The sequence below is a fragment of the Diceros bicornis genome, chromosome 8, assembly GCF_020826845.1.
Source record: "Diceros bicornis minor isolate mBicDic1 chromosome 8, mDicBic1.mat.cur, whole genome shotgun sequence".
Taxonomy (NCBI): domain Eukaryota; kingdom Metazoa; phylum Chordata; class Mammalia; order Perissodactyla; family Rhinocerotidae; genus Diceros; species Diceros bicornis.
Window position 1 is genome coordinate 82,089,339 of NC_080747.1, and position 72,089 is coordinate 82,161,427.

The window sequence follows — 72,089 nt, forward strand, 5'->3', positions numbered from 1 at the left end:
GAGCTAAGTTTTCCCTCCTCTCCCAAACTCCCAACCCCAATGAGGAAATGTTTATACTGGTTTGGTGAAAAGAAATGACTTGACAAGGAAGTCATGAAGTTGTAGATATGGATGAGTTCCTCTAAGAGGGTCCTATACATGCTCTCTAAGCGGAGGTGGCGAGATTTCCCAAACGCGTTTGTGTGTTTGAAAGTAGATGGGAACCATGCTTCAGCATTTCATGGGTAAAGGCATAGGATGGCACGAAGACCATGGGATAGAAAGTGGCCTACTGTGTCCTGAGAGAGGCTTCCACAGATTTAGGACCCCCCAGCATGTTGTGCAAGCAGCAAAATCATCATGTAAACCCTCATGCTCGAGTGGCATGAAAGATACAGAGAAATTTGTATATTATGAAGGTACCTTGAGGATGGGAACAAGGGGTAACTCAGTGACAACTTTCATGGACTGATGACAGAGATCAGGTGGGTTGATGGACGTATCAACAGTGTCATCAGTTAAACTCCATCATTTCTCTTTTTAAAGTCACGGAATGAATTATAGAACAACTGTTCTCTGAGAAGTTATTTCATTATAACTTTATTCAAGATACACATTTCATTTTGCACAATCTCACTGCATTCCCATTACCGATGCTCCTCTTTCCACTGCTCTGGAACAATCAGGGAGGTGAACCAGGAAAAGAAGGAAGTCCCTAAGGATGCCCCGGAACCTTTTATCTTCTGAGATCTCAGAACAGCAGAACACAGCGGATACTGAAACATAAAAGTGCAATAATAAAATGATTGAATTGCCTGAGAAACAGTGATTTCAGCAAAGCAATCATGCACCACATCATGAGAGACTGCATTGCTCACCTATCCCCATGCCCAACTCCACCTTCGCCTTAGTTCACCTGTGTTATGAGAGGTTTGGGGATTTGATTGGAGACGTAAAAGAAACTTTTCACTCCAAACAAATGGACTGAAGGTATATTTTATTATATAGAGGATAGTAAAGGCGATAGTCTGCAAACAGATCCGAACAGGTCAAATAATAAGAGGGAAAAAACATCTGTTCGACTGGAAAGGGAAAACAGCCACATCGGCTGAGATACCAGCAGATTTGAATAGGTCACATAATAAGAGGGAAAAACATCAGATCGATCGGAAAGGGAAACACCAGATCGATTGAAGGAAAATGACATAAATTAACCGGAAAGAGAAATATCAGGTTGACAGAAAAGAGAATATATTAGATCAATTATTTTACAATAAATTAATTACTCATAATATCTATGCCCCACTGTCGGGAGCGTCCTGTCAATCGACATGGCTGGGCAAGGATTATACATCCTGGGCAAAGCGTCCCTTTTACAGGTGGAACTCTCACCAGGTCTCAGACTCTAGCAGTTTTTTATAGTATCAATAATTTTTAGAGTAAGCAGTTACAGAGCTTTTTTTAGAGTAAGCATCTAGTGTTTCCATGTATAAATGGTTATCAGTGGCGTACGTGTACTGAGCTCCCCCCCCAGCCCAGTAGTTGTGTACGTGCATTGTTTGCCTTGCTTATCGTCCCAGCCCAGCACAGATGGCCAGTCTGTCCCAGGCTGCGGTGCCCGAAAGGCCTTGAAATTTTTATATATTGTAACTATCTCCATGGGAGACAGGCCAGTTTTCAACACGCAGAAAGCAGCTTTTATATTTTTTTGTGTGTTGGTGGCTGTAGGTCAATGGAGCGGCCAAACAGGGCTGTACTCATGTCAAGATATTTTTGCCTGTGGCCGTCTCCATTAACCATAAGACATTATATGTACAGATACATATATTTACAGATACAGAATTTTGTATATAAGTATATAAGGCATATCCAAGAACCCAAAATCTAATGACTATAATAATTATAAAACTATCTTGTAATAAAGGACCCAAACCCCAAGGTAACCAATCAAATAATTCCTTAGAATATGAAATATTATTAACTTGATCTTGTAAATCATGGATAGTATCAAAGATAACATTAGTTTGATCTGATATATTGAAACAGTATATATCCGGTATTTTAGTACAAGGTGTTTGATGAAGAAGAAACAAATAGTCTAAAGCGGCTCATTGTATAAGAGTCTCTCTACGCAGTTCTTGTAATTTCTGAGATATAGCTAAGAAGGCTCTAACGGTATTATTCATTACATGTGCCAGCAAGCAGGAAAGGTGTTTAATCTGACGATGGTTGTCTATAATCAAGCCAGGATCAGGTAGTAGGAGGGCGGCAAGCGTTGCCACAGTAGAGACGGGAAGAAGGTTAACATGAGGGTCACAATCTGTAGCGAGAGCTCGTCTTACTCGGGAATTTTTGGTAGGGAAAGCAGCCATAAGAGGAACTATTGGGCCAATATCACATGTAACAGATGTGTGAGGTGGAATGTATGAGTATGTAGTATTATCACATAACCGGAAATACCCAACAGACAGTTGTGAGGAAGTAGCAATATTAACAGGGATAGTCTTCTTGTAATAGAATGGAATATATGTACAATCAATGTAATAATATGTGGTAGAAGTCACTCCTGATATAGGCATAGTTACTAAAGAGGAAGAAATAGTGACTTTAACATGTGACATATTAGATAAAGTAACACCTAGGCCTAATAAATTAGTTTGTAGAAGTCGGGAAGGATTATTACTGTTTTTAAGACAAAAAGTAGTTTTATTTAGAACTGTGTGAGCTGAATGTAACCACAGATTAGTGTTTTTAAGAGGAGTAGTGGCATTAGGAAGGATGATAACAAATCGAGTTTTTTTAAGAAATGGGGAATCCGGATTCCCCTTTTTTTATTTGATATAAGAATACCAGCCGCCATCATAGAGGGTAGCAGAAGGCAGGGTAATAGAGAAATTATAATTAGTTTTGTGTAATTGATCAGATATAGGCTTATACCGAGAAGTTGCTTGATGTTTTTCAGACCAAATTTTTTGCCCATTCATAGTCCAGGTTATAGGTCCCCCTGGTGTAGAGCAGTTGGTCCAGCAGTGTAGAGTCAAAGGTTGTCTTACGGAGATATTAGTTGGTGTGGAGGTCTGCAGCAGACATGGAAGTGTAGCATACCATAGCGAACACAGCAGGAATATCTATTCACGTAAAGAAACAGAATTTTTAGGAACATGATATAATTGTTTATTTTTTGGATATATAACTATGAGTGTTGTAGTGGGCCCTTGGGCCACTATTTCTGTGGTATGGGGAGCCGCATTGGGTGGGTGTGTCACCCACACTTTTGTTTCAGGTTTTCATCCATCTGTAGACCCAAATCCTTGTATTCCTCTTTTAGTTAATTTACTTGGAGGTTGTCCTTGTGACACATTTGGAGTCAGGAGGGGAAGCACCAATAATTGTCCTACTTGTTCCCCAGACTCTATAGTTAGTATTGTGTTATTACCATTATATAATATAAATTTTATTTTTTTTTTGTAATCTGGGTCAATGACTCCTCCTAGTACATTAATACCTTTTGTTGTTAGTCCAGAGCATCCTTTTAACAAACCAAAGATGTTTTTGGGCAATTGTACCCCTATCCCAGTAGGGACTATAGACTATTTCTTAGGGGGCAATTGAATAGAATAAACAGTAGATAAATCCAATCCAGCCGCTTCGGCCGTGGCACGAAAAGGCGGTTTAGCAGACTGCGTCAGGGGCCAATATATTAAGGTCATAAGCTCATGGGTGGCGGCTGCCACTTTTGTAATCTTTGTTGGTAATAATCTTGACAAAGGAGTCTCATCAGGGCCTAGTGGCCTGTCATTTAACATATTTAGAACAGTACTTAGACGGTTGTGCCACCCCTTTAATGAGCCATGACTGAGTTTCCTCAATTGTTGTTTAAGCAATCCATTTATTTGTTTTATGAGGCCTGCAGCTTGGGGGTAATAAGGTATATGATAAATCCGTTTTATATGATTTTTTTTTTGTATAAGTTTGAATCAACTCACCTGTAAAGTGGGAACCGTTGTCACTCTGAATCTGTCTTGGTGTTTTGAAATATAACTTAATTGTATCTAATAATTTTATGGCACTCTGTTGGGTGGCTACTTTAGTCAGCATAGCCAATAAATAACCAGAATATGTATCAACAGCAGTGGAGGTATAAGTATATTCGCAAGAATTTGGCAAGGGTCCAATAAAATCTATTTGTCAGGTATGGGCGGGAAATAATCCCTTTTGGATATGACCTTGGTAGGGGTGTGGAACTCCCTGTTTATTTAAATGTTGGCATAACTGACATTATTGTACTACAGTGGCAATATCATCATGGGTGACGAGGATTTCCCTTTGTTGTGTCCACCTGTATGAAGCTTGTTCTCCCAAGTGTCCACTCTTCTCGTGGACCCATCTTGTTAAACCTAGATTGTATGTTGCACGAATCTGTCTCAGCTGACCAGCATGAGAATTATGTTTTTGTTTTGTAGAAATTAAAGAATTGTGAGCATTAACATGAAATACAGTAACAATTGTGTTTTGACATCATAACCATATGTCTTTTCATAATTTTTTTTTCATATTTTTTTATTATTAATTTTTTAGTCATTTTTTTTATTGTGGCATTCACGTTGTCAGACCTTGTGTCACTGCCCATGAATCAGTATATATATGACATTGTTGCCCTTGTTCTTGTTGAAGTGCCTGATACACTGCATAAAGTTTAGTATATTCGCTACTCATATTATCTCCAGTGGTGACAATTGTTTGTTGTGTGGATGGGTTATAGGCAACTGTTTTTCATTTTCATGAGTCCGATATCATTTTGGCAGAACCATCTGTAAACCAAGTATGTTTTTGTTGTTTTTTATGTCAATTGATCATATGAGACACCCCATTTAACAGGAGATTTTGTTATACCAGTCTTAGGCGACATAGTCAGGTCACTGCTATATTGAGATACTTGTTTATATAATAGAGACAACCCCTTTGGGCCAGGTTTGGCCTGATCCTGAATATACCATTTTTATTTGATGATGTTAAATTTTTGTGTATGTCCAATTTTATGAGTAACAGGCGTGCTATGAATCCATTGTATAATGGGTATTTGGGGTTGCGTAATTACCTCATGTGCCAGGGTAAGACTTTTTGAGTCTGTTAGAGTCCAATAGTAGACTAACAACTGTTTTTTAAAAGGACTATATCTTTACTGGAACAAGGAAGTTTGTGACTCCAAAATCCCAGAGGATAATGTCGGGCACCTTGTTTTTGTCATAAACTCTAGCTGGCATACTGATCAATGACATCTATCTGTAATTCAATGGGTCCCGGTTTAATTGGCCATAGATCTAAAGTAGTCTGAATAACGTGCTTGGCTGCTTTAAAAGTTTTTTTTTTGTTTTATTTTCCATTCAAATTTATATATTTTTTTGGTAACTTTATATAAAGGTGTAAGGAGCCGACTTAAATGTGGAATATGTGCCCTCCAAAATCCAAATAATCCAACAAACTTTTGTGTTTTCTTTTTGTTACGAGGTGCTGCAAAATCCAATATCTTTTGTCTAGCTTTAGGTAAAATTTCTTGTTTTTTATTATTTTAAAGTATTTCCAAAAATTTAACATTTGAACTTGGGCCCTGAATTTTAGCTGGATTAGTTTTCCATCCATCCTCCTCAAGCGTGTCTATTACTTTTTTTAACTGTTGTTGTATCCTTTTTTTTTTCTTTTTTTTGGATCATAATATCATCTATATAATGTATTATTTGGACATCATCGGGAGCAGGTACCTTTGCCAAGTTTTCAGCAACCTGTCGATGGCAGATAGTGGGACTATGCACATATCCCTGAGGAAGTCTAGTAAAGGTATATTGTTATCCCAGCCACATGAAAGCAAACTGTTTTTGGACACTTTTAGGTATAGGTATAGTGAAAAAAGCATTAGCCAAGTCTATAACAGTATACCAAGTGTCTGGATAACATTGTACTTTTTCTATAAGAGTAATCAAATCAGGGACGGCAGCTTGAATAGCCGGAATCAATTTGTTTAGGTCTTTGTAATCTACAGTCATTCTCCATGTCCCATCACCTTTTTTAACAGGCCAGATAGGATTATTCCAGGCTGTAGTTACTCTGTGAAGGACTTTTACAACCCAATAATCTTCTACGGTCTCAGATATTTCTTGCTGTCCTCCAGGGATGCGATATTGTCTTTGACTGACCACTTGTGTGGCAGGTGGAATTTTTACTTCATGATGCAAACGTCCCACAATTACAGCATTAATATGAAAAGACAGTAAATTGGTATCGTCCATCAGCCAAATTTAACGTCAATCCTTTTAGAATATCAATCCCAATTATATATTCTGGTATGGGCACAATCATGACTAGAAATGTGTGCCGGGGTAGTTGCCCAATTTGGATAGAAAGATTAGTGGTGACTGCCTGGATTTCTTTTCCCCCCAATCCAGTTATCAGAATTGATGTACCTTGAAACTTAGTTGAATTCCCATAGATAAGGGTGGCCTCTGCCCCTGTATCTACAAGTGCCTGCACACTAGTGGTAGATCCATTTTTCCAAAATATTTTAATTGGTACATGTGGTCTAATATCTTTTCTTATAGTGGCACTAATTGATACAGAGGTTTGACCTTCCCTTCAATCACGTAAGTCAGCAAGAAGAGGATCCAAGGGAGGAGGCGGTGCACTAGGTACAGTAGGCACTAGGTTGGAAGCATTCTCTATATTGTCCCTTTTATTTATTTGTTTTACATTCAGCCCTTTTTCTTTATATAGTTTCCATAATTCTTTAGTGTCAACTCCATCAATCTGATCTTTGGGTACTCCTGCCTGGAGTAGAGCCAAAAACATATCACCTTGAGTAATTTTATCCTTTTTAGAGAATGTTTCTCTTTTTTCCCTTCCTGGAGAGTTTTCAGTTGTCTGCCAGTCTGCCAAGTCTGCCAGCTGCATAATCTTATCTGCAAGTGTTGATATAGGGTTTTCAGTTTCATTCATGAAAAGGGTTGTAATTATTTGTTTGTATGCCGGAGGTGCAGTTTTTATCAACTTGTTTCGCATCTGGACACTTAAAGTCATTTCATTTAAAGCTTCACCACACCCCAGAAACACAGCCCGTTTCATGGTTTCTTCTCTCATCTTTTGGACAGAATCTTTTAAAGTGTACCACGGTCTATTAGTGTCCGGCCACATATCATCCGTGGGGTATTTATCTTGAGCTCTTTTTACTGCAAGAGCCAATAAAGTTGTACCATCAGTGTCTTGTCCACGATCATTTGGGGGGTGAGCATTCATGCTCCAATCTCTGAAAGCTCCCCGTATTACTGGATCATTGGACAAAATTACAAATTTAAAAGCATCTCCTGCATCCAGATTAATTCCTATGGCGCCCATATCATATAGGCGAACAAGCCAGGTTATAATGGCTTCTCCAGGCTTTTGCATAGCCCGGGCTACGATATCAGAGATTTCTGGTTGGGTAATATCCTCAATCACATCCTTCCTTACAGGATGATCACCATCCATTTCCATCCACAGACGGCGAAGAGGACGTGCCTCTGTGCGTTTGGGCGGTTTTTTCTCTTCCTCATAATCAGTTTCTTCAGAATCATCATCCCAGATATCACCATCCCATGTGTCAGGGTCCAATTTAGGGCTGGCCGATGCTATGGCCATGTGAACTTTTCGTTTATTTACCTTTCCTTTCCTCTTTCTATATTTATATTTGGCCACTCTTACAGCAGCATTTTCTGCTATAGCTTGGTAGTTGTGAGCCTGATCTCCCAGTGTATGATATTGACACTGAATCATAGCCAGTCGAAACTGTAAATCTGAAACTTCTTTCTCCAAGAGTACCTTCTCTCTCTGTATCTTATCCCTATCTTCTATAGCCCGACGATAAGCAGTCAATAAACACCAACCTCGTCGTGTCAAAAAAGAAACATCATCTTTCTTTTTTCTTTCCATCGTCTGCAAAGCTTTGGTCACATCCAACGGTTCAAATCGTCACAGACGAACATCCCAAGATTCACATAACCCTGCCCTACAAGCCCACTCCCCAGCCAGAGTGCAAAAGGGAGGGTCCTCCCATCCTGGGATCTCCTCCACCTTGGCTTCAGTTTCCTTTCGTTTGAATTGGAAAGCCATCTCCTTAAGCGAATCCTGCTCACAGCGCCAATTATGTTATGAGAGGTTCGGGGATTCGACTGGAGACGTAAAAGAAACTTTCCACTCCAAACAAATGGACTGAAGGTATATTTTATTATATAGAGGATAGTAAAGGCGACAGTCTGCAAACAGATCCGAACAGGTCAAATAATAAGAGGGAAAAAACACCAGCTTGACTGGAAAGGGAAAACATCCACATCGGCTGAGATAGCAGCAGATTCTAATAGGTCATATAATAAGAGGGAAAAACATCAGATCGATCGGAAAGGGAAACACCAGATCGACTGAAGGGAAATGACACAAATCAACCGGAAAGAGAAACACCAGGTTGACCGAAAAGAGAACATGTCAGATCAATTACTTCACAATAAATCAGTTACTCATAACGTCCACACCCCACTGCTGGGACAGTCCTGTCAATCAACATGGCTGGGCAAGGATCACACGTCCCGGGCAAGGCGTCCCTTCCACAGGTGGAACTCTCACCAGGTCTCAGTCTCCAGCAGATTTTTATAGCATCAATAATTTCCAGAGTAAGCACTTACAGAGCTTTTTTCAGAGCAAGCATCTAGTGTTCCCATGCACAAATGGTTATCAGTGGCATACGTGCACTGAGCCCCACCCCCTGGCTATCGTCCCAGCCCAGTAGTTGTGTACGTGCATTGTTTACCTTGCTTATCGTCCCAGCCCAGCATAGATGGCCAGTCTGCCCCAGGCTGCGGCGCCCGACAGGCCTTGAAATTTTTACACATTGCAACTATCTCCATGGGAGAAGGGCCAGTTTCCACCATGCAGAAAGCAGCTTTTATATTTCTTTTTGTGCTGGTGGCTGTAGGTCAATGGAGTGGCCAAACATGGCTGTACTCATGTCAAGACAACCTGCATGAAATATCACCATCTTGATTGGTGACAGGAGGATCCAACATCAGCCGTGAAAGGAAGGCCCCAGCTTTGGGCACCGTTCCCTCTGGCTGCATGACCACAGAGACTTCCAAACCCTCCGCTGTAGCTTCTGATCAGCTTCCATCAGCCCCAGAGTGTAGCCCCATGTCTGATTAGGGAAGAAAAAATGGATTCCCTTGGTTCCTTTCCTTTTGCAATGTGTCTACTGCCTGCTAGGTCTCCTCTCCCCACCCTCCATAATCTGTTTCTAAGATTTCAGATGAGTTTTCTTGGCTCTTCATTCCTGATTTAAATGGGCTGATATGCAAGGTAAAAAGCAACAAGGTATAGCAGGGTAAAATGTAAAGACCTAGATTAAAAAATTTTTAAAAATCGCTAAGCAAGCAAAGGATGTAGGTAGAGTTGGAGGAGAGAATGTGGGAAGGAGATGTGCTTAGAATCAGAACGAGAAAATCAAAGCATTTATTTCAGGAGTAATTCCTCGTTTACTGCTTGTTGCTTGTTCTCCGCTGTGTCCAGCTCTTAGGACAGTCCTGGCAAATAGTGTGCCATCACTAAATACACGTCTAATGAATAAATGAACACATTGAGTGAACACTCCATCCTTGAAGGTGTGCTAGCTGAGGCAGACTGACCATCTGTCAGAAATGATGTAGAAAGAATCTGTGCCCTGCGTGGAGCCTAAACCTCCGCCTGTAAGATTCCTTGCAAGAATTTATGACTCCAGTAATGAATGTCAACTCATTTATTCTAGATCATTTCTCTAACCAGAAAAATAACGCAAAATTGACCAATGTGGGGTAGAGCAGTTCTTAGTGTTATACTGAATTCTTAAACAGTTCTGTGAAATAGGTTGATGTGGATAGTTCCCAAAGTGGGGCCTGCAGGTAAAATCTCTCCTTATCCTGGTGACAGTAGGAAATAAGGGGGAGTGTGTGAAAGATATCGAAGGTCCAAGTAGCCATCTCTTTCTCACAAAACCACTTGGAAATGTTTGACGAGTCATTTTCTCTGTGGGTTCGGGGTACAGGAGATCATGGAATAAAACACTCACGTCTTTCCAGTGTGGTACAACTCGAAAGCTTTGTGGGGTTGGTGAAAAGGCAGCTGATGGGTTACTAATGGATCTACATTAATTTTCTTTTGCAGGTAATCAGTCACTAGTTGCGGAATACAGCCTCTGGTTTTATAATCTGCAAGACAAAAAGGCTATTGTAATGAGATTTGAGAAATACCAAACCAAGGAAAAAAATCAAGTAAGTCATGGAGATGGGTAAAGTATTCCTCTGAAAATTTGCCATGGAACATGAGAGATAATTCATTTGTACATCAGAAGACATTGACTGCTATTGCTAAGCGTGGCTGCTACAGACAGTTCTGTTACCTAGAACTCCTTTGGAGAAAAATGGGGTCAACACTCACATGCTACTGAGTTGAAAAACGGCCCTTTTAAACTAGCAGTCCCCAACCCGCCTCCTGGGCTTCCCATTGCACAACCGTTTTCTGCTCTCTCTGTTCACACACATAAAGACGGCGTGAGAACTTACCATCAGAAGAGTGAGTGGAGATGGGAATGTTAATTTACTAGAGCTGTTGGTCAATATTTCTCAGAAATAAAGGCTTCTCTGGGAAGACAAAAACCAGTGCTAAAACACCAGGCTGGTGCATATCATTATCCAAAGAGTATTGCTCTTAAAGTAGCACAATCAACTGAATCCACCAGTGCAGAACCAAAGTTGACCGAATTATTCCAAACACGAGACAAGCCCAAAAACTATTTTGCAGAAGATAAAAATTGTGTTCAAACTTAAAAAGCCTATTTAACTAAAATCAATTTGCAAAATATACCAATTTGTTGGAGGAGAAGTCTTTGGAGACTTCTACCATTATAGCTGTGTTTCCCAAGCAGAGGAATTTTGAATTCCATGTTTCTACAAAGTTGAAAGGGATTTCACAAGAGCAACTATCTGGTCCCTTCTGTTCAACGACCCACCTCCTAAACATACGCCCCCTTCAGCGTCCGTCCAGAGATAACCTTCACTGCATCAAGGGAAAGCTGTGAATTTGATGGAGCCAACCCAACGATCAGACAGACACCATAGCTCAGGTGGCAGGAGTCCCAAGCAGCAATCTGATAATGAAAATGATGACCATAAGCATGTCACCACACATAAATAACAAGTACCACCACAGGCAGAAGGAATTGTGGAGTTCCTAGATTTCAAACCTCTCCCTGGGCAGATGCTACTTCAACCTCAGCTTCAGCACCACCAGTGATGGGATCTCATTAGAGAACCAGTAGAGTTTGGTGGTTAAGAGCACAGGCTCTGCTAGCTGTGTGACCTTAGGCAACTTACTTAACCTCCCTATGCCTCAGTTTCTTCATTTGTAAGAAGAAGAATAATGCTACCTCCTTCATAGAGTTGTTATGAGGATTAAGTGATTTATCATTCTTAAAACATTTAGAACACTTACTGGCATATAGTAAGTACCATGTGTTTATTAAAGAAAATTACCTACTGCCTCAAAGGCCACATACTCTATTCTTTGCCTGAGCCTCTCACTTTCCATGACTCTCTGTCCAACTTACTTCTATTAAAACAAAACAAAATACGTGCATGTGAAAGTTCATTTAAAAAAATCACTTTTCTAAGCATGTACAGTGTACTTCTTCCTATCTATCTATTTTACCTCCTTTTCTGCTTCTTAACTCTGCTCTCTTTCCCCTTTCCTCCATTTTGCCTTGTTTGTCTCTTTCCTGTTGCCCACATCACTACTTCTACTTTGTTCTTCAAGTACATTTGGTACACACCGAAATGTATTGAATGTCTACCTTCTCTCTTCTAAACTGAAAGATCCAAAAATATGGTGCCTATTTTATTCACACTTACGTCCCCAGAACTTAACACACTAGTGCATAGGAGCTCATTTTCAAATGAATAAATGGTTTTGATATAGGACAGACATAAATATCTTACATGAATTAAATAATGTTCATATTTAAATATAAAAACGTATATATGAAGAAAGAGCTAGGGATAAAGAAAAGGGAATACTGGTATGGTGGCCTTTTGCATGTTTAAACTTTGTATACCATAATGACATATTTTTAAGTACATATAGCTTTTACTTTCAAAATGAATGTTTTAGAGTGAATTTACGTTCTATTTTTAGGTCTTGGGTCCACAGTTCCAAAATGTATGTTCAGGAGAGTTTATACTTATCTCCATGTGGATATTTAACGTGTACCCACCCACTAAGCATCTATTTGCTGTGCCCCAAGCCCACATACCATGGTATCCACAAGTCCGATGGCCTCGAAGGCAAAGTCGACACCAAAGCCCGTCATTTCCACCACCACCTGCTGGACAGGCTTCTTGAGGTTCCGAGGGTTGAGACAATCAGTGACCCTTAATGCTCTTCCCCGGGGAAATTTCTCCTCATTGATGTCAACCCCGATGATCCTGGAGGCACCAGAGGCTTTACAGCCCATGACAACGGCTGAGCCGACTCCTCCAAGTCCAAAGACCACGCAGGTGGAACCGGGGGTGACCTACAAATGCACAAGACATGTTCATATTAGGAATCAAACCTGGACACATGTGTAATTAAGAAAATAAACAAACAAAAACAGCCATTGAGACTTTTGGAACTGTATACACCAATTGAAACATTTGGACTGATTTAGCCTAGTTTAGATGTTTTCCAGGGAAATCTCTACATACACACCAACACACAGGTACCTTCCTCACCCTGGCCGAGTGAACAGCAGCCCTGTAGCCTGTAGGCACCTCACAGCTTATGAGACAAACTTTACCCAAAGGAGCAGCATCATCAATTTTTGCCACTGCAATCTCAGGCATAGCAGTATGTTTAGTGAATGTGCTTGTGTGGAAAGAGTTGTAAATCTTTTCTCCTTTGCAGGTAAACCTGCTAGTCCCATCCAGAATTAATCCAGAAGAAGGTAGAATGCTGTTCTACAGTGACGTGGACACAGCACAGGCACCGGCACAGACACACGGAGGTGTAAAGAGAAATGAGCACCTTTAGCTACAGATCAGTGTTGTACAATATGAGTGATGTAATGACAGAGTGAGGGGCAGATCTACTCACTCTTGCTTCTCACAGAAGTTTCCCCTGGGGTGCAAGCAGGAACTGCATTCTCGACGCTGTGGAACAACGAGTGTGAGGACTTTGTCTCCTATATCCAGAAAGGAGTTAATGTGATCACTAGTTTAAAATATCATTGGAACAGGAAGACAATAGTATGTTTATAAAAATTCATTGAATGGCTTGAAAACTTGCTGTGGACAGATTACGGCAGCCAGTATAACATTATCCACGGTTGTTTTGAAGGAGAAATAATATAACCCGGTTTTAGAAATTCCATTTTTCTTTTGAGTGAATGATGGAAATGTGGGGATATTCCCTGCTGGATAGATAGTTGTAGGTCTGCTTCCCCTACTCTGGAAATTGAATAATAAAACCAGGAATGAACCTTAGAGGTGTCATCTAGTTTAACCATTCTGTTTTCCACTTGAAGGGTTGAAGTCTCACGGTGGTTGTCACCTGCCTATAGTGGCGCAGCTAGATCACTGCAGAGCTCTTTCACTGAGTTCCTGACCATGATGGCACACTGATCCTGGCAGGCCTCTAACATGTTTTCTTTAGTGGGGCTAAGTTCTAAGATGTGCTAACTTCAGAGAATTAAAGGAATTGCTCTCCCTCTGTAGAGCAAGGCTGCTTCTGGAATACTTACTGCTGAGGGTGGTTTTTAGGTTGCAGAGTTCTGGAGAAGTTATTGATTATGTTTGCAGCCAGTCATTAGCTAGCCCTCCTGGGCCCTAGGGTGACAGGCTGGGCAGGGTCCGAGAAGAAAATTAATAACACAGCCATCAGGGACTTAAGGAGGCGTGATCAGAAGTCTACCACATTGTCTTTACACGGTCCTTACACATTGTTATAACACAGAGATGACTCCCCTTTGGCCTCTCACAGAGCTTAGATGGCATTAAAAATCTCTTGTAAGTTTAGATAAGGCATCTCTTACCTTCACTGGCCCTAAAAATTTCCAAAGGTGCTGGATTTCAAATTCAGGAGAAGTTCTGCTCTCTTGTCCTTTCCCTTCAAATACTCACCATTTTCCACAAAACTTCCGCTGGAATTTTTCTAGCTGAAGATGAGTTAGAGGATATATCCTTCCTATTTGCATAATGTTCTTGGGGATGTAGGGAACAGGCCTTTTAACTTCCGTCCCTCCTACTATGCCTAGCGTCAGATGGGTGGTAGGCACTCCATTGCTGCTCGCTAAATGAACACCCTGGTGATAGCTTCGCGAATGTCCTGATCCTGCGCTTTCTTAAACCTCTTTGTGTGTGCCTGGCTCCAAGCTGTGAGCTTCTGTAGTCTCTTAATCTGTGTGATTGCTCTTATTCGTTCTGATCATTTCAGACATGCTGAGAATAGCTATGTCAAGATCCTTTTAGAAATGCCTGGGGAAGAGCATATACTTGCTTTCTTTGATTCTTTGAAATATCACTATCTTCCTGTTAATGAAAATTTAAGTTGTATATTCTAGTTGGTTAGAACATTCATTCATTTGTCAAACATTCAATGCATTCTAACCCTGGGACAGGCACTGTGCTAAGCATGTGGGGGACACAAACATATAAAAGAAGCAGTCTCTACCCCTAAGGAGCTTTCAATCTCTTTAGAAGTACACTAGTCCTATGTCAACTCTCCTTTGGCTATGGGTATGTGCTTGGCTTAGCCACCGCCCCTCTGGGTTGCTAGACATGACAACAGGGAGACTGTGCAACTCTTGGAATCACTGGATACATTTGGTATCATGATATGTGAAGAGTCAGGAGAATCCAGAGGTAAACCAATTTATTTCTTCTGTAAATACGTTAATGCATTGTAAGTTCCTCCTTTGTGCAAGGGGAGCCCTTTGGCAGGCTGTTGGTGAGAAGGATTTTGTGGCCCCATTTCCTACCTGGTTTCACTGAGCTCACTCCTTCACCAATGCTGTCCACAATCTCAGCTCCTTCATGGCCTGGGATTAAAGGAAAGTTCAGGGGGAGTAATCCTTTTAGCACATGATCAGCAGAACCGCAGATCCCTGAAGACGCCATCTGCATTGAAATAAGTGACCAAGGATCAATTGGTTTGGAAGTTTTCTTTGTCTTTTATCTGAGACTGAATATTAAAAAAATGTTTTACATGAATTATCTCATTTGATCCCTACAACAACATACAGAGGAGCACAGGGCAGGTCTTTTCACCCCCAATTTAGAGGTGAGGAAAGGGAGATTTGAAAACTTAGAATGGCTTCCCAAAGTCACGAGGTGCATGTCCAGATCTGGTAATAAACTTAGCTCATTTGAAATCTACTCTGTGCAACCTACGTCATCAAAAAGTTCTGAAATATGAGGACAATCGCTTACAATGAAGGACTTTTTTTTTTTGGGAGGAAGATCAGCGCTGAGCTAACATCCATGCCAATCCTCCTCTTTTTGCTGAGGAAGGCTGGCACTGAGCTAACATCCGTGCCCATCTTCCTCTACTTTATATGGGATGCCGCCACAGCATGGCCTGACAAGGGGTGCATCGGTGGGAGCCCGGAATACGAACCTGGGCCGCCAGCAGCGGAGCGCAAGCACCCAACTGCTACTCCACGGGGCCAGCCCCTACAATGAAGGACTTTTTGACCACGTATCAATAGCACCACCATTGAGAAACACTGAATTTTAGGCCCAATATTGTGGACTGTTTCTCCCATGTTCTGGGAAAATAGATTCTTAAAATTTTAAACTTGTACATTGAAAACATTCTTTAAGTGAATAATATAAAATACATTTAAGTTAAGGAAACTAACCATTGCAATATTTAACTGACATTGAGAAGTTTTAAAACTTCTTAGGTAATGGCCTAAGTTTTTTTTTGTCTGTGGATAGGCCCAATCCAATTACACTGATCATAAAAATGAAACATTTCATGTACCATAGCCCCTGTATTACTGTTCTGCCTGCAATACAGCCAGAGAAGCATAAACTCAAGCATACTGACCAGTTCTCCAGTATCTGCAGTGAGAGAGGCAGCATTATAGCTAGGACACTGGGAACAGCTGTGATATAACTGTGACAAATGGGTGAGAAGATATACTCGAGAGAAATATGCTTTGGTTTTTGTTCCCACAGTACTAAAGTGGCTTCCAGGGCTGAAGGCTTGAAAGGCTAGACATGTTATTTTAGGTATACAGCAGGCTAGAATCTCATTAGTTTTGTCCTACAGATCAAATAAGAATATGCAATTATTTGTGGGAAGCCTCTATAGCATAAGCTGGAGGTAGGATCGTCTGTTCTTAGGGGCAGATCCAGTTCTTACCCTTGATTTTATCCAGGGCTCGGGTCCTTGCTGCTGCAGCTTCCACTCTGGTGGGCTATTCTGCATTTATTATTTAGGGTGTAGCCTTTGTAGTTAAGAAACATATCAGTATAAGAACAGAGACTATTGGCTAATTAACTAGTAAACATTTTATCAGATGGTGACCAGTACACAATAAGCACTAATTAAATGCTGTTTGGATGGGTGATAAATAGAAAAATATAGCTTCTGAATAGCACTCAGTTACTAACCTCCTTCCTTTGTGTACATTCTTATCACTTTCCTGTTTACCTTCTCTCATGGGTGAAACAAAGTCCTTAGCGTAACACCAGACATGGACTTGATATTTATTTAGTGTTACTTCCCATATTCTCCTGTTTGGTCTTTCACTCACCATACATCTTTTTCTACTCCTCTCCTTCCCTCCATCGCCTTTGCCTTCTGGCATCTTTCCAACTGCCGTCATTCCTTTTCTCTGTTAATCTTCCAACTGTCTTCCTATGCCTCTGCTTTGATTAGATATGGTATGGATTAGAAGCATATGGCTTTTAGTATTTGTTGTAGTCGTCAAATCAAGTGTTGAATTTCCTGGTATTAAATTAGAAGATAGGAAAATTTAATGTTTAACAAGATTCTAAGTGATAGTACTCTTGATCTTGGATATTTAATGATTTTGTAAACTTGGAGATATACTGATTGAGAGGCTGATTTTAGAGTGGCAAGGGGCTTTGACAGGTCAGTGTTTTCCCATCACTGGTCTAAGCTCTGGTCAAAAATTAATTGTTCCCTCCTTCAAATCATCTTGAAGGCCATCCTGGAGTCCTAGCTGCTCATTCCTGGAAAATGAGATTTCCACATGGTGCATGTTTTCAGGAAAATTCTGAGGTTATTTTAATGTATGAGCACAAAATAAGAGAGACAGATAATTAGTCTGTTAGTCACTGAACGTATATTTTGTTGATACCAACTTTGTATCATAGAAGCATAGAGAAATGCATTCCTTGTCCTCTTTCTCTCAAAAATGGAAAGAACTTAACACTTAAAACTCATTCGAGGTCATTTTGTGAAGTGTATAGGCCTACGATATTACATAATTTAAGTAAAAATTTTAATAATTAGAAAATAATTGTAATAGGTGGGTGAACTACCAATATTATACAATTATTAAGATTGTCTCAAACAGTCATTAACTCTATTCATTTATCTTAGTTTTAAAAATTCTTCTTTTGGGGGCCGGCCTGGTGGTGTAGTGGTCAAGTTCGTGTGCTTCGCTTTGGCAGCCCGGGGTTTGCCAGTTCAGATCCTGGGCGTGGACCTACTAACCGCTCATCAAGCCATGCTGAGGCAGCATCCCATTTAGAAAAGCTGCAACTCTACAACTATGACACACAACTATATACTGGGGCTTTGGGGAGAAAAAAGAAAAAAAAATGCTTCTTTTATTAAGAAAAGTGGACAGACCAAAAATGTAAATTATATATATATTTTATATATAAAACAAAACAGGATTTCCTTTCATTTGCCTCAAATGTAAAGGTTAAAAGACTTAAATTTACCTTAATATGAACTTCCTCAGCCTTTGGTGGCTCAACTTTCACTTCTTCAATTGAAAGGGGAGAATTTGTCTCCCAGGCAATGGCTGCCTGGTACGTGAGTGTCTGTTGATGCAGGGAAGTAAAATGACATCAGTTAGGGATAGCATTTAACTTCTATTCTGATCATACAAATGACACTTACCTGTTATAATTTTACAAATGCAAAAATCGCAAAGAATCAGAACAAAGATCATTGCAATTACAGACACAAGCAGCTGAAATTTTAGCATTTTTTTCTAGTCTCTTGAGATAATTTTCATACAGTTGAGATCATGTCATATAAGCAATTTTGTATTTTGCTTTTTTCTAATAATAGCCACCATATATCGAACATTTACCATTTACTTGTTCATAAGAATTTTCCCATGACTTCAAAATGCTTTGTATCATTTAAAATAATCAATATCAAATGACTCCTTTATATTCTGTCCTTTGAGTGTGTGCTAATTTGCTTCATCAGTGACCACCTAAGTGTGTAATTATTTCCACTGTTTCGATGATTATAAAGTGTGTTGTGATGAACAGCTTTGTTCATTGTTTTGACTTGCCTGGTTTCCTCAAGTGAGAATTACTTGGGAAAAGATAAGAGACATTGTCAGAGCTGAAGTGATTGACAAGTCTCTTTACAGAAATGTTGAATAATTTGGCACAGCCTCTAGAAGGATAAAAGAATATGTATATCATCATCATTTATTCCATTCTCATTAGCATTGATTGTGGTCATTAAAAACAAAATATCTGGGGCCAGCCCCAGTGACCTAGTGGTTAAGTTTGGTGCGCTCCACGTTGGTGGCCGGAGTTCAATTCATGGGCGCAGACCTACACCACTCGTCTGACAGTGGCCATGCTGTGGCGGCGGCTCACGTACAAAAAGAGGAAGATTGGCAGCAGATGTTAGCTCAGGGCAAATCTTCCTCAGCAAAAAAACTACCCCCCCCCACAAAATATCTGACAGGCAGAAAAAACTAGTTACTTCTTCTTGTTAGTATTTTTTGAATGCTAATGGTGTTGAATATTTTCTATGTTTATGTTGAAGGGGAGGAAGACTATCCTCTATCCACTCTGGGTCCTTCCTAGCTGGGCTACAAGTTAAGTTGACTCATGAGACCGAATAGCAGGAGAACATCAAACAAAGCTTTATAACATGTATACATGGGAGAAACTCAGAAAATAGAAACTGAGCAACTCATCATTCTAAGTTGTTCACTTAAGTATTTTTCAGCTCAAGATAAGGAGGGTGTTCGGGTAGTGGTTTGGGATTTCAGAGGGGAAGAAGACAATTCACATGGAGATGGAAATGCAAATATTTGTCAGACAACTCTTTACAGGGCCACCTTTAGAGAACATGGCTGGAGAGACAGAATTTTTGATAAGATGGGCTTGTTGGTGCCTTTCTTATCACATCTATTTTACATTATACTACAGCCGTCATATGGTAGTGGCTCCTTCCTGGAACAGGCCTTCTATGTTAAATTCTTTAGGCAGTTTGGGAGGGGAAAGTCAAATGTCCTTCAGAGAAAATAATCAAGGTAAAGAAACATAATTTGAGGTGTCCAATTTTGATCTCCCACAATGTTAATTATAGATATTTGCCTCTTAAGTGGAGTGTTTGGTCATATATTTCATGTACCTACTGGCATCTTGCTGTTCTTATTAATCATTGGACCTCTTTACTCATTAAAAGAGTGACCTGTTGTCTGTCAATTTGTCATACATGGTTTTCCCTTGTTGATTTTTGACCCTTAATTTTTTATAAAGTTATAGGTACACACACGTGTTTTAAAATTTTGGTTCATAAAAATCTTTTCCTTTCTTATGTATTCCATTTTGATACTTTGAAAATTGTCTCCATATAGAGACCAAATAAATATGTTTTAGCCTGTCTTTTAGCTTTTTATAGTTTGATTTTTAAACATTAAACTCTTGAATCCAACTGAAAATTATTTTGTAGTGTGAAGTGAAGTTATAGTATCTAAATGAATTGTCGCAGCATGAGGCCTTGATTGTTTCTTTCATTTCTGCTTCAATTAGCACCTTTACTATGTAAGTTCTCATATTTCCGGGTTTCTCTATGGAAGCTGTTTCTATTGTTCCATTTATCTTTCTGTCTATTCTCTGCACCAGCACCTCGATGATCTGAGTACTTTAACTTTTTGACATATTGTGCTACCTGGTGGTACTAGTGCCCTTCGTAATTTTATGAATGCTCCATTTGCAGGTTACTGCACTAGCAATTGTAAAATATACTGAGCTGAGTAAATCTGTTATGTCTTCAAGAAATTTAGATACCAATAGAGGAGGTAATATATGTCTTGTAACACAAAGGAAAGGGACAAATGCCACAAGAGATGTTCAAATAAAGTGATATAGAAAATACTACTTCTTTCTGGGGAGAAAATAATCAGATAAAATAATTCTGCTTTTACCTACCAAACTCAAATAAAAACATATACTTTATGAAAAAATTTTCCTAATTTCAAGTGTTACACACTCAAGGCAAAAAACTTGTAGAACTCAGACAAGGGTAAAGGGGGAAGAAACTGCAAGTCTGGCACCCAGCTATTACCATTTTTCACACTTGGCTGGAGTCCTTCCCATCAATATTTGGTGTGTGTGCATGTGTGCTTACATACTCATACTGAGAGTGCTGTTCTCTGGTCTTCTCTTCCCCTGAGCATTGTGAATAGTTTGCAGGTAATTTTGAATAACCACTTAGGACTTTATTGACTAACATATCACAACTTATTTAATCAATTTCCTAGTATTTGACATATGTTGCCTCCAATGTTGTACTCTTAAAAACAATGCTGCAGTTGACCTGTTTGTAAAAAGATATATAATTAATTTCCTCGGAATCAATTTCTGGATCAAATGATAGGCACATTTTTAAGGTTTCTGATACAATACTGTCAAATTTTCACCCAAGAAGTTTCTAGTAATTTATTTCCCCAGCAGTGGAACTCATTGTGCACGAGTTTTCACAGGTGGGAAAACATTGGATATTATCCTTAAAAATCTTTGATAATCTGATTGGAGAAATGATGTCCTAATTTTGTTTCACTTGCACTTTTTGGGTAACTAATGAAGATGATGCAGATATATTATAAAGGTAGCACAAGGGGCCAGCCTGGTGGTGTAGTGTTTAAGTTCGTGCGCTCTGCTGTAGCGGCCCAGGGTTCACAGGTTTGGATCCTGAGAGTGGACCTACCCATGGCTCCTCAAGCCACACTGTGGCGGCATCCCATATACAAAATAGAGGAAGATGGGCACAGATGTTAGCTCAGGGCTAACCTTCCTCAGAAAAAAGAGGAAGATTGGCAATAGATGTTAGCTCAGGGCCGATCTTCCTCACCAAGGAAAAAAGAAAAAAGTGTTAGCACTTACTTTGCCCAAAGTGTCCATGATGAATTTTCTGGTTTCCTTGGTGTCTTATAGGTATATCCAAGAAAACTTTACTTCTTAGACTCTGCTTCTGGGAAAACTAGACCAGATGTGTGTACTTTTTACATAGTCAAAGTCATTAAAAGTTATTACACAATCACAGATCAACATGGGAAAAAAGGAACCAGCACTTAACGATCTAGCTAGTGCAGCTTCGAAACAGGGCCAAGGGTGTGGCTGGACAAATCTGTGCTGAAGAGATCAGATGTGTTATTCGTGGGTCTAGTCAGCTGTCGTGGCAGAAGCCAGGAATAGAAATGAGGTTATCCAAGGTGGATCTGTGAAAACCCTTTTGTGTAAGTGTGGATCCCCTTGACATACACAAACAGTGACAAGATTTTTGAGACCATTATATCAGCAGAAACACTGTCAATTTGGACTGAAGGGGCCAGAGACAGGATGAAATGAAGGAAGGCTGTCAGACCTCTGGGATTCTAGCAACAGGAAAAGGGCTGATAGGACTATTCAGCTACAAACATGTGCTACCCTTCAAGACAAAGGAAAAGTGACTCCGAGGGTGCAGCTGTGGATGCCAGGGCCAGAGAGACAGGGCCAGAGGGTGGAGCATCCCTGGAGCTGGAGGGTGAACTAAGCCACAGAAAATTATTCTCAGGCCTTGAAGCCTAGTAGAATTTACCCTACTGGGTTGAGAACTTTCTTTAGACCAGAGACTCCTTTATTCCTTCCCTTTTCTCCCTTTCAGAATGGAAATGTCTACCCTACGCCTGTCCTGCCATTGTACTAACTCCTTTTCTAGTTTCCCAGGGACACAGATAGGGAGGAACTTTGCCCCAGGAAGGATCATACCCAGAGTCTGACCCACACCCGATAATAAGATTTGGAACTTTTTGAGTTGAAGATATTTAGATGAGATTTAGAATTGATAGTTAATTCTAGAATAGGTTAAGACTTTGGGGGATATTGTGATGAGGTAACCGCATTTTGCACATGGGATGGGAGATTGATGTGACTTTTGGGAGGCCAGAGGAAGGACTACAGTGGGTTGAATAGTGTCCCTCCTAAATTCATGTCCATCTGGAATTTCAGAATGTGGCCTTAGTAGGAAATAGGGTCTTTGCAGATGTAATTAGTTGCGTTAAGATAAAATGAGGTCACACCAGATTAGTATGGCCCTAAGTCCAATATCACTGGTGTTTTTAGAAGAAGAGGAGAGGACACAAAGAGATGCAGACAGGGGAGAAGGCCATGTGATGAGGCACATTTTTGTAGGCAACAGTTTGCACAATGCCTGGAATATAGTAAGTGCTTCAGAGATGTGAACTGCATAATTATTGCTTTATAGAAAGAAATTTTTTAATGCGAAAAACAATATATGAAAAAAGAGAGAAATAGAATTGAGCCTTAAGATACTCAGATAAAGTTGAATTTCAGGCTGTTGTAATTTGTTTTTCTTCTTCCAAAGGTATTCATTCCTAGCATTTCCTAATGCTGTCCCATAAGTGGTTATCTAACCACAACTGTGGGTCAACGCACGAGGTTCTGTATCACCAATAATTGGCAGATAAAAAGCTGTTGTGTGTGTTTATGTAATCTCTATCGCCCCTCATTCAATTGTTTGCCTCAGCCAAACGAATATGTGTTTAGTACTCCAGGTGTCTTCCTGTTTCCCTGCTGCTCTTTCTGTCTCCTGTCTGACTGGGAGGGTTTCTCCTTCACCCTTCTTTATCTCTCTCTTCACACAACTAACGAGGGGAGTTTTGTTTGTATAATTCATTGGGAACTTAGTGTGCACACCCTTTTTTTGTTGTCTGTTTTATGTGTAGAGACTGGTTTCTAGGTTGGATTTGGGTCCAGAAATGCAGGAGTCAAAACTACAGAGTAAAACTTGTTGTTCTTCTTCTTCCCCTTTTTCTTCCTCCTCTTCCTCTTCTATATGGAGAACTGGGTTTGAATCTCTACCCAGGGCAGTGTAATGACAGTCATTTTTAGGGATTACAATTGCTTAGCTATTTTTAGTCTTGAACTTTGGTGTTGAGTTAAACTGATATTGATTCATATCAATCCCTGTTTTATTATCGTAGAGCTACCAGCAGTCGAAACGTTTCCATAGAGAGACTGACGTATGCTCCAGCACTCTCCTCCTCGTGGCAGAGAAGTCAGACAGTGCTCAGTCACAGCAAAGGTCCCCACTGTCCCTGGCATTGCTGCTCCGAGCAATACCCATCAGCGCTGACTGAGCACCTCTCTGTTCCAGGGGCTCAGCTGGGTAGAGCAGGGTGGCAGCGATGGATAAGAGATGGCCTCTACCCATGCCAAGAGGCAGGATGGGGCAGTGGTTATGGCATGGCCTTGGATTCAGGCAGACTCTATCCTTACCAGCTGTGTGAACTTGGATTCGTTATTTAACTGTTCTTGGCCTTCGTTGCCTCATCTGTAAATTGAGGACAAATACTAGCACCACCTATGAACAAACGAGATAGTCCTTTTAAAGCACTGATCAGGGAGCCTGACGGATAGGAGAACCCTCACCACATATAAGCTATCATGATTCTCCATAAAAGCAAGCTCAGTCTATGGCGGAAAAAGAAACACAGACACCAAGTCTTGTGTGTGCCAACCTGCCTGGGAAGCACCAGATCCTGGGTATAAATCAGTGCTTTGGGAGCAGAGAAGGAGGCGCCATTCTGAATGAAGGACGCAAGAGGAAGCTTCGTAGAGGAGCAGGCATATGAGGTAGACCTAGATAATCTTGAAGAACAGAGAAAAATCCTCACCAGGGCATTTCTATTGTCCTTTGTCAGCGTAACTAGTAAGTGTATGGTTTCCAGAGAATAGCAGTTTGATTTTTCTTTTATCCACATTTGGAGGCCTCATAAAACCCATTGTACATCAGCTATTTAATTAGATGTAGTCTGTCAATGTGGATAAATTAACATAAAGGACATATTTATCTAGAATTACCAAGGGAAAAATTTCATGACTAGTTCACGGCTGTGGTAGTAAGCTTTCATTCCGTAGTTGTCGAGAAAGGACTGGGGCCTGAGAAACAGTCACCTACCAGAAAGGCAAGGGAGGTCCCGTGATTTCAAGTTGTTTCCAGTTTGGAAAGGTCTGAAGGAAAGACGAAAGTTCCACGTCTTGTGTCTGGTATGCAAGGCCCTTCATAATCTGACTCCAACTTTCTCATCCACCTTACCCCTCTGTATTCTCCAAGACAGGGCGTATGTTCTTGAAAAGCTGTGTCTACATTGTCCCCCAAACAGAAATCCACTCCTCATTCAGCCCTCGCTCATCATGTTCCTTCTCCTCTTTTCTGTCCACTTGGTCCATTCAAATCCTCCCTAAACCTTGAGACCCAGGTCAAAGTGCCCCCCCAGGGGGTACATAGCTCCATCTCTCAGTCATTCTCTCAGCACTAGCATTTGGGACCCATTCTCTTCTGTTGCTCTCTATATTTGGTGTAGAGATCAATCTCTCAAATCCTACTGGAAATTTCTGGTCAGAGGCCTTCTTAAATTTCATTTATGTTCTCAACTGCCTTTTGTACTATGTATGCAACTGGTGTTTAATAAGTAGTTGTTGAATTCTTGTGCTCATTTACCTTAGGGCAGGCATATGCTAACCATGAGGAATCCTGTAATGAATACAATCCAGTGCCTGCTCTTTAAAGCCTTGCAAATTAGCAGTGGGGTCAGCCTGTGTCAGGTCCTCAAGACAGAGAAACCCTCATATGGCGTAGGAAGTGGTCAGTGCCAGTAGGGTTCCAAAGTGGAATTCAATGGAGGAAGACTCTACTCTGTCTTTTTATTTGGGCATTCTCAGCACCTAACTCAATGCCTGGCACATAGTGAGTGCCCAGATATTTGTTGACAAAATTGAAGGAGTGACTTGTACTTAGAGAGTCCAGGAAGCCTTGAAAATGGAATCCCTGTGACCCTTTAGAGATTGACAGGGTAACCTGTGGACGACATCTGGAACGTCCACAGGATATTTTATTAAGACTTATCTAGAAAGACGAGTTGGAATTGAGAGGTGTAGATGCAATCAATAGCATGGACAAAGAACCTTGACCCTCTTGAGGGTCTTGGGAAATAATCTAAGAGAAGCCAAAATCCAAAACCACAAAGATGTACACTCCGTACACTCCAATCTTCTCTGTGAGAGCCAAACTACAAGCAATCAGAATGTCCCACAAAAGTTTTGTTGACTTATTTTAAATCATTTTGATGATGTGCTTGGCAGATGCAAAACATAATTACAGAGATGATGTAAATAGACCAAATAAATGCTCATAATACTTTAAAATAATACAAAGTAATACATATGCCGTGGTTGCAACAATATAAAAGTATCTTAAAACTAAAAATAATTATTTGATGGAGAGTTTTCTCCTCAAAATTTAAAAATGTTGTTGTTGTCCACGAAAAAGACGAATTTTTACCATCAATAGCTAATATTCATGGAGTGCTTAATTTGCTAGGTACTTTGCATACATTGTCTCGTCTAATTCAATCCTTAAAATTAACATATGAGGTAGGTATCATTGTCATGCACATATTGCAGATGAGGACACTGAGACTTTTAAGGAGTTTATGTAAATTTCCCAAAGTAAAACACCTAGTTAGTGGCAGATCCAGTATTCCAGGAGGCCTAACTCCAGAGTTTAATAAGCTGCCTAATAATAACAACAATACTAATAGCTAATATCTTTGTCCCTCTCACTATGTTCTGGGTACCATTCTAAATGCTTTTTCAACTCATTGAATCCTCACACTAGCTATGTGGTATCTTCACTATTATCCTCATTTTAGAGCTGCATGTTCTTCGTCAATGTCTTTGTCATCATTAAAGCCACTTTTTGGGTTTTGTAGTACAGTTTTCCGGAACATGTCAACTTTATTTCCATCTAAGTTGCTGGAGACAAGCATGTTTTCAAGCAAGAACTGACGCAGTGCTGGAAATTTATTCCCAGACACATTTCCTACTGGAGTCTTTGGCTTACTCCAGTGTGGGCTGGGGGTGCTCTGCATCCGGGTGCACTTGGCATCCTGGAGCTTCCACACCCGGCCCTGGGGAATCCCTAACGGGGAATCCCTAACGCTCTCCAGGGTGAAAGCATCAGCTTCCTAGGTCCTATGTATTTCTCTTGAATAGCATCACTTTGGGGGAACTTCATCAGGTGACTTCCTGAGAAAAGGGACACTGGGGGGATAAATTTCTTGAGATCTTTTATGTTTCTGTTGGATTTCTATTTCTGCTATGATAATTTTTAACTCTCAGGAGCTCTTTTTTTATTGCAACCTGTCCTTATTTCATGCATACAATACCTTCTTGTCTCTTTTAGGATAGTAATAACAACTTTTTTGAAGATTTTGAAAGTTTTTCTTTTCATGGATTATTTCTTCCAACTTCTTTTTTGTTCTCTCTTCTATTAGAAAGCTAGAGTCACCTCAGGTGTCTGGTGGTTCTTGGTTTCTGCTTCAGTTGAAGAGTGGGACACTAACACGCTGTTGGGAAGCTCTGAACACATGGATGGCATTTGTTCACTGCGGGATTTGCTATGGAATCATCTGGTGGGTTTTATTGTTAGGGAATCTGCAGATTTTGACTTGTGGGAAGGCGTAGAAGAAACTGACAATAGAATACTATTTGATAAAAATTTTAAAAAATGGAAAATTTAATTTAAAATAGAAAAGATTATGAGATAAGTATAGAAACAAGGTCTAACATAATTTAGAAAGTCGTATATACTGGCTAAATGTTAAAATTTATTTCTACTTTTGATATTTATATAACCGAGTTTTAAGTAGAGTATTTAACCAACAATTTTTATAGTTGCAAAAATGTAACAAAGAGATCCTAAAGACTCCATTAGAGGTTGGGGCCAGAAGTCCCTCTTCCCTAAAATTACTAATAGTTGGCCCTACAACAACTGTCTCTCCCATCTCCCAGTATATCTAGAATTGTCAGAATCATGAGTTTTTGTCCCAGTGGGGAGTGTTGTGGCTTTTCCCTCCCTTCCTCCTTCCCAGCCCGTGGGGCAAGCTGCAAGACATCTGCTCTCCCAGAGAGTTGCAGAGATTTCTACTCCTGCAAGCAATGCACACCATATAGTCACGACAGCTAAGGATTATAAAAGTGCTCTAAATCCTCAAATTTTGAAGTCTATTATATAAATTTCCTCCTCCCCAAATGCAGGGAAATGACTGAATATATTAAGTGACTTCTTTCAGACTCTTAATGACTTACTTCCCACTTAATGTTTAATTTTGGCACTAGCTAGAACACTCTCTGTTTCATGAGTCATTTTTTCCTGTTTCCCAGTTTCCCAATTGTCCAGATGGTGGACTAGTCCATAACAAAAAGTGAAATCACTTTTTCTTCACTTACCAAACTAGAAAGAAATGTAATTCCTTTTGGGAACTTCTTTAGAGGAAATAAAAATTTTTGGATATTTCACAAGAATTATTATATCTTTAATGATATGTGGAGAACCACAGAATTGAATGGAAATATGGATCCTGGGCAGGCAACAAGGCTCATTCAAATTTATTGCTGATTGCAAATGTCTAAATTGGCAAAAGGTTAAGTAGCAAATCAACATTTACTGCTCCCCTACTATGTGTATTGCAGAGTGTTAGGTACTGGGGGAATTAGATGTATACAAAACAAGGTCTTGGCACCATAAGACACAGCCCTTGAAAAATTATCTAGTAGTAAGAGATTTAAGTAAACGTTAAACAGAATTTAACATAATATACGTGATAGTAAAGGTTGTACGTAAAGCAGCGAGTGAACACCGGACGTAAAAGCTGTGGAACCACCTGCTTAGCGGTCAGAGGACGAGAAGTCTCTGGCTGCCTTGTCTTGTGATGTCCACGTTCTCGTTGCTGGGCAGCGGTTGTCCCAGGACAGGAGCTTTGGTGTCTCTTACAGAAATATTTCAGTAGCTCGGTTTGTTTCTTCACTGTTCCTCTCATCCAAGGACAGCGATTATTTGCCAGTAGCTTACTATGAGCAGGGTCCTGGCGGCGGGCGTTTGATGGCGCTCGCGTCTGGCAGGCTGACGCGAGGGAGGAGGAGTCGGCCGGGCAGTGGGGCTCAAGTTCAAGGTTTAGTGTGAGCATTAGGAAGTCTAAAGCAGCCCTAAGAAGTGTGTTAGTTAGAAATGGATCCAAGGGCAAGTAACTGAAACCTGACTCAGAGTGGACTAAACACCTAGGGGTTATTTTCTTCTCAGATCAGAATTGGGAGGCAGCCATTGTCCTGCACGTGTTCAGCAGCGTGATGACATCGAGGCCAGTGTTTCTGAAATTACTGTAGCCTTTCCCACGATTATCATCATTGGTTCCCAGATGCCTGCCCCAGCTGCAGGTTTTACGACTATGTTTAGGCAGGCAAAAGGGGGAAGGAGAAAAACGGGGGGCGGGGGAAAAAAGGGAGAGCACTAATCTCACATGTTTCCTTCATCAAAAAATGGGCAGCTTCATCCCAGAAGGCTCCATCAGAATTTTGTTACCTCTCTATTGGCAGGGAGTATGTGATAACGGCCACTCCGAGATGCGAGAAAGGCTGGGAAAGCAAGTATATAGCTTTCCTAAGCCCTGCGGAAAGGCAGCGAAGTAGAAGTGGTTTGAGAATATGTACTGGTTTAGCAACGGATATGATTTGTCATGGGACAAAGAACTTCTGGAGTGAGACTGTGTGTTTTACATGAACTGTCTCATTTAACCATCACAACAACGTTGTAGATTGGTGCTTTTATTACCCACATTTTACACATGAGAAAACTGAGGTTAGCTAATTTGTACTAGTTGGTTGCTAGGATTCACACTAGATAGTTGCTGGGATCCAAACTACTTGTTGAAATTCATACTTTTTTTGGTGTTTTTTTTACTGTAGAGTCCATACTCTTATTTGTTTACGCTATTACTGAGGACTTTGAAAAGCAGATGTCACACACTCTTATCACAATGCTTAAAAAGAATTCCTAACATATTTTGGGCAATGGTAACATGACTGGAATAAATATATCACCTTCTAAAGATAAAATGAACATGATAATAGTTCATTGAATCTACAAATTTTATTTCTTTTTAAAAATTTCCTCTTAAAAAATACATCTGATTTTTCATATGGTCGCTTTTCATACTTGGGAGAGAGTCGATGCAGCTCTTCCGCAGCAGGCTCAGGGCAGCAGTCGTAAGGAAGATCTACCACGGTGGTGAGAACTGACCACTGGACCCTGAGGCCCCATAATCCTGGCAAAAAAGCACTGCCTGAATCTTTCTTTATGGAAACTGGATGGATGGCACCCGTTGCCAATGGTCTTGAAAGGCTTGTAACATTCCTCGGATAAGAAATAGTGTAGGGTGTCGTGAGGTTGGGAACAAGTTAGCTGTTTGGTTTTTAGGGTGAGGTAAACATACATAATCTGACTCCACTGCACTCTGGTAATTTGAGTGGTTATTGTTTTCATTATTTGTCTTTGAATCATGGTCATTACCTGATGGATTTGGTTTAAATGCTAACAGTGTGGGAGAAAGAAGGCTGTCTACAGTTCTTTTGAATTTACGTATTTACTGATGGACCTCAAGGAATGAACGTCACTAAGATCATAGGGCCAGCGTGGCACAGTGTTGCTCAGAGCGCATTGTTTGTTTAAGCTGTGTGCCTTTAAACCCTGGACCGTCACTGATTTTATGCATACACATATAAGAGTTGAAAAGAGTCGTTCCTTGGGAGTTGGTCTGTTCTACGTGAAACATCTCACTCCTTTTTTTAAAAAAATTTGTAGTATTCAGGAATTTGTAAGGATTGATGCTCAGTTGACAAATGAAAATTGCGCGTCTTCACTTACAGTCTTGTTGAGGCCGTCTGTGGGCTGGGTAGTCGGTGGGTTGCATTGAAGTGTTATAACTGGGTTTTGCAAGTGGATAGGTAAGCCTTTTCTCCCACATCCAAAATCTGCATCCAGACTCCCAGCATCCCCCTGTCCACCTGGGTGTCTATTCATCTACCATCCTGGACTCATGTTTGAAATGTGTATCATCCTTAACAAGGCTGACAATGAAGGTGCTGTGCCTGGGGCAGCAGAAAGTGTTCCTCACTGACACCTGAAGAATCCAAATCTTGTGCTCTTATCCTAGGATATAGTATTGTTTTATATATAAATTGCAACATATGGTTGCAGGTGGAATAGGTTGGTAACTACTATGATAATCAACCATCTTAGTTATTATTTGTTAATTTAGATGTGTTAATATCTCACGGTCCAAAATTTCAACCTACAGTTGTTAAGATTCAGTGACCCCATGAGGGCGCAGGATAAATTTAATAAGACAGCTGCTACAGGTATTGTCCAGTCCACATGTCATACTTTGGAAGTTCCCTTCTAGATTGTTTGTTTGGAATTTGGAAAGCATTTCCCCATATGCATAAATGATGGGGAAGATTACTCCCTTATAAGAGATTTTCTTCATTATCTCAGAAATCTCTATGTTCACATAGAGATTTGGTTTCTACCCCTCTTGTATGCTGTATACATCTCCTGTGTCTTCTGTGGCAATTTAATCTATTATTCCTCTCTAAAAAAATTTTCAACCATCATTTCTTCTCTATTGTCCACTGACATGTTCATTTACCCCTAAAAAGAATTTCCGCTCAGCCCTATTGCTACTGCTATTTTAGTCTATTTGTCCAACTTTTTAAAGTGTTCCCCACTTGCCTACTTTTTCTTACAGCTCAACTCTTGAACCTCTTTGTTTATGCCGTTTGCTTCCCCGTTCTCCTCCTTACTAGAACTGCTACTTCCAGAGGTAAAGGGAGCTCCTTCCTCAGTTCTTCATAACCCAGTGTCTCCTCATTGTCTTCCTATCTCCTCTGGCTGCTCCTTCTCTCTCCTCTTCACAGAACTTCCTTCTTTCAGCCCAAAGATGGGAATACATCCCAACAGCAGTCCTCTACTCTCATTTTTATTTTCGTGCTTTTTACTGTTACCTCTGCTTGGAAAAACTACCTGATCTCTCGTGCCATCTTGGACCTCAAGTCTCAAGTCTACTTACTGGACATCTTTTGAATGCCTCCTGTCACCTCAAAAATTCATTTTTCTAATACATGGCCCATTTCTTTTTTTAATAACCCCTGCTTTTTTGATTCTCTCTATATATCAATAGGATTATACTTCTTCACCTCTCCCCTGATCTCTAGACTTATGTTCATCTTTGGCTTTTCTCTCACCACAGACACCAATCTCAAGATCCTTCCTGTATGGTGTTTTTCACATCCATCTCTTGGGATCACTCCTTCATCTATCTCACTCATGTCCCACTGGAGTTCTTTCCTAGTTGGTCTCCTTATCCAGCCTCAATCTCTTCTACCTACTACTGTTATATTAATTTTCCAGATTGGAGCATTTGCTAAACCTTCAATGGCTCATTTCTGTAGGAAAGGAGCCAAAGCCTAACACTGAGCGTCTCTTCACAGTCTGTCATCTCTCTTCCTGTTCAATCATATCTCCTAGTTCTCAATCAACTGATTTACTCATGGTTCCACAGATATTTGTGCAAACACTTCTGCCTGTGGCACTTAGCTGATTCTTTCTCCCTGACTGAAATGCTCCTTCAGTTTCTCCTTATGATTTATTCTCCTAATGTCCTATACCCTCTCCCTGGGCAATATTATCTATTCCCAGAGATTCACTAACATCCATACTTGTCAAAGTGTTCATTGATACAGACAACAGAATCCACTGAAGCTAGTTTACACAGAAGGGATTTCTTGAAGGAGGTACGTAGCTTGCAGAATCACTGAGATGGTTGAGCCAGCAGGCTCTAGGCTGAGCTCCCCCAAATAATGTCAGAACCTGGCTTTCCAAGGAAGCTATGCCCTTATATTGATCGGGAGCTGCCAGGACAGCTCCTGACTCCAACTCCAGAGCCTTTCTGCCCTTGCTGTGATCTGCATTGACAGAATGGATATTCCATAGCCTGCCTCTTTTGACAAAATGCAGTTCTCGAGCTTGGTCTTTCATAAGTGTATTTGATTGGCAGAGCTTAAATCACACTTCTGCATCTTGTAATTTTTTTGGGAGGGTACAGTGCGAAAATTCAATGCTAGGAAAGGAGGACTTACACTGCGGGGAATTATTAAAATGGGAATCAACTCCAAATCTGTATATTTAGCTCAGAACTGAATTCTCAGCTGCAGACTTTGTATAGACAACGCCATTTGAGAATCTTAGAAGCACTTGAAATTTGTCAAATCCAATGCCAAACTTAACCATCTTCATCACAAATGCCTGATCTGTTCTTAGATCCCAAGTTGGTGAAGGGGCCTGCTGTCCACACTTAGTTGTCAGGACAGACACTCTGGAATCAGCTCCAATTCTGTTTCTCTCTACCTTGCACCCTACTCCTCAATCTTGGTACCAAGTCACCTGTACTTCCTAAGACTATCTCATTTATATGTGCTCCTTCCCCTTTGGCACTGTTCTGAAACAGGCTCCATTCTCTCTTGCCCGTACATAGCTAAAGCCTCCTCACTCTGTTCCTCTCCTCACCTCTCATGCCCCCTCCCCAGGGCTGCAGGAATGAGTTTCTAATGAGTTAATCTGATCATATCACCCATCTGCTCAGAAAATTTTAATAGAGCTCCCATTGCCCAGAGGTTAAAAACTAAATTTCTCGTGAGGAATTCAGAAATCATTGTTTTTGGACCCAGACGTTTCCCGTTGTGAAGTTTGCAGGTCAGTAATACTAAATGCTTATAATTCCCTAAATGCATTCTGCTCTTTCATGCTGAGCCCTTTGTCTGGGAAGCCCTCCCCCAAATTTCCTCTATCAAACTCCTCTTTATCCTTTAAATTTAGGTGTAAATATTTGCTCTAGGTACCGATCAACATAATCAGAGAATGCAAAGTTCAGATTAAACATTGACTATTTCTCCTTTAGGTATTAGTTTTGGAAACAAATGCTGTCCTCTCCCCCTTCTGCTTCACTCCCTTCTTTTTCCTCAGAACCATTGGAGAGATGAAGAACAAATAGCTCAGAGAGCCTCAGATCTCTCTCATGCTCAAAAGTCAACCAGTATATTCTTCATTGTTCTGTGTGTGAATGTTCTGTCTTCCCCAAGGAGGGGAAAGTAGCAAATGTAAAACAAATGGTCATTGACAGCTCTAAATCTTTTCTGTTATTCATTATAGTTTGAAGATTTTGGAAAGATAAAACCAAATGCCTTAGTATTTCCTTCCATTAATGATGGAATTTACTTCACTCCAGCTTTTCTTTCACTTCTAATTTTCTAAAGCTTGAATTCATGTTCAAAATGAAATAGAGACTAAAAAGAAAATAGAAAAGATCAATGAAACCAACAGCTGGTTCTTTAAAAAGGTAAACAAAATTGACAAACCTTTACCTAGACTCACCAAGAAAAAAAGAGGGGACTCAAAAACATAAAATCAGAAGTGAAACAGGAGACATTACAACTGATACCACAGAAATACAAAGGATCATAAGAGACTACTACAAACAATTATATGCCAAAAAATTCAACAATATAGAAGAAATGGATAAATTCCTAAGAACACACAACCTTCCAACACTGAATCAGGAAGAATTAGAAAATCTGAACAGACCAATTACTAGTAAGGAGATTGAATTAGTAATTAAAAACCTTCCTACAAACAAAAGTCCAGGACCAGATGGCTTCTCTGGTGAATTCTACCAAACATCCAAAGAAGATTTAATACTAATCCTTCTCAAACTCTTCCAAAAAATAGAAGAGGAGGGAACACTTCCAAACTCATTTTTTGAAGCCAGCATTACCCTAATACTAAAACCAAACAAGGACACAAGAAAAGAAAAGTACAGGCCAATGTTCCTGATGAACACAGATGCAAAAATCCTCAACAAAATATTAGCAGACCAAATTCAACAATACATTAAAAGGATCATACACTACGATCAAGTGAAATTTATTCCCAGATGCAAGGATGATTCAGCATCTGAAAATCAATCAACATGATACACCACATTAACAAAATGAAGAATAAAAATCACATGATCATCTCAATAGATGCAGAAAAAGCATTTGACAAAATTCGGCATCCATTTATGATGAAAACTCTCAACCAAGTGGGCATAGAGGGAATGTACCTCAACATAATAAAGGCCATATATGACAAGCCCACAGCTAACATCATACTCAATGGGAAAAACCTGAAATCTTTTCCTCTAAGATCAGGAACAAGACAAGGATGCCCACTCTCACCACTTTTATTTAACATAGTATTAGAAGTCCTAGCCAGAACCATTAGGCAAGAAAAAGAAATAAAAGCCATCCAAATTAGAAAGAAAGAAGTAAAACAGTCACTATTTGCAGATGACATGGTACTATGTATAGAAAATCCTAAAGACTCTCCCAAAAAACTGTTAGAACTAATACATGAATTCAGTAAAGCTGCAAGATACAAAATCAATACACAGAAGTCTGTTGCATTTCTATGCAGTAATAATGAACTATCAGAATGAGAAATTAAGAAAACAAATCCCATTTACTATTGCATCAGCAAGAATAAAATACCTAGGAATACATTTAACCAAAGAGGTGAATGACCTATACATTGAAAAATATGTCATCAATGAAAGAAATTGAAGACACAAATGAATGGAAAGGTAGTCCATGCTCATAGATTGGAAGAATTAATATTGTTAAAATGTCCATACTACCCAAAGCAATCTATGGATTCAATGCAATCCTTGTCAAAGTTCCAATGAAATTTGTCACAGAAATAGAACAAACCATTCTCAAATTTGTATGGAATCACAAAAGACCCCAAATAGCCAAAGAAATCTTGAGAAAGAAGAATGAAGTCGGATGCATCACCCTCCCTGATTTCAAACTATATTACAAAGCTATAGTAATTAACACAGTATAGTATTGGCTTAAAAACAAACAGAGATCAATGGGGCTGGCCTCGTGGCATAGTGGTTAAGTTTGCATGTTCTGCTTTGGCTGCCCGGGGTTCCCCAGTTTGGATCCTGGACACGGACCTACTCACTGCCCATCAAGCTCTACTGAGGCAGTGTCCCACATAGCAGAGCTACAACTCTACAACTATGATACACAACTATGTACTGGGGCTTTGGGAAGAAAAAAAGAAAAAGAGGAAGATTGGCAACAGGTATTAGGGCAGGGCCAAAATTCCTCAAAAAAAAAAAAAAAGATTTAAACAAAACAAGACCAAACAAAAACAGATAGAGATCAATGGAACAGAATAGAGAGCCCAGAAATAAACCCATGCATATGCAGTTAATTAATTTATGACGAAGAAGCCGAGAATATACAATGGGGAAAGAACAGTCTCTTCAATAAATGGTGTTAGGAAAACTGGACAGCCGTATGCAAAAGAATGAAACAGGATCACCATCTTACCCCAAACACAAAAACTAACTCAAAATGGATTAAAGAATTGAACGTAAGACCTGAAACCATAAAACTCCTAGAACAAAACATAGTCAGTAAAACTCCTTGATGTGAGTCTTGGTGATGATTTTTTTGGATTTGACACCAAAAGCAAAAATAAACAAGTGGGACTACATCAAACTAAAAAGCTTCTGCACAACAAAGGAAACCATCAACAAAATTAAAAGACAACCTACTGAATAGGAGAAAATATTTCAAATCATATATATGATAAAGGGTAAATATTCAAAACGTATAAAGAACTCATACAACTCAATAACAAAAAAACAAACAATTCGATTAGAAAATGGGCAGAGGAATTGAATAGACATTTTTCCAAAGAAGACATACACATGGCCACCAGGCACATGAAAAGGTGCTCAACATCACTACTCATCAAGGAAATGTAAATCAAAACCACAATGAGCTATCACCTCACACCTGTTTGAATGGCTATTTTAAAAGACAAGAAATAACAAGTGTCGGCGAGGATGTGGAGAAAAGAGAACATTTGTGCGCTGTTGGTGGGAATGTAAATTGGTGCAGCCACTATGGAGGTTCCTCAAAAAATTAAGAATAGAACTACTATATGATGTAGCAATTCCACTTCTGGGTATTTACCCTAAGAAAACAAAAACACTAACTCAAAAAGGTATCTGCACCCCCATGTTTATTGCAGAAATTTTTTTGGTGAGGAAGATTGTCCCTGAGCTAACATCTGTTGCCAATTTTTCTCTTTTTGCTTGAGAAAGATTCTCCCTGAGCTAACATCTGTGCCAATCTTGCTCTACTTTGTATATGGGTTGCCGCCACAGCATGGCTTGATGATCAGTGTGTAGGTCCGTGCCCAGGATATGAACAGAGTGTGTCAACTTAACCTCTATGCCACCAGGTCGGCCCATTGGCATTATTTACAATAGCCAAGATATGGAAACAACCTAAGTGTCTATAGATAGATGAACGGGTAAGGAAGATCTATATCTATATCTATATCATCTATATCTATATCTATATCTATATCTATATACATTGGAATATTATTCAGTCAGAAAAAAGAATGAAATTTTGCCATTTGTAAAAACATGGATGGTAGGAACTTAAGGGCATTATGCTAAGTTAAATAAGTCAGACAGAGAAAGACAAATACCATATGATCTCACTTAGATTTGGAATCTAAAACAAAAACCCCAAAACAAGCTCGTAGATACAGAGAACAGAACGGTGGTTGCCAGAAGTGGGGGAAGGGGGTGAGAGGTGGGTGAAATGGGTGAAAGGAGTCAAAAGGTACAATTTTCGAGTTATAAAAAAATGTCATGAGGATGTAATGTACAGCTTGGTGAGTATAATTAATAATATTGTATTTGAAAGTTGCTAAGAGAATGAATCTTAAAAGTTCTCATCACAAGAAAAAAGAAACCTGTAATAAAAGAACACTTCGTCCCCCAGTTATTTCCCAATCTTTCTCTCCCACCCACTCTGAAACATGGAATTGCCTAGGGGATATTTCTTATTCAAATTTAGAATGAACTAAAATTCTTTTTGCTTTGAAACTTTAGTTAAGATCTCTTAAGGCAATAAGCTATCTGCAAAAGCACTGGAAATGATTGGTTTCTGGGTGAGTGGTGGTCTTTAAACATCATACTTAGATGAGAATCATCTGGCGATCTCTCTGACTTGCTTTCATTCATAATACATCTCCTGAGTCATTTGTTGACATGACAAATACCTGAAAGGGCAGGCCCGAACAAGGAACCCAGGTGTTCTCCTCTCTCTTGTTATCGTTGATGGTGAGTTAGCTTTGTTTGTGGGTTATTAAGCAACCTCCAGGTTCTCTCACTGATTGCCATAAGGCTGTGCAGATGGCCTTCCGGACCCTGGGTCCCATGACTGAAACAAGCAGCCAAGTCCACATACATGACCATCAATCGCACCAAAAGAATGTTTGGCCTCCAGTATAGTGCTCCCATTCTACTTTTATTCTTGCCCCACTAATTTTGGCTTTTCTTCTTATGCAATGGCCTATTTCCTGAATATTGCTAGGTATTTGACAAATAGAATTTAATGTACCTCAATAAAATTGTTAGTTTAACATTTACAGAGAATACTTAACAGAGGTTATTTGTGCACTAATCATTAGCTAACAGAATTAAGTAGTCACGATCTAAGAATATGATTATCCGATACAGACTTGTGCTCACTCTACTTCAACTTCTGAGTAATTTTCTAACGATTCTGTCAAAACAGCTTTCTTTCTAATCCTATAGCAGTTTGTGTGATTTGTAAAGTAGCAAAGGGTTAATTCAGAGTTCAGTTATGTTACTTCTTTTTGTTCATTTACTGTTTCTGGAGGAGCTAAGTCATTGTATCAGAGCCATTACTTAAACCATCAACATGAAATTTTCTTCAAACTGAACATTTTCTTCATTTTGACTAAGCTTTGTGCAGCTGGCTAAAAGTGAGTACAAGCTATGTACACTCACAGTCACATTTTTTTAAGGAGACCAGCAAATATGGAAATTCTTGATTCTAGAGTCAAAATTTTCATTGCTGGGCATCCTGACTGTGTGTACCGTTACAGGCCTATCAGGGTGCCAGCCACTCTGTGGTTCCGTTTTTATCCTTTGACTTTGATGGGGAAGGAGGCGGATTGAAATCAATGTAAATAGAGAGTCCGTGCTGGGTTTGGAGAAGGCGCCCACCACAACCTCCCCACACACATCCCATGGAGGACTCCATTACTCTGTAAGAGCACTGACAAGCATGCCCACAACCCGCTGGCCACCTGCTCCCCACAACCTGGGAGGAAGGAGGGTTGGAGCTGGGTGCAGGCCTCTGCACAGACAGCAGGATTTCATGCCCACTATTGTGACACGGACATTTAGAACCATCTCTCTTTCTCTGGATCTCACATCATCAGCACCAATGTAAAAACACTGGAGCACCCAGCAACATGGGACCCAGTGTGTTCCATGATGTTATCTTAGGAACATTCTGAAAGCTGCCTTGATCCTAAATATCTCCTTCAGCATTTTTGACAAAACAATTAAATGATTCCCTGCGTTTACATGGCACTTCACAGTTGACAAAGCCCTTTCACTAGCGTCCTCCCATCTAATCTCCATGAAGCTGGAATAGGTTGGTAGAGTAATCTTTTAAAACAAAGGGTGACATGGGCTCAGAGAGGATGAGTCACTTACTGAAGGTCACAAGTAAGTGGTAGATCACTTGCTCTAAGTCTAGAATCCTTCCCACATCAAACAAATCGCAGACACAGAAAGGAATAACACCTTTGGAGATACCTAAAACTCCTTAAAAGAATAGGCTTTTCGTTATATATATATAAATATATATATTTAGAGATAAAGCTCAAAATGCAAATCTTCCCCTGAGAATGGGAAAGCATTAACAAATGGGTGTCATAGGCTTTCACATATTCAAAAATTAAACTAATTCCAGGGTTATAGACCTGATTTAAGACATGGTAGTTAATAGAAAAGGTCTAGATTGAAAATAATTTTTGAAAAAACGTACCTCTGTATGTGTATATGTATCTACTTAGAAAATATATTGCTTTCGATGTTTGCGCCATTTCTAGGTTACGTGCCGTGTCCACAGCTGCTTCATTCCCATCCCTACACTTCAAGCCACCATATTACTTTTTAATTACCTTAAGACTCATTTTCAGTTAATTGTAATAATTAACTAAGGTTGAGCAATAAAGCACTTTCATGAGTAAAAGTTACTCATGAAATTTTTTTTAGAAAAGTTACTCATGAGATTTTTTAAATATGGTTCCAGGAATAGTTTAGTTTTCACATTTAATATGACACGTAGCATGAAACGGCTTTTACTTAAAAGAACAATTATATATTCGCTGCCAACAGTATAAAAGCAGTAAAAACACTTCCCACCACCTTATAAAATTGTGTGACATTTTCCTAAGAATTCCCTGCATTTAGAAATTCTAGACCTTCTCCACTTATAAATCTGAGTGTATCTTTTTGCAGACTGTATTTTTTACTGTAGGGCTTTGGCGCATTTCGTAAAGAGGAAAATACAGACACTGGAAATACAGGTAGAAGTAGAAGACTTAAAGCACAATAGCCCATCACGTGTATGTTGGGGGCAAGTTTAATGTGCACCTCCTCTGCTAGGCTTCAATACTAAGGGTGGCAAAGACACAAAAAGTGCAAGAAGTCACATGACACACCTTCCCTCAGTGGGAAAGATGACATGATTCAACACGAGGAGAATGATTAAGAAGGAAAGTTTATTGGACTCAATTACCCAGCTGATAGTTCATCTAGCTCTCACTTGGATTTTAAACATTTGCTTGACAAATGATTTCACATCACTTTTTGTTTCTTGCAGAAAGCTCCCATGTGTAATTATCAATAGCATCTCTGAAGAATGGAATTATTCATGTTGTCTGGCTGATGTTCCAGGGGATGGAGGAGCCAGAAGACTGCTACAAGTGAAGACATTTGTATGGTCTCAAAATGTCAGGATGGTACGGAGACTGAAACAGGAGATAAAAGATGTTAATTGTTTGAACGTTTAGATAATTCACACTATGTGAGAGTCCACGAGCATTTACGTGTCTCAGTGAAAGGCTGTCTGTTTCCCGCCACTCCTTCCCATCCCTGTGCATTCAAGGTAAATCAAGTCAAAGGGCAGTTCATCTTGTCCTGGTTCTCGCTCGTGTTTTCCCTAACCTTAATCTCAATCACAACATCGTGAATGTGACTGCCACCTAGGCTCTTTAAATATTAGCACCCTCAAAAAATCATTTTTGAGCACCTACATGCCTGCCATAATAATGAATACAAAACAACAATGGGTAATGATATGTAATAAGTTCTTGCTATTTGTCACATACTCTGCAGAGGCTTTTCATGCATTGTATCATTTAAACCTCAAACAACGATGCTATGAGGCAGGTTCTAATATGATTTCCATCTTAGAGGTTAAAAATACTGAGACTTAGAGAGATCTGTAACTTGCTTCAGGCCACACATCTAGTGTGGGACGCTGGGATTTAAACCCCAAGTTGTACAAATTACCAGATTGATAGGCAATTTGCCTGAAGGAACTGATAATGTAACAAAGTTAAGACCAGGTTGAAGGTTTAATAGAACTTTGATAAAGAAATGTTTAAGATTCTTAGAAGTAGATAATAAAGTTGATTTGTATTCAGAGAGACTTCATTCTTGGGAAGATCAGAAATATAACATTTACACTGGAACTAATGTCTTTTCTAAAAACCATCTTCTGATGGATAAATACTTTCAGAAAAAGATGGTCTTTGTGTCTTTAAAAAAATTATATATATTATGTATGTATATATTATATGTATGTACATATATATAATAAGAAAATATATGTAGATGATTTAGAAACTACAGGACAGTGTAAAGAAGAAAGTAAAAATAACCTGTAATCCTACAACCTAGAGATAGTCAGTGTTAATATTTTCTTGAATTTTGATCAACTTTTTTCTAGACATATGTAAATTTTTTAGTGCTCTTGTTGAAAACTTGGGATCATATTGTACATATAAGTTTGTATTCTCTATTCTGTAACTCAAAATTTCATCATGAGAATTTCCCATTTGTATGAAATCATTTCTTTTTCATGACTTCATGGATTTCTAGTACATGGCTGGAATTTATTTAACCATCCATCCCCTTATTGTTAGGCTTTTATGATGTTTCCAATTTTTGATACTATAGATGATACATGAACATTCTTAAACAGATGTGTGTTTGCATATCTGATTATTTCTGTAGAATAGATTCCCAGAACTGGAATTGCTGGGACAAAGGATCTAAGATTTTTTAAAGGTTTCTGATACAAATTACCAAATTGCTTTCCAGAAAGGAGGTAATCCGGGGCTCTTCGAATACTCATTTCTTTCCTTCCTCAATAATATTTATCAGACTAAGTGTTTAGTATAATATGTCATGTGTGTGGTTGCTTAGTAAATGCTGTATACAGTTGAAACCCTCATGAGAAGAAGTATGAGGCAGCAGAAAATCAGGGGCTGTGGAACTAGAAGGCGGGAGCTAGATATAACTGCCCATTACTAGTTGTGCCTTAAATGTTAATGCAAGTGACAAAATTCTTCTTTTTAGGTGGTCGTAAAAGTTAAATTTAGAGGTAGGAAGTGGAATTCGCTTATCTTCCTAAGTTTGAAGAAAATGTAAGACAAACATTTAAAATAGCAATTTTTTTTTTTTTGGTGAGGAAGATCGGCCCTGAGCTAACATCTGCCAATCCTCTTCTTTTTTTGCTGAGGAAGACTGGCCCTGGGCTAACTTCCATGCCCATCTTCCTCCACTTTATATGGGACACTGCCACAGCATGTCTCTCCAAGCAGTGCGTTGGTGTGCGCCTGGGATCTGAACCGGTGAACCCTGGGCTGCCGCAGCGGAGTGCATGCACTTAACCACTTGTGCCACTGGACTGGCCCCTTAAAATAGCATTTTGTACTCTTCCTCTTTGCAATAATTTTTATTCGTGAAAAATTCTTTGTAAATGGAAAAAAGAATTAATAATGGTCAGTGGTTTTTTTACAAAAAATTGTGATATCTGTATAGAAAACAAGCCCAATGTAGCTCCACTTACTCCCATAGCAAGTTTTTGGGATGTCCTGAATAGAATTTAAATTTATAACCATCAGTGGTCAACCTTTTTAGGTGGCCAGCCAGAGGCTCCATGACTCAATGTCGTAATTATGAGCATGAGTCTCTGATTCTTTTTCCTCGCAAGGGTGAGTGTTGTCTTGTGAAGAAGGCTGAATGACTCTGATCATTTAGATTTGCTGTAACCAACAGAATTTGGCTTCAGCAGAACAGGAAATGTAAAGCAACTGCTCTTAGCTTCTCATAATACAATCTTAAATGGTCTACATGCAAAGTTTGAACTGGTAATGGAAAACCAAGACGTTCCAATGTTTTTCTCATTCTTCCACCATTTTTTCTCTGTTAGCCAAACCCCACCATAAAAAGAAACTTAAAATCTACCTCTTTCCAGAGCGAAGCAGGTCAAATCCTTCATTTATTTTTTCAAAAGGTAAAACATGGGTTATTAAGGGATCCAATGCAAACTTTTTAGCCATAAAATCAGCCACAAGTTTGGGGACAGAATCTTTACTCTTAAAACCTGAAAATAAAGTGAGATAGTTGTTGGATTCAGCCAGTGGTAAGAGGAGAATTGGAGAGGAGACTTTCCAAATAGAATTTACATGAAAGCGCACGAAAAGTGCTACATTCCACAAACTGCTATTACTGAGGTTAATAAGAGACAGTGTGCTTTGAGATCCTCTCACAGTGGTTTGGCTTTTTTTTCTTTAGTTCCCCAACAAACTAGGGTCCTTGGTGATCAGTTCTCTCGCAAAGAAATTATGGTACAAGTGGTTATTCCCACCATTTGCACCAAGGAGAAAATTTAGCAATTGTCTAAATTTGGGCAATGGGAGTGCAGACGTGAATTATTGCTATGGGCTTCCTGGGTCTACCAGGTATTTCAGTGCCTTGTGCAGTCTCAAGTGTCAAAAGATGTGCTGCTGAAAGAGGCTAGTTAGTTCATGGGGACACCAGAAAAGTCTGTTGGGACCTTCTGTGTGCATTAGTTCCACATCCAGTTCATTTGGAGCCTATAGATACAAAGGAATTTAAATTTATTTTTAACCATGTTGCTTTTTAAAACCTGGCCTGGTCACTTGTAAAAGGGAAGAAATCCTGAGGTTAGTAAGAATTTGGCCCTCAAGCCTAATGACATACCGCCAAAAATAGCTCCTTTCCAGGTACGTCCACTCAATAGCAACATAGGGTTCACAGAGAGATTTTGGGAATCAGGAGGTACTCCTACAATGACGCTTACACCATATGCTTCATGACAGCATGACAAGGAAGCCATCTGGAATAAAATTAATACGTAGCACCATTAAAGTGAATTCTCTGATAGTCCCCACTCGTGATACACAGTATCACGTAATATTGATTTAGCTAGATTGTGAGTGTGCGGAGGGAAGAGATTATGACTTTTATTTCTTGATTCCCCATTATTTCCTAAAGCCACTAGCTGTGGCTTCAGAAAATGCCCAGACAAGCTTTTTGGAATGAGAAATGGATGAATGAACTTTTGTGTACTTAATTCTTTCTTATAAAGTAATAAAGAGGAAAATATCATTACAAACATACATATAAAATCTGATTCCTTAAATAAAGGTAATGTTTATCATCACATGGCCCTCAGGCAATCTATGAGTTGGTTTTACATATATATGTATATATATACACACACACATACACACACACTACAATTTCTTTATTCCTTCATCTGTCAGTGGGTATTTAGGTTGTTTCTAAATCTTGGCTCTTGTGAATAATGCTGCAAAAAATATGGGGGTGCAGCTATCTCTTTGAGATGTGATTTTATGTTCATTGGATATATACCCAGAAGTGGGATTGCTGGATCATATGGTAGCTCTATTTTAAGGTTTTTGAGGAACCTCAATACTGTTTTTCATAATGGCCATACCAATTTACATTCCCACCAACAGTGCACAAAGGTTCCCTTTTCTCCACACCCTCCACCACACTTGTTATCTCTTGTCTTTTTGAAAATAGTCATCCTAAGAGGTGGGAGGTGATATCTTGTGGTTTTGATTTGCATTTCCCTGACAATTAGTGATGCTGAATGCCTTTTCCATATAGCTGTCGGCCTAAAATGGACATGTTTTAAATGTGCTTTTACCTCCCAAAATGCACATTGATTTTTCTTTAAACTGTACCTATTACTTTGGAATCTCAAAAGAAAGCCTTCCTCCTCCAGTCAGGTTTTTAAACACGGCTGTAGTAAGAAAATTGTTTAGGCTCCCCCAGCAATATATGATGATTGGTCCTTTGACTTTGGAGTATGACATTTGGAAGACCAGACCACCTCAGAACGTGTGGCTATTGGACACTGGTGTCTTCAGGTAAAGTAACAATCCAATTCCACATGAGAAAATGGAGGGAAAGCCATAGAAAAGGGGCAGGAGAAAAGCTACAGCCTTGGAAAAAGTTGCATTCTCTTGGCGCTTCAGTCACCTATGGCATATTGTCCCAGGTCGAGACTGCAAAGAGCTTTACTCTCAGGGTGCTACTCCCTATGACCAACACTGTTGGGACTTACTGGAGAACCACAAAAGGGGGGTTTGTTGGTCTCTGGGGATTTTTTCAGTAGGATTCTAGAGAATTCTGATTAAGTGAAATATAGCTGGAAATGTATTCCCTGTTGCAATTGACAATATTTGTAATTATTTGAAAGTCACATCATGTATATTCCAAAGTTGATGTAAGCACTGCAAGGCTGGAAACAGCATTTCATATTGATAACACGAGCTGACAGTTATTACCACTGGTGCTTACCACTTGACAGGCAGCATTGTGCTCTTTTCCACGTATTATCTCATGCAACCCATAAACAATGCTATGAGATATGTATCTCAAATGTTTTAAGCAGAAAAACCTGTTGCCTTTTAAAGTCTTCAGTTCAACACACGGATTTGGGTGCTTACTTTGTACCAGGTGCTGTGCTGTCTGCTGTGGTAAAATAGCGCATATTTTCTGTTAATAAAGTGATATGAAGCTTAAAATTGCTCATTATTTCTTTTGGCCAAAATATATATGGAAAAAAAATGAGAATTCATTAAAACATACAAAAATTGTTAAATAATTTTTGTTAAGAATGTGGGGAAAAATCAAACTTGCCAACTTGAGAACAGAATTTGTATTATTTATATTTACTTCAGTCTGAACCATTTTTTTTGGTGAGGAAGATTGACCCTGAAGCTAACATCTGTTGCCAATCTTCCTCTTTTTGCTTGAGGAAGATTGGCCCTGACCTAACATCTGTGCCCATCTTCCTCTATTTTGTATGTAGGAGGCCACCACAGCATGGCTTGATGAGCGGTGTGTAGGTCTGTGCCTGGGATCTGAACCCTTGAACACTGGGCAGCTGAAGCAGAGAGTGTGAACCCAGCCACTACACTATTGGGCTGGCCCCAAGTTTGAAATTTTTAACAAAAGATTAACAAGGTAAATTTGTAATGGCTCAATAAAAAAAAAATCTCTTCCTTCTCTAAAGGGGAACTATTACTTATGACAGGTTTGCTTAGCTGATAGAATGAAAGATTTCTCATAATTGTGAATTATGCAATCCAGATGAGAAACAGGAGATGGAAAATCACCCTTCATAGCTTTAAAAATATTCTGTGTATATAATATTTGCATTCTCTGGCCTAAGAGCAAACTCCAGAATGCAGAAGCAGCTATCTCAAGGCATTTCACGGAACATACCATGGTGTCGAGCCGACCAATGACTTCAAATGAAAAATCCACACCCCCACTGCTCATTTCCTTCAGCACCTCCTGGATGGGTTTCTCGTAGTCCTGAGGGTTGATGCACTCAGTGGCCCCCACCTCTTTGGCCTTCGCAAACTTGTCTTTGTTGATGTCCACCCCAATGATCCTGGCCGCTCCGGCTGCTTTACAGCCCATGATGACAGACAGGCCAACGCCGCCAAGGCCAAACACGGCACAGGTGGAGCCCTGGGTGACCTGTGTTTTCAGAAAATGCAGAAGAGAATTAGGTAATGAATGTTAGAAAGTACCTCAACTGTATAAAATGCTATGCCTTGTCCGTCATCAGGAGCTGCTCAGACCATGTCCACCTGCTGTCAAAGCCTCTTTTGGCTTGAGTTGTCTCAATGTTTAAGTCGAGGGGGTTGAACTAGATCTTTGCTGGACGTTAGACATTAGACCTGGGGAACTTTAAAAAATCCCAGTACTCAGGTCACAGCCCATAACCAATTAAGTCAGAAGCTCTGTAGGTGGGACCCAGCCCCCAGGTGACTCCAGTGGGAAGCCTGGGCTGGGGGCTAGTGGACTGGACGATCTTTGAGCTCTAAATGCTAGTGACTTGCATCTATAGAGAATCTAGTGGCTCGAATCTATTGATAGCCAGCTTCAGTATATCACATGTACACAAACACGATTTTTGGGAAATGAAATAATAAGTGGAAAAGGTTACTCCAGGAGACCGAAAAAATAATCCAATTGAACCCTCAACAATTAACTCCTTGGTTCGTTAACTTTCAGTAGTCATAACCAGTATAAAGAGAGCAGAAATTAGCTCTGAAGCATAGCAGAGGTATCCTCAGCTTAGAGCAAAACCTAACAACAGGAAAAGTTAACAGGGAACTTGAAGATAACATAGCTTGAGACCAACGTGGTCTTGGGTCGTTATCCCTGCTTTTACAAATACACTAATGAACAATAATGCAATGAAAGGTTGGTCTATGTTTTAAGAATGGACGACATTCCTCATTATGAGTGCCCTTGGCTTCTGCTTTGTGTGTAGGCTCACTTCGACCACCTGCTCAAACAGAGGATGCAGTTGCACAAGAGGCTTAGTGCGCCAGTCACAGACACGTGGAAAACACGTGCTGTCAATTGTTTAAACTGGCTAGTGACTGTTTAATAAACCTAGTCTGCTGGAGTCAGCCTTCAGTGTGGGTAAAATGCTCCTCCTGTGCCAAGAAAACTTTCCTTGGGGCATGGCACCACTTTTTACCTTACTTGGAGAAATATGAGGCTTGTGACTGTGATTTAAAAAAGCTAGTAATTATGTGTTATGGTTTAAGAATCAGCAGGAGTTTTGAGAGATAGGTTAGTTGCAGCTCTCATACTAACCAGCTGTGAGATTTTGGGCAAATAGCTTTATGTTTCTGGGCCTCGGTTTTGTGAAATGAAAGGAGACTACCAGATTTCCAACCTTTTGGAAAGAGGAGCGTTTAAGGAATTTCTCCTTAAAATCTACCCCTTCAGAAGTGTGTGTGTGTGTTTGTGTTCACGGCAGGGGATGAGATGTAGCAGTGGAATAAATGCATCATTGAGGCTTCATTGCTTTCCTCATGGGGATCCACAGACTGGGTGTGTTGACGACCCTCGGTCTGGAGGTGTGTCAGGTAAGGCTTTGGAATCTACTGTTAATCCTAATTCTGGGAGTAGAGGCTCCATGGACTAGCTACTCCTCAAAGGCAACCCCTTCCTTTCATTTACTTTTGCTGCCTCAGAACCTAGCAGAACCTACTGTGCCTGGCGCATGTTGGTGCTGTCTGACTGTAGAGTGAACGACTGAATGAGCTCCCAGCTCTGAAGTTTAGTCATCCCATAAAGAACAAATATACAAGAATCATTATTGAAAATGACATCTTTAATTTTTCTTAATTAATTATCCACAGCTTTTTCATTAGTGATAAACAGATAAATTTTCTAGGATATGCTCTAAAATCCTTCTGAGAGCATTTTTCTATTCATAATCGATATTCTAAATTCTATGGAGTATATCAGTGTTATTATGGTGGCAGGGGGAAAGCTACCAGTAAATCTATGAAGAATGATCTCTGATTCCTGTGAGAAATTGCTTTCCTTTTGGTTCCTGACAGTCCGAGTGTAACTGGTTTTATCAACCATTGTCTTTCCTACCTTGGCAATTTTGACTGCAGACCCATAACCAGTAGAAAATCCACAGCCGATGAGACAGACTTTCTCCAGCGGTGAGGCCGCATCAATCTTGGCCACTGAGATCTCGTCCACCACTGTGTACTGGGAGTAGGTGCTGATGCCGAGGAAGTGGTGGATGGGCTTCCCTCTGCAGGTGAACCTGCTGGTACCATCCTGCATGGTTCCCCGAGGCGTGCTCAGACTAGTCAGGGCAACACATGGACACACAAGGGCATGAGACCAGGCATAACTTACGTGCAAATCTGCTGGCTGTGTAAGGAGAACATCAGAAACTTACTCATTTTTCAAGCAGAGGTTGCCTTCAGGGTGTTTACAAACACTGCATTTCCCACACTGGGGAGTAAAGAGTGGGATGACTTTGTCACCTGGAGGGGGATAAAACAAATCCTTCTTCAGTTTCTATCCAGGAACTAATAGAGCAAGAAGATAAAGCTTACACGTATGTATTTGAGACATTTGTCATTGAAATGTCTCCAAGAAGTAGGGTCCAGTCACCACTATGTCATTGGTCATTGCCTGCTAGTGTTGTTCTCAGTTTGGGTTTATATGTGCCTGAAGATTGTCAAAAAGGAAATGCAAAGTAGGGAAAAACATGGATTTTTAAATGTAGTTCCGCTGTATCAATAGTTATCTTTTATTTTGTGCCCTTTCTCATGGTGGTTTTACATATCGTCTCATTTAATCTTTATTAAACCTTCAATATTCTCAGTATAAGTATAAATATAAATTTTAGTTGTGAGAGGACTGCCATAGTTCCACTAGATGTTGGGGAGATCTGGTAGTTTGTAATAGTTTGGGGTACAGCAAAAATGAGAAGTTTTCACAACCATTTCTCGGTTTTTCAAAGTGACTATGCTTATCTTTACTATGAAATGACTACTTATTTTTGAAATTTTATTTCTTTTTTTAAGGAAACTAACAAAGATGGAACAAAGACGAATTCAAGAAATTCCTTTGAAAATCTCAGCCCTCAACAATGAGTTAGACACTTTCTTTTAGGACAAGAACTGGCTTTCAAATATTTCTGGCTGATAATTTGTGAATTATCTGTTTTTCCTGCTATGGTGGAGGGAGCAGGGATGAAAAGCAAGGGTGTCATTTATTATTAATTTATTTCTAACAAAAGGAAATACTAAGAGCTGAAATTCAAAGCAGACAATTTATTTCGTTATTTTCTGTTTACAGGTCAATTAAGTACTTGGTAAGGGGAGAGGTCGAATATACTGGCTAAAGTAACTTTTCAGAATTAAACATAATTTTTATTTTTAATTATCTATGCTACCTATCCACAAGACCCACAGAAATGGTTGGGCCATAACATTTAATAGATAAACTTTATATGGAGATGATGGCATAAAAATTTTCTATTTATTCACCCTTTACCTCTAAAAATATTTATTTATATTAATATACAATAAAATTAGGATAAAATAAAGATGAAACAGTGCTTTGTAACCAGTCACATTGAACCATGGTTAAAGGTAATAAAACTGCTAGGTCTGCTAGGTCTCTCTCATTTCCTTCCACCTAGTCTGTTTCAGTCATTCCCTGTTCAAGAAGGGAGGCCGTATCGGAAGAGGAAGCCAGTGAACAGGCTTCACTTCCCACATGAAGACATCACGTTGCTTCAGTCATAGCCTCATGGCCCCCATTCTGTGAAGTCAGCACAGAGCAGTTTCCATATACTGACCTAGAGGCTCAGGACATAGACTTATGCTTTCTCCCTGGTCTCATCTGTAGTTCTCTTTGAACTTGACAGCCAGTGCTCAGCAACACCAAAATGGAAGTTATTTGATTGTGAACTCCACTCTGGCAGGCGCTGTTTCTCTTTTGATCCTCACATATCCCCAGGATCTAACCTGGTGCCTGACGTCTAATAGGTACTCAGTAAATACCTGCTGAAGGAGGGAATGCGTGAGTGCATGAATGCATACATGCCTGAGTCAGGCAGGGAGGGAGCAAAGGAGGAGACCTCAGTTCAAGTCCCAGCTCCACTGAGACCTTCTGCAAGGCCTTTCATCTCTCACAGCTTCAGTTTCATCATCCAGCCTGGATGATCTTGGGCCCCTGAACCAAGTCACATCCCCTAAGTGTGAAATCTGCACCTGGTTTTACTGTAGTCACCCCTTCTCCAATGCTCTCCACAATGCCAGCTGCCTCATGGCCAACGATCACAGGAAGAGGTATGACAAGGTTTCCACTAACCACATGGTCATCCGATCGACAGATTCCTGAGGCCACCATCTACAGGATGAAGCTAGAATGATTAGATTCAGAAAAGATTATGGCCCTCAGAGGGACTTAACATACCCAATTTTCTGAAGTTGGGCGTCTAAAAGGTTTTCAAGGATTTTGCTAATAATCCCTTCTCTTCCCATATATAAAACTTGCAGTTTTATCACCAAGATCATTCAATCTAAAACTCTCCTCCACATTCCTTTCCTACATTAAACAATTTGGAATAATCTGTGAAATAATTGTTTCTGAAATATTTAAGTCATATAATATCCTTAAAGAATGCATCCTTTTTACAGACGTAAAAAATGCAGATCGACATCAAGAACATGAAGTCACTTAAGTTCCACCATCTAATGCTAATTAATTTTGAAATCTTGATATATATCCCTGTGTACTTCTTTTCTGTACAAACACATACATTTATTTATTTTTTAATTTTGCTAGGATTGTACTGTATTTACTCTTTGGTCTCTTTTTAAAAATTTAAGAATTTGTATTTATCTTTCCTTGATAATAAATGTCATTCTACTGTCTGGATGACCACATAAAAACTGCATCTTAATGGATTTTGGTTATTTCCGTTTTTCCTATTCTCTCAATTTTTTAAAACATAAAATTAAATAAAAGTGGAAAAAATGTTTCACCTTTATTCGGACTTCATGGGCCTTAGGGGGTGCGACATCCACCTCCTCAATAGAAAATGGTTTGTTTAGCTCCCATAACACAGCCGCTTTGCATTTTATTACCTGGAAATTGAACAGAAAGATGATACCAGTTTTTCCCCACTCCTGATTTCAGTGATTGACTCTTTCCTCTTTTTGTGCGCGACATCTAGGCTCATGCCTGGAACCTAAGTGTTCCATGGAAATGAATAACCTCTGACTTGCAAAGAGAATAAAAATACCCTTTTATAAAAATGTGTAAAGCCAGAACATAAGGACAGAGAAACAGAATTAACTATAATGAGACATTGAGACAAAATGGAATATATTCTTTTAGACCATCCTCATGTAGTTTTTCTCTCTAGGGTTGTTGCTGATATTTCCTAATGCAGTGCTGAGATCAGTTTTTACCCACAACTGTTGGCTTGTACATGACGTTCTAAATCACCATTATTTCGCTGGCAGATTCAATGTCTTTCCACTTAAAATCTGTTGCCCTCTTGCTCAATTCTCCACTGAAGCCCAAGCGATCTGACTGTATAACTCCAGTTCCATACTTGCCTGCCTGCCTGGCACTGGCAGACCTCCTTCTCGATTTGCCTGTTCCCCTCCTCTGATTTTCTCTCCCACTACTTTTGTGTGCTACTTGTTTGCACGACTCATTTGAAAGTTAGCTTCGGCAGCTCTGTTTTGTTATCAACTTATGTGTAGAGATTCCTTCCAGATTAGATATGAGGCAAAAGTTGCAGAGGTTAAAGCTACACACACACACACACACACACACGCACACACACACACACGTATATTTTTAAATGGGAGAGCTGTTTGTTTGATTTTCTCACTAGCATTGCTTACCCATAGACATTCTTAAAAATGAAAGTTGAACACATATTTTTGGTGCTTGGGAATGTAATACAAAACCTGTCTTCATCGTGGCAAAGCTTGGACAGTTAAGAGAATTTTTTCTAGAAAGAATTGATATAATTGCAAATATGATAAAAAATCAACTGAAATTTATGTAACAATTAATTTTCATTATTTATATGTCAAATTCTCCCACTTTGCAGAGTGTTTATCATGGTCAATGCCACAATCAATAAGACAGTACGTGGAAATAACACACTAATGGTAGATAGGTGTTGATTATTGGGTGCCTGCGATGTAGCAGGCACGCTGTGGCCTGTGCGGGGTGAGTTACATGTTCAATCTTTAAACCTCACAGGGCAGTATTTTTGAATTATTGGTCTTATTTTACAGACGAAAAGATTGAGGCTCAACTGACTCAGTAGTTGACTGAGTCATTTTCTCAAAGTCACAAAACAGGCGAGAGAATTAATATCAATCTAACTTTATCTTTTCACTCCCCCGTGGTGGTGAAAGATTAACAAAAGGTTAAATAGTAATAACAACAACAATAATAATAGCAGTGACTGACATCTATTGAATTATTTCTATGTACCACGTGCTATTCTAAGTGCTTTAGGGTATTAATTTATTAAATTCTCACAACCACCTTATAAAATAGGTATTATTACTATTGCCCTTTAGCATTTGAAGAAAATATAATACAGGAAAGGCAAACATAAATGAAGTGCTGTCACAAAGCTAAAAGTTATTGACGTTGCACTTGCGGGGGGAGGATCGATTACCTATTATTTGTTGTTTTCATTACTACATTTGGTTTACCCTTTTGCTCTCTGAACTCATTTCTTTTAAGCTGAGTTTTCGCAAATTTAAATTTTCTTTTTCCTAATTATTCTTCATTTGGAATGCAAATGCCATTGTAAATGCTAATCAGTAATGAATGAAAATAAAGATGGTTGGAATAAGAGAACTGTCAATTGCTTGCTCATGTGATTTCCCTCCAGTCTTATTGATATAGGCCAGTTGTGTCACATAGTGTGTGTAGAAACCTCAGAATGTTGAGTTATCATAACAAGATATTATATTGTGTGATCCACTTGTAACACAACAAATGTACTGGAAACAGTTGACAGGCTTCTGTAATGAAGCAGTGAGACAGCATGAATTGGTTATATTGAATGACCACATGAATCTCTCTGCACCTGTAAGCACAGTGAACAAAAAAGCATGGATCCATCGAAGACTTAGAACCAAATATCTCTGTTCCCAGTGCTAATAAGCAATTCAAACTGTATTAGTATTATTGTTTTTGTAAAATCATGTTGACTTTTGTATGTAGAAGATATTGTTTCATAGGATTTCTATGGAAATTTCCTGAACTGAGCTATAACAAGACCCTTTTAAATTAGAATTTGCATGTTGGTGTTGGCTTGCTTAACCTTGATTCTAATACTTTGAGATCAATCAAACTTTTGTCAGATGTAAGTTTACCGTATTCACAAAAAGAATATGATTATAAAGAATAACACATTTAAATTATGGTTTCTTAATATAAAGATAACTTTCTTAATATAAAGATAACTTCTTGATTAAAAACGTTTCTAACTTGAGATTTGCAAATTACTCATGATTGGCTGTAATGACTGCACATTTATTTAACATAGGAAATAAAGACTTTAATAGGTTACAAATGCTATACATTCTTGTTAAAGATATTTAGGAACAGCTTTTTCAATTGTAGTTCAACATACATTGCATATTGAAACATATAGTCTATGTTGTATTTCAGTATATATTGTATCTAATTTAGATATGTATTTTAAATTATTCATTAAATATTACATCTCTGTGTATTATGTTAATGAGAATATAATTCCAAAAGTAAAAATTTTGCTTACTTTTCCTGCTGTGCTCATGTTTCTGTTTTCTCTGCAGGCCAGGAGACTGGTGAATCCTTGCAGACTCTTCCCTGCTCGATTGCAGAAAGCAGATCTACTGCATGGATATTTTATTTGCTTGAGTAACGCCCAGTTCCATACACGTGATCCGGGATCTAAGTCACGGCCATCAACTTGGTCTCATCCCAAGTCTAATCAGAAACCAAAGACCACTGAATCAGCACTCAAACATTAACTTTGTTTGCAACATGCTGATTTTAGATAACATCATGATTTCATCAGGTTAAATATTTCCTTATACATCTCTCTTTTTTCTGGATTTCATATTTCTCCCCTCTCAATCCCACACAAGGTGTTCAGAGTTGTGTTTTCTCTTTGTGTGAACTAAGCTCCAACTTTTTTTTATTGAGGTATAATTGACATATAACATTATATTAGTTTCAGGTGTTCAACATAATGATTTGATACTTGTATACACTGTGAAATGATCACCACAGCAAGTCTAGTTACCATCTGTCACCACACAAAGTTACAAGAATTGTTTTTTCTTGTGATAAGAACTTTTAAGATTTACTCTCTCAGCAACTTTCAGATATGCAACAAAATAAAGACTTGAAGGTAAACCGTAAAACTCATAGAAGAAAACATAGGTGGTAAGCTCTTTGACATCGGTCTTGGCAACGATTTTTTGGATCTGACTCTAAAAGCAAATGCAACAAAAGCCAAAATAAACAAGTGAGATTACTTCAAACTAAAAGCTTCTGCACAGCAAAGGAAACCATCAACAAAATGAAAAGGCAATCTACTGAATGGGAGAAAATATTTACAGGTCATATATCTGATAAGGGGTTAATATCCAAAAACTATAAAGAATTTGTACAACTCAATAGCAAAACAACAAACAACCCAACTTCTAATCCACGTGATGAAGTTAGAAGGGAGGAGGAGTAAACAAACAGCAGAAATGACGTAGCACAGAGAGGGCTACAAGCCAGAGGGGTGGGTCTGCTCCAGCACTTTCCTCCTCTTCGTAGCAGAGAAGGCAGCCACCAATCAGCCACAGCAGAGATGCTCACCAGCGCTGGCATTTCTGCTCCACTCAACACCAGTCAGCACTGACTGAGCACCGCCCTGTTCCAGGCACACCTGGGTAGAGCGAGGTGGCAGCGATGGGTAAGAGATGGCCTCTACCCATGCCAAGAGGCAGGATGGGGCAGTGGTTATGGCATGGCCTTGGATTCAGGCAGACCCTATCCTTACCGGCTGTGTGAACTTGGATTTGTTATTTAACTGTTCTTGGCCTTCGTTGTCTCATCTGTAAATTGAGAATGAATAATAGTACCATCTGAAAGGGTTGTTTGATGAACAAATGAGATAATTGTTTTAAAGCATTTATCAGGGAGCCTGACAGATAGGACAGCCTTCAATAAATACTAGCTACAATTATTATCCCTAAAAGTAAGCTCACAATCTGGGGCGGGGGAGGGGGAGACACAGGCACCCAAGTCAGACCATCTGCGATTGCTGTATCAGAGAAAGGGCATTTTGATGGAAGAACTCAGAGGAGGCTTTGTATAGAGAAGACATTTAAGTTAGAAACTAAATAATGATCATTTTGGCAAATAGTGAAAAAAACCTCACTTGTCCACTTCTGTCCTTCTTTGTTCAGTGCCGTGAGTACGAGAAAGAGTATATGAGTTTGATTTTTAATAAATCTCAAGTCCTTTACCAACATTTGGGGGACACAGTGCATTCAACTACTTAATTAGATATAGTCTGTCAACATATGTATGTTAACATAATGTATATGTTAACATAAAGGGTATATTTCTCTAGAATTGTCAAGGGAACAAAACTGTTGTCTGTTTCCAAGCTTACTTATGCTGGTACAGAGAGCCATACTGGGGCTACAGTACATCCATCCAACAGAGAGGCAAGAAAGGTCTTCCCTCTCCTCTTTGTGGTCTTATGATCACTGAGTAGGCATCACTTCTAGAGAAGGGCTACCACCCTGCTCTCCCCATCCACCCACCTTAACTTGTGGAGGAGAGTAGGGTAAAGAAAGTGAGTTGGACCACATTTCAGAGATTCTGGGTGGTATCAAGTGGCTCATATGTCCCAATCAATTTGAAAGACTCATTGGATTGCTGTGTTTATAGAGTGATGGAGGAATAGGGTGTCAGGAATGATTTGAATTCTAAATAAATTGGTGGTTTATTTATGAGACAAAAATTTACAGGGAGCTAATGGCCACGATTTATTGAGCACCTACTATGTTTCCAGAACTCTACTGGTGGTTTTTCATACATTATCACACATAATCCTCAGAGCAATTCTACAAGGAAGATACTATTATTGTTCCCATTTTATAGAGGAGGAAAGAGAAGCTCAGAAATTATAGATCCCTAAATGTCCTTTCTAAGTCAGAAATGCTGGCTTCAAGAACAGCAAGTTACCCAGGCTGTGTTGATAAGAGTTTTGTGGTATGAATACAATAAGCAGTCACATAAGCATCAAATGACAAGAAGTGGATGGTATGCTTTGAAAAACTGGACTCTCAGGGGTAACTGACTATCTTGCATCTTTGCTTCTCTCTCTCTCTGAATATAGTCTGCCCTAATTCTTCTGTCTTTTCACTAGAATCTCTCTGTCACTCAGTTGGGTCAGGTGTTAGTCTGTCCAGGCTACTACAGCAAAAATATCATTAACTGGGTGGTTTAAACAACAAACAGTTACTTCTCACAGTTCTGGAGGCTGGTAAGAGATCAAGGTGCTGGCAGATTCAGCGTCTGGTGAGAGCCTACTTCCTGTTCATAGATGGCCATCTTTTCACTGTGTCCTCACACGGTGGAAGGAGTGAGGGAGCTCTCAGGGTCTCTTTTATAGGGGTGCTAATCTCATTCATGAGGGCTCCACCCTCATGATCTGATCACCTCCCAAAGGCCCCACCTCCAAATACCATCACTTTGTGGATTAGGTTCAAGCATACAGCAGGTGTCCAGCCTGGTCAGGTGTCCAGCCATGGAGCAATCAGTTAAAAACAGAGAGTTGAGGCTATGTAGCTGTAGAGAGATTAGGCTGGAAAGTGGCGGTGGCAGAATTCTAAGCCACATCTGTCTGATTCAGAAGCCCATACACTTTCCACTGCTCCACAAAAATGGAGAAGGGCAGAACAGGGTTTGAGTAAGACATTCAGCTGTCTACCCAGAAAGGTAGCCCCCACATTTTATCAGGCCTAAGGAAGAGCACTGTAACTAGCAAGGAACTCAGAAATCATCCAGTCCAAATTCCTCATTTCATAAACCAAGTGACTTGGCAAAGCAATGTGGTTATTATTTACTTCCAAGACATTTGGAAAGGAAAAAGATGTAACACTTCCATGAGCATTTAAGTAATCTAATAGCTAGTAAATACTGTGGGGTTTTGGCAGGGTAAGGAGGGAGGTTATTAATAGCTAACCATTTAAGTTTCTAAGGCAATATGTTTAATCTACCCAAATCCAACACCATAAAGAAAGTATTTACCTACATTTTACTTTGACATTGAAGCCAAAGTTGGTGAGGGAGTTAAAGTTATCTCCTTTTTCCTCAAGTTAGAAAATATTTTGGCAACCCTCTCTCCTGATCCTGACATAAAGGGCATGTATAGAATGTTTAAAATGTTTGTTCACGGATCTCCCTGTGAAAGGCCTTGGGAAATAATCTCAGGGAAGCCTAAAGGCAAAGCCATACAGATGTTCTTGGCAGTTATCTCTGAGTGCCCAACTCAAGTAATCTGAATGTTTAGCAAATGTTTGATTAAAACATTATGGATCAGTATGATGAAGTGCTATGCAAATTCCACAACTTCAATAATATATAACTGTGTACCAGGGAAGGGTGCAATCTATAAATTGAAAATAATTGTTTAATGATGAAGAATCTATGGCACTTTTCCATAGGATGGTATTATTTTCATTGATCATCACATTATATCACTAACAATAGCCAAATTTTATTGAGTGATTACTTGATTAAGTGCTTTACTTATATCATTTAACTTAATTCTTACTAGGAAGAATTATCATAAGTTATTCTTTATAGATAAGAAACTGAGGATAAGAGATTAAACAAATTGCCTGAGGTAAGATTCTAAGAGGTTTTATCTAAAGTTAACGTTTTTAATAAGTTTTAATAATAACTAATGATGATAATAATAATAGCTAACAATAATGTAGGTTAAGTATTTGCCAGGCACTGTTCTAAGAGCTTTACATTTACCAAAAAATTCTCGATTCAACCCTATGAGGTACTATTACATGCCTTTTTATAGTGAGGAAACCAAAGCCTAGAACCAGGCCCCCAGCCAATATACAGCAGAATCAGGATTAGAACTCAGACAGTCCAGCTCCAAAATCTGCACTCTTGCCTGTTTACTGTTCTAGTCCTAGGGCCTGTGAAAATAGCAAAAAAGAATGAAAAGGGAAAGATTATAAAGGAAAAATTAAGTACATGTGATAAAAACCACTTTGATATTCAGCCTGGATGAGTGAGAGGAAAGGGGTTTTATTAACTAACAGGGGAGGTTGATTTGAACATGTTAAATTTTAGGTAACCTTAAAATATTCTGAATGGAATGTTCAGTTGGGAAACATAGGAATGTTATAGGCAATACAAAATGACTGAATATATAGAATTGAGAGTATAAAAACAGAGGTAAGAGAATTTCTGGTTTCAGTCTGGCGTGCAAGAAGCTTGGAAGTCGCCAGTCTATTCTAACAGACAAAATGCTGAACAAACTGAGAAATCAACAACTATTCTTAGATTTTGTCAACTTAAAAAGAAAAGCAGCCAGCTGTTTTACCTGTAAAACGAGTGTATTCAGGAACAATCAAAAGAATTGCAATTCAAGATACGCAGGCTTTGGCGGACCATAGGCAAATCCAGAGAAACAAAGGAAAGGGCTTCCTTTTATAAAGGAAATGGGGAGTTGGGAGGGGCTATAATAAATAAAGAGTCCATTGGAGGAAACTGGGAGGCCAAAGTGTAGAGGCTTTCCATTGGTTGGGTTGCTACAGGCTCTCATTGGCTGAGCTGTTGGTGGGTGGGGAAATCTTCCTTCTGCTGGGTAGTAACTTAAAACACACTTTCCTGTCAGAGATGCAAGCAGACATCTCTTCCTGTTTGGAGTAATTGATCATGTATGATAGGGTGTGAGAGCTCCCCCTACAGGCCTTCCTGACTCCAATTTAGTTGAGGTTTCTTTTATTAATTTCGCATTTCTCCCTTTCAATCAAGATCTTTCCCTGAAAGCATCACTGAGGAAGAGTCAGGTCTTCAGAGTTTGGTAGCCTTTGTTCCTTGGTGCCAGGAAGGATCTTTCCTCATTGTCATGTCCCACATGGGAGGGAAAATGCACAGATTGGAAACTGTGTGAGGTTACATGTGAATAACAGGGAAAGGTAGGAGGGAGAACTTGCAGGCATTTATTACCCAAAGTCTATATATTTCTGAGGTTGTAGGAATTGGAAATCATCTGGAGGTGCTGGGCTAGCAGCACCTTTTTAGGTATGTCATCTTTAAAAAGGGTCAACAGGCAACAAGTACAGAACCTTGGAAAAAGCGTACAAAGTAAGATAAAGAGCAATACTATAAATCCAGTTTGCAGGATGGGTCTAAGCCAGGAGCCCAGACCTGAAGGTAACCAGCTGAATAAATCAAAAGATAGTGGATTTTCAGGTGAAATCTGTTGTAGCCAATGTGCCTACTCTCTAATTCTATGTAATTGGGTCTCTATTTCCTCAGAAGCATTTATCCATGTACAATAGGAGGTGTTCACCACTGCAAAGACACCTCCTTCTCAACAAGTAGATAATCAAAAGCTATACGATTATCCAAAACTACCTTGGCCAATGACTTTAGCAACCATTGCTGAGCTGACAATGCCTTGGTTTCAGACTTGGCTAGCTCTTCTAGTGTCAGAGTGAGATTCCTGATCATTTGTTCATTTGCAATCACTTTGATCCATGGAAAGAAATCTTTCCTCACAGAGGCAAACCCAGAATCATGCACTCCTCCAAAAAGTTCTTATTTAAGACAATTATAGAGGTTTAATGGGAGGGACCTATGAGAGGCTTCTGTTTGGTTATGTAGAGAGAATAGGACAGTGAATACAGCAAAGGCACACTGTCCTTGTATTCTTCAGCTGTCAAGGCAACGAGTTGCCCAAGTGTATAGGCCATTACCAAAGCTTCCACATGTGAAAGTGTAACCATAAGTCTCCCACATAAGTGATGGAATCTATGGATGCATTCATTGACATAGAGATGTTAGCATCATTTAACCAAAGCTCAGGCATTATGTTGTCACGTACTGAGAGGTTACCTAAATATATAGATACGTCAAGAAGTTTACAAATGGCCTTATTGGCAGTCCCACAAAGTTTCTTATATGGATATTGGAGAGATCTCATTTTCCCATCCTAGGGTTGGGTTAGATTGAAACAAGGAACAAAGTTAAGCGCTCTTAGTACCTTAACTTTATAAAGTAGGCCTGTGGAACTTATACATACAGCAGCATTTGGAATTCTAGCAAAATTACTCATGGGTTAAACTAAGGGGTAATTTCTGTACTAAATAGCTTAAGGTTTCTGATGACAAATCCAACCATTGGAGAGCTTTCTCCCTTTCACAATAGATTTGGGAAGTGTGGATAAGAGCATTGTCTTTCCGAGAAAGAGAGAGAGAAAATAAGGTGAGAAGCAACAACAAGTAAAAGGCATACAGGCCTGGTCCAGTCATCTAGGGAAAGCTGTTTGCCTCAGAATTCAGCCGCTTCTCCTCCATGTCAGTTTGGTATGAATGTCTCCAGTGTTTGTATAGACCACATGTCACATGTAGCCTTCTTTATCTGTGAGATGTTGTACCCAAGGCATGAGTCCCTGAAGTCTGGCTGCCATCGAAGCAGTAAGGAGGACCTGGTATAGACCCTTCTCAAGAGATTTCAAGGGCAGTAAAAACTGGAAATGTTAGTTTGGATTGTTATAGCCAGACATTTAAGGAAATCAGAAGAATTTAGGATCCAGCTCATCTTACAAGTACATAACAAAACCCTAAAGACAATTGATTGGACTAGAATTTAATATCTACAAACGGGCAAACATAATTTCTCTCTCCACAATTACCTCCATTTTTTTTAAAGATAATCATAGTAAAACTAATTGGTTTGTATTAAACTTGTTCTGATTATTTATACAAATGTAGCTAGAACAGAGATTGACCATATAAACTCTTTTGAAGATTGCTTTGCTAGAACCTTGTAAGCAAATTACTAGGCCTATTTTTTCAAGCAGTTCCTTAAAGCTGTTTGGTCATTTCTGAGTCTATGTACATCTTTTTTGAATATGATAATCTGGTCAAAGCCTTGGTAATATAGCCATTATTTCCAATGTGTCCTGTTATAAGGAGAACAAATTCTCATCGAATTTATGCAAATACATATATTGTCATGAAAAGACTACTTAAGAGTTTCTGAATTCTGGAGAGATCAGGTAGGGAGAAAAAGATAAAGGCTTTAACCTTCATTGTGGAGATAGTCTTTACCACATTGCTGTAACTTCTAGATAGCTTAGAAGAGAGGAGAAAAAGAGGTCCTTTACATTTGGAGAGCAAAACGTTAAAGCAATCAGTTTTCCACTCAAGTTTTAGAAATTCTTACCCAGTTCAGTGTTATGATGTTAAAGTTACCAAAAATCTGTATTCCAGAGTACTTGTCAAAGTCTTTTCTATGAATCTTGAAGATGAAACATTTGTAAAAGCATGAGAATAAGACAATAACTGTCTGAAACTGACAAAAGACTTCAGAAAAAGGCAATCTGTAAGGATCAGATGAGGGTTTATTATAAATCAACTGACAAGGAAATTTGAGTATTTTTATGACATACATTTTTAGGCAGTAACTAGAATTACAAGTGATAGCATCATATCTATTTGACCAAAGGAACAATAAAAGATTTCAAAGGCAAATACAAAAGGTTACATAGTTGTAAGCAAAACTTAACTTCCTTAATATTAAGAAGACTCGGCTTTCCTAATTAAAGATTTGATAAAAACAACACGGGAAAATATTTTGATAAAACACGAATCTCTGTTTTCTAGGCATATTACTTACAAGGTAAAGAAGTGTTTACAGTCTGTTATCAAAAGCAGACCAATTGCCCAAGAAGACCTTGTCCTTTTAATGGAAAAGAAAGCTGAATTTAAATTTTTGCATCAGCCTATTTTTGATACTAAGACTCATTTATTCAATCTTAGCCAGTCCTGACCACACATAAACTTCCTTTTCCAAAATACCTTTTTGTAAATCTTCTACATCTTTCTTCTATCTTCAGATTTTGTCCTATTTTTTCTCCCTTCTCATTCCAAAATAACCAGTCTTTCTTGAGGACAAAATTGCTTTCTTTCCCCTCAACAAAATGCATTCCCATGCCTCATGCCTTCTTTCACTGAAACACACATCCTATTTTCCTTGCATATGGAGATGTTTCCCTTATTTTTCTAGGTTTAAACAATTGTTAACAGTCTGCTATCATAAAACTTACGCATACATTTTATAATTCTAGGAGTATATTTTCCTTATAGTAAATTTTCAAAAGTAGCACAATTGTGTTCACCAACAGACCCAAATATCTTTAGTTTCATTGTAAAGGAAGCCAAAATTAGATGAACCTATGTTCAGTAATTAATGTTTTAATATTTTATCTTGTTAGGAAGGTGATCCATATATTCAATAAAATTCCATCATTTAATTTAACTTAGAAAGACTCTAAGGTCTCAGGTTACCAAAAAGATTTTGGAAGCTATTTTTGAAGCACACATACCATAAAATGTAATTATTGCATCAAAAAATCCTTATCCCATTTTCATCTGTCTAAATCATATGTTCCCAACAATTATGTTTAGATCACTCACAAAAACTTCATATGACATTAAAGCAGTTAGCTATCATCTTAAGTTATTATTATTATTTTTTTGCTCACAAATTTTATAACAGAGATAACATGAACTTAATAGCCCAGGTAGAATGAAAGTTGTATGTCTGCATTGTATTCAGTGTTGATAACTCTAAAGACATGCCTGTTTTAATTAAACCAGCAACGTTAAGCTAACTTTTATTTACTAAAGATTAATCCTAGATTATGTTAAACTTGAAAAGCATTAGAGTCAGTTTCTGTTATATTTATGAGATTAAAGAATATTTAATTTATAAGCACTTAATCTCAAGCCAATTAAATAGAGCTCTCTTACAAACTAATTTTGGTAATACTGTCTGGAGGCAAAAAAAAATATCATATATATGATACATCGATAGCCACATAGACAGACATAAACAGAGATCTTATAGCTTGTGTTTTAAAAATTTTAGCCAAGTCACAGGTACAAAACTCAAAAGAACAGTTACATTTAAATTGTGTTTCTGGCAGATGGACTAAACTAAGGTTACTTGCTCAGATAGCCAAAGAGTTTTGTTTTTTTTTTCCTTACCAAAGATTTTTATTTGCATGCTGTCAAATTCTAGAATCATTTCCTCCTTTGGGGAGAAAGAAACACCAGCTCATAATTTTTCCAGGACATCTCAGCCTAACAAATGAATAGGAGTGGAAGTGCAAAAGAGAAGGAGGAATATGGCATTGGGGTGGAGCCTGAGGCAGATAAACTGAGAAAAACAAACAAGATGACATCCAGGACAAAGAAGTTGGGGGAGGGGAACTCAAGGGACACGATGCTTCAGAAGCTATTTTGTTGTCCTTCATTTTTTTTAGTTGTTTGGGCTAATTTAGACATGGTGTCTTGAGTGAGGAAATTTTAGAGTTTTGTTCATGTTTGGAGGCCTCCAGTTACCAATTAAAATAAACATAACATTCATTTTGTTTAATTTTAGAGCCTTCCAATTTGGTTTTAAGAAAAATTATTTTGGGGAGATCAAAACTTCCCCATAATGACCATTGTAATTCCAGACAACCCTTGATCTGTTTCACTCACTTAGTTAAAAATCCATATGTAGGGAATTTTTAAACATAAACCCAGACAGGAGGGCTACCTTCAGAGCATGTAGATGACTGGGATTCCATTTTTTAAAATTCTTCTGAAAACTCAAGAAAGTTGTTAGAGTCATAGCCCTGACTCTAGAAGGAATCTAAAAACAAAAGAAAGTTCCTGGATTCCTGCTAGCTTGATCTCCAAAAGGAGCCTTGCTACTGCACTCTTCAGAAAATAACTGAGTACTCATCAAGGATGAAGTCTTGAACCCAAGGATAAAATTTTGAACCAGAAAAGATAAAGCCTTTCCCAATCCTGAATGAAGTCAGAGAGCTCAAAATGCAAAGGGAGTGGATCTCAGAATCCAAGAAGAGACTCAAGAAACTGAAAGTAAGCAGCAACTCATGGAAACAAAGAGCACAAGGTGGTTGGTATGGGTATTTTGCTTAACTCTAGGGGTTGCTGTCTCTTGGGGGGGTCTCCTCCCTCAGATCCCACTTCTGACACCAAATAAGTCAACTAAAAAAGTAAATTGACCAGTTGTTTTACACACAAAATGAGTCTATTCAGGAAAAACCAAGAGAATTGCAATTCGGGATAGGCAGGCCGTGGAGAAACAGAGGAAAAAAGGAAGGTGTGCGTCTCTTCCCGGTTGGAGTAATTGATAATGTATGATAGAACATGAAGCTCTCCCTATAGGCATTCCTGGCTCCAGTTTAGTTGAGGTTTCTTTTATTAATTTCACAACCTGTAAGAGAAATGAGGTCTCAGGGCAAACCACTGCCCCCAAAATTGGAGAAATCAATGGGCGAATATAGAGAATCACAATTTACTGGAGCAGCAACCACTGTAGGAACCAGTGCTGGGTAGGAAAACCTGAACTGTAATTGATGAATTGCTGGAGGCTCAGTGTAGACAACTCTGAAAGTTAAACTCCAAGGGGACCCGGAGATAATAAGGCCCCTGCACTTATGTAAGTTTTAATTTCTAGATCTCAACCAGGTTCTCAGAGTTATCTGCTTTATCTGTTCTTTCATTCCGGAACTCTTACTACTCAGATATTGGATGTCTTAATTTGGTGCTCTCATTTTCTCTCTCCCCCTCCTCTTTCCCCTTTTTTCCTATCTCTTTGTGTTTTTGCTCCCTCCACCTTCAAATTCCTTCTTCAAATGAAGGCACAGATGGCATGGTGAGGGTTTGCAGAGCACAACACTATCCTCCTTACATACAAGCCCAGCACTGGCACTTCATCTTTAGCTCCAGTTGTGGGAAAGGAGGTGGGTTGGAATCAAAGCCTGGAGCAATGCCATGCAGCAGTGTGCCAGCTCAGAGTGCCCTACTGGATCCCAGCAATGAAAAATTTGATTTCTAGGACCAAGAACTTCTACTTTTGCTAGTCTCTCCCAAATTGTCAACTTGTGAACCTACACATCTTATATTAATGGAGTAGGGGCCCTGATTTTTTGCTTTCTATGCTAGTTAGTCCCCTGAGAAATTATGAATGATATTTATATGATGATTGGTAAGTTCATGTTTCACTTAAACCTGTGCCACAGCTTGGATGATAACACATCTTGGTTCGCTAGAGTCAATTACTGTTGACCCAGAGTAATTATTAATAGTTCACTGTTCACTTTCAAAAGTTTTCTAGTTTAGATGATTAATTATGTGATCTCCCTACTTATATCTGCATGTGAACTAGAACTAGGCTGCATGGACACCCTGGATGAGACCTAGATTTAGTTAGCTGCAGAAGGCTTTCTGGGAATAAAGTCGACTTCAAAGTTTCAAGAGTTAGAACTTCAGGTTAATAGTTTAACCAATAGGTCTGGTGGTGGTGACCTATTTTAGCAATATTGTAACAATTAAAAGAGTAAACAGAACAACACTTAACTAACCTTTACTGCTTTATGGACCATACAAGCTAGTCTAGGATTGGAAAGAGCAAAGACTAATGTAACTTAAAAAATTTGGTAGACTCATAAGAAAATTACTCTCAGAAGCTGAATTAGAATGAATCAAAGTCTGTATTCAAAAACTATATATTATTTAAATATTTAATTTTGTTAGGAAATGATTATTACAAAACCCCAATGAAGTGTTCGCTGAAAGATTTGAAAGTGGTGACTGTACAGAAGTATGTCGAGTTTTATTTGTATGGAACTTGCAATAACCTGGAAATGGGCCATTTCATGAGAACAGGTAAATTCACTGGGAAGAGAATGAGTGAAAAGTTCAATAGGTATACTATAGCTTTAATCAAATTGGTGTTTGAAGAGATCGATAGCCATATATGTGGACTTGGTTTCCTTTTTCTTGGACTTATAATCCAGAAGACATACTGTGTGCTGCTAGCACAAACATCACCCAAACCAGGACTTGTTTATTAGCCAAAACTGCAAGCTAGGTGCAAATAAAAAAAAATCCTGGTTTACACATCTATGTGAAAGCTTGTCTAAGCAAGCTATTTAAAGCATTTACCATGCCAATAAATGTTAAGAAATTTTCTTTTCAAGAAAGCAAATCAGAAAAAAAGCAAGATCATGCTTATTCCTATGTAAGTGTTATGTTTCTGGTCTACATGTGACTTAGAAATCCAGAAGCTGCTGTAACCATGGTGGTATTATTCAGTTGCCTCATGGTAGATCACTGTAGTCTCAAAACAGAACTGATGTTTGCGCACTCTAGTGTCCAAAGTAAATATCCTCCCAGGATGCCTTGCCTGGGATCCAAGTTGCAAGGAGGGGAAGCAAAAGATGCCAAAAAATAACCTCAGGAATAAGTATTTCTCCTGAGCCTAAATTCAGGCCTTGGGAAAGTAGAAGGTAAAAGAAAAGCTGGAATGAAGTATATTCTTTTATCTATAAAAGAGAATTCAAAAGCATTCCCTCGCATCCCCCCACCCCCAGCCAAAGCTCAAATAAAAGTAAGTAGCAGAAAAGTCTGAAGGGGTCATGAGCTATTTATGTGACACACAGTACCTTCCTCTCTTACAGGGAAATCCCAAGGCATACAACACTCAAGCTGTAGATGACTTCCAAGTCTGAGGGACTCTGGGGCTTTTTGAGTAGTTTTTATTTATTTTAAAACTAACTTCATTGCTGTCAACTTTATACACACAAAAAGCTTCCAATTTAAGTGTACACATCAATGTCTTGACGAATTACTAGATCTCTAAGACTACCACCACAAACAAGATAGGGAACATTTCCATCACCCCCCAAAGTTCCTCATGCCCCTTTGCAGTCAATCCACCTACACACCCAGCCCCAGGCAACACCTGATCTGCTTTCTCTTAGTATACATTGCTTTGCCTATTCTATAATTTCATGTAAATAAAATCAAGCCAGTACAAATTTTTGCGTTTAGCTTCTTTCTTTAGTGTGACATTTTTGAGATGAAAAATGTTGTGTGCATCAGTGGTTTGTTCCTTTTTATTGTTAGATAGCAGTCCGTTGTACGGATTTAACATAATTTGCTTATCCATTCACCAGGGGTGGACATTTCAGTTGTTGCAGTTTTGGCTAGTATGAAAACAGCCACTATAAACACTTGTGGACAAGTCTTTTTGTGGACATATGTTTTCACTTCTTTTGGATAAACATCTAGAAGTGGAATTGCTGGGTCATATCGTAGGTGGTTGTGGAACTTTATAAAAAATGGCGACACTGTTTTCCAAGGTTGTTGCACCATTTTACACTCCCACCAGCAGTGTATGTGAATTCCAGTTGTTCCACATCCTCACCAACGCTTGAGATTGATAGTTTTTAAAATTTTAGCCATTCTAGTGAGTGTAATGTTATTTCAAAGTGGTTTAAATGTTCACTTAGTTCAAGGCTAATGTTGAGCAATTCTTTCCTAAGCTTATTGGCCATTCGTATATTTTCTTTTGTGAACTATTTAATTTTTTTACCTATTTTATTGGGCTGTCTTCTTCTTTTTTTTTTTTTATTGATGTTTTAATGGTTTCTAACATTGTGAAATTTTGGGTTGTACATTTTTGTTTGTTCATCACCCCATATATGACTCCCTTCACCCCTTGTGCCCACCCCCCACCCCCACTTCCCGGGTAACCACAGTCCAGTTTTCTCTGTCCATGTGTTGGTTTATATTCCACATATGAGTGAGATCATACAGTGTTTGTCTTTCTCTTTCTGGCTTATTTCACTTAACATAATACGCTCCAGGCCCATCCATGTTGTTGCAAATGGGACGATTTTGTCTTTTTTTATGGCTGAGTAGTATTCCATTGTATATATATACCACATTTTCTTAATCCAATCGTCAGTCGAGGGACACTTAGGTTGCTTCCACTTCTTGGCTATGGTGAATAATGCTGCAATGAACATAGGGGTGCATAAGCCTCTTTGGATTGTTGATTTCAGGTGCGTTGGATAGATTCCCAGTAGTGGGATGGCTGGATCATAGGGCATCTCTATTTTTAATTCTTTGAGGAATCTCCATACCGTTTTCCATAGAGGCTGCACCAATTTGCATTCCCACTAGCTGTGTATGAGGGTTCCTGTTTCTCCACATCCTCTCCAACATTTGTTGTTTTTTGTCTTGGTGATTATAGCCATTCTAACGGGCGTGAGGTGGTATCTTAGTGTTGTTTTGATTTGCATTTCCCTGATGATTAGTGATGTTGAGCATCTTTTCATGTGCCTATTGGCCATCTGTATATCTTCCTTGGAGAAGTGTCTGTTCATTTCCTCTGCCCATTTTTTGATCGGGTTGTTTGTTTTTTTGTTGTTCAATTGTGTGAGTTCTTTATATATTATGGAGATCAACCCCTTGTCAGATGTATGTTTTGCAAATATTCTCTCCCAGCTGGTTGGTTGTTTGTTCATCTTGATTCTGGTTTCATTTGTCTTATAAAAGCTCTTTAGTCTGATAAAGTCCCACTTGTTTATTTTTTCTTTAGTTTCCCTAGTCTGGGTAGGCATGTCATCCGAAAAGATTGCTTTAAACCCAATGTCAAATAGTGTGTTGCCTATATTTTCTTCTATGAGTTTTATAGTTTCAGGTCTCACCTTCAGGTCTTTGATCCATTTTGAGTTAATTTTTGTGAATGGCGATAGCAGATGGTCCCCTTTCATTCTTTTGCATGTGGCTGTCCAGTTTTCCCAACACCATTTATTGAAGAGACTTTCCTTTCTCCATTGCATGTCCTTAGCACCTTTGTCGAAAATTAGCTGTCCGTATATGTGTGGTTTTATTTCTAGGCTTTCAATTCTGTTCCATTGATCTGTGTGTCTGTTTTTGTACCAGTACCATGCTGTTTTGATTACTATTGCTTTGTAGTATGTTTTGAAGTAAGGAATTGTGATGCCTCCTGCTTTGTTCTTTTTCTTTAGGATTTCTTTAGCTATTCGGGGTCTTTTGTTGCCCCATATAAATTTTAGTATTCTTTTTTCTATTTCTGTGAAGAATGTCATTGGGATTCTGATTGGGATTGCATTGAATCTGTAGATTGCTTTAGGTAATATAGACATTTTAACTATGTTTATTCTTCCAATCCACGTGCATGGGATATCTTTCCATTTCTTTATGTCATCGTAGATTTCCCTCAATAATGTCTTGTAGTTCTCATTGTATAGGTCCTTCACCTCCTTGGTAAGATTTATTCCTAGGTATTTTATTCTTTTTGATGCAATTGTAAATGGTATTATCTTTTTGAGCTCTCTTTCTGTTAGTTCATTATTAGCATATAGAAATGCAACTGATTTTTGTAGATTGATTTTGTACCCTGCAACTTTGCTGTAGTTGTTGATTGTTTCTAACAGTTTTCCAACAGATTCTTTAGGGTTTTCTATATATACAATCATGTCATCTGCAAATAGTGAGAGTTTCACTTCTTCGTTACCTATTTGGATTCCTTTTATTCCTTTTTCTTGCCTAATTGCTCTGGCCAAAACCTCCAGTACTATGTTGAACAGGAGTGGTGAGAGTGGGCAGCCCTGCCTCGTTCCTGTTCTCAGAGGAATGGCTTTCAGTCTTTCCCCGTTGAGTATGATGTTAGCTGTGGGTTTGTCATATATGGCCTTTATTATGTTGAGGTACTTTCCTTCTATTCCCATTTTATTGAGAGTTTTTATCATAAATGGATGTTGTATCTTGTCAAATGCCTTCTCTGCGTCTATTGAGACGATCATGTGGTTTTTATTCTTTGTTTTGTTGATGTGATGTATCACGTTGATTGATTTGCGGATGTTGAACCATCCCTGCGTCTCTGGTATAAATCCCACTTGATCATGGTGTATGATCTTTTTAATATATTGTTGTATTCGGTTTGCCAATATTTTGTTGAGGATTTTTGCATCAATGTTCATCAGCGATATTGGCCTGTAATTTTCTTTCTTTGTATTGTCTTTGTCTGGTTTCGGTATCAGGGTGATGTTGGCCTCATAGAATGATTGAGGAAGTGTTCCATCTTCCTCTATTTTTTGGAATAGTTTGAGGAGGATGGGTATTAAATCTTCTTTGAATGTTTGGTAAAATTCACTGGAGAAGCCATCTGGTCCTGGACTTTTATTTTTTGGGAGGTTTTTGATTACTATTTCAATCTCTTTACTTGTGATTGGTCTATTCAGATTCTCCATTTCTTCTTGGTTCAATTTTGGGAGGTTGTCTAAGTCTAAGAATTTATCCATTTCTTCTAGATTGTCCAATTTGTTGGCATATAATTTCTCATAGTATTCTCTTATAATCCTCTGTATTTCCATGGTATCCATTGTAATTTCTCCTCTTTCATTTCTAATTTTATTTACTTGAGCCTTTTCTCTTTTTTTCTTAGTTAGCCTGGCTAAGGGTTTGTCTATTTTGTTTATCTTCTCGAAGAACCAACTCTTTGTTTCATTAATCCTTTCTACTGTTTTTTTGGTCTCAATATCATTTATTTCTGCTCTGATTTTTATTATTTCTCTCCTTCTGCTGGCTTTGGGCTTTGTTTGTTCTTCTTTTTCTAGTTCTGTTAGGTGTAATTTAAGGTTGCCTATTAGGGCTTTTTCTTGTTTGTTAAGGTGGGCTTGTATCGCTATGAGTTTCCCTCTCAGGACCACTTTTGCTGTGTCCCATATGGTTTGATATGGCATGTTATCATTTTCGTTTGTTTCCAGATAGTTTTTGATTTCTCCTTTAATTTCATCAATGATCCATTGGTTGTTCAGTAGCATGTTGTTTAATCTCCACATTTTTGTCACTTTCCCAGTTTTTTTTTCCTGGTTCATTTCCAGTTTCATAGCCTTATGGTCTGAAAAGATGCTTGTTATGATTTCAATCTTCTTAAATTTATTGAGGCTTGCTTTGTTTCCCAACATATGGTCTATCCTAGAGAATGTTCCATGCGCGCTTGAGAAGAATGTGTAGTCAGCTGTTTTTGGGTGGAGTGCTCTGTATATGTCTACTAGGTCCATCTCGTCCAGTTTTTCATTTAAGTCTAATATTTCTTTATTAACTTTTTGTCTGGATGATCTATCCATTGCTGTAAGTGGGGTGTTAAGATCCCCTACTATTATTGTGTTGTTGTTGATTTCTCCTTTTAGGTTTGTTAATAGTTGTTTTATGTACATTGGTGCTCCTATGTTGGGTGCATATATATTTATAAGTGATATGTCTTCTTGATGGAGTGTCCCTTTTATCATTATATATTTCCCTTCTTTGTCTTTCTTAACCTGTTTTATCTTGAAGTCTACTTTGTCTGATATGAGTATGGCAACACCTGCTTTCTTTTGTTTGCCATTAGCTTGGAGTATTGTCTTCCATCCTTTCACTCTGAGCCTGTGCTTGTCTTTAGTGCTAAGATGTGTTTCCTGAAGGCAGCATATTGTTGGGTCTTGCTTTTTAATCCATCCTGCCACTCTGTATCTTTTGATTGGAGAGTTCAATCCATTTACATTTAGGGTAATTATTGAAATATGAGGGTTGAATGTTGCTGTTTTGTCACTTATTTT

At 39.0% G+C, this 72,089-nt stretch overlaps 2 protein-coding genes across 2 annotated transcripts; both read right to left on the bottom strand.

Moving 5' to 3' along the window:
• Window positions 1-730: 730 nt before the first annotated feature.
• LOC131409374 (alcohol dehydrogenase 1-like) lies at window positions 731-21,422 on the bottom strand. The gene is made up of 9 exons (XM_058546465.1): window positions 21,405-21,422; window positions 17,982-18,083; window positions 15,035-15,173; window positions 13,153-13,240; window positions 12,792-13,011; window positions 12,332-12,592; window positions 11,042-11,170; window positions 10,094-10,248; window positions 731-755 (listed from the first exon to the last, which is right to left on the bottom strand). Exons 1-9 carry the CDS (start codon window positions 21,420-21,422, stop codon window positions 731-733), a joined length of 1,137 nt encoding a protein of 378 aa, XP_058402448.1.
• An 18,856-nt stretch (window positions 21,423-40,278) lies between these two features.
• On the bottom strand, window positions 40,279-54,140 carry LOC131409375 (alcohol dehydrogenase S chain). Its single transcript, XM_058546466.1, has 9 exons — window positions 54,123-54,140; window positions 51,343-51,444; window positions 50,566-50,704; window positions 48,738-48,825; window positions 48,422-48,641; window positions 46,232-46,492; window positions 43,670-43,805; window positions 42,911-43,049; window positions 40,279-40,404 (listed from the first exon to the last, which is right to left on the bottom strand). Exons 1-9 carry the CDS (start codon window positions 54,138-54,140, stop codon window positions 40,380-40,382), a joined length of 1,128 nt encoding a protein of 375 aa, XP_058402449.1. The 3' UTR covers window positions 40,279-40,379.
• Between the last annotated feature and the right edge of the window lie 17,949 nt (window positions 54,141-72,089).

What these genes read in the sequence shown, in the direction of transcription:
- LOC131409374 (XM_058546465.1), bottom strand. An exon ending in AACTTCTGTGAGAAGCAAGA is followed by an intron (nt 13,012 to 13,152) that starts GTGAGTAGATCT and finishes ACTGTAGAACAG; the next exon opens with CATTCTACCTTCTTCTGGAT. An exon ending in GGACGCTGAAGGGGGCGTAT is followed by an intron (nt 10,249 to 11,041) that starts GTTTAGGAGGTG and finishes TCATTACAATAG; the next exon opens with CCTTTTTGTCTTGCAGATTA.
- LOC131409375 (XM_058546466.1), bottom strand. An exon ending in GGTGACTACAGTAAAACCAG is followed by an intron (nt 48,826 to 50,565) that starts GTGCAGATTTCA and finishes ATCCCCCTCCAG; the next exon opens with GTGACAAAGTCATCCCACTC. An exon ending in CTGCAGTCAAAATTGCCAAG is followed by an intron (nt 46,493 to 48,421) that starts GTAGGAAAGACA and finishes CTGAAAACACAG; the next exon opens with GTCACCCAGGGCTCCACCTG.